Consider the following 61,752-nt stretch of genomic DNA (forward strand, 5'->3'; position numbering starts at 1 on the left):
TAATAATAAACCAAAATAAATGTCAGGGTGGATTATGTTTAAATTCATACAGTAAACATAACGTAATACAGTACATCTCCTTCAAAAGTTTATATTTGGTTGCTTTGACAATCAAACACAATTCAATATCACTTTTGCAATACGGTAAATAGCCTATTAACTTGTCGACAACTTAACAAATTAAATGTTGGGTTCACGCTGTCATCAAGGCAAAGGGTGGCTACTCTGAAGAATCTCAAATATAAAATATATTTTGATTTGTTTAACACTTCTTTTGTTACTACATGATTCCATATGTGTTATTTCATAGTTTTGATGTCTTCACTTCTATTCACAATTTAGAAAATAGTCAAACTAAAGAAAAACCTTTCAATGAGTAGATGTGTCCAAAACTTTGACTGGTACTGTGTGTGTGTGTGTGTATGTATGTGTATATATATATTTTTTTTTACACATAACTCATTTTTTGGGGTAGGCACACAGTGGGAACCACATGTGGAGATGATCCGTTCATCTACTCTGCGTCTCACAAAGACACAGCGGATGGAACCAAAAACTGTACTGTACTTCCATTAAAACATGTTTAACCGGTACCGGTTACCTGCAGACGAGTCCCGTGACACTTGTGGGGGTCATAGAACCAAACAGAGAGAACCATTGTGAGGGTCTCCCCCTTCCATAGAGTGTTCAGACACTACAGACGCTTTCGTGAGAAGACTGATTTTCGGGATGTCTCACACACCATCTAGCTCTGCCACCTTTCACTGCTGATGCGAAAGTGCGACATCGGCGGAAATGTCTAGATTAAATTGACGGATTTTGATGGAGATTTTTTAAATTATGTTACATAGATTGACACACCGCTGCATCAATTGACTTTTGTGAAGAAAAATAACCGTGGCACACATCAGAATGCACTCACAATGATTCCTTTCGATGATTCATCACAACGATATGTTTTCCTGAATTGCATTGTGAAAGCCTAACACCCTAATATCGTATTTTATAACACGCTTTCAAATGACGCCCACAGATTGCAATTTATAATGGAACGTTTCTGGTTTGCGTGAACAGTAATTGTGTGATGGTAAGGATGTAGGGTTGTGTTCCAAACAACTACAACTGTGCTTGCTCTAGTTCCTCAACGACACAGATAGAAGAGCTCAAAAAAGCTCCCTATAGTCCTAGACTCTTCTTTGAGTCATAAAAGTGCATTGAAATGACTGAGGAACTATGCACACTTTGGAGAGGTTTGTCCACTTGGAGACACCAGTTAGTCAGCTCACTCAAACCCTCAAACTCAAAATGTTTTTGTCTTATGTTGCACCTATCCCATATTTGCCAGGAATATTATTCTCATGTTACTGATTGTATCCAGAGTATATTCAGATTTCGTTAATATTTATGCTTCTGCTATTGTTGTCCTCACCTATTTGGTTGAATAATTTTCCAATAATCTCAAAACAATTGCTACCATGGTTATGCATTTCATATTTCTTCTGTGAGAAACATTTCAGTTTAGCCCTAAATTTCTTGTTAACAAACTATAGTTTTGGCAAGTCGGTTAGGACATCTACTTTGTGCATGACACAATTCATTTTTCCAACAATTGTCTACAGACAGATTATTTCACTTTTAATTCACTGTATCACAATTCCAGTGGGTCAGAAGTTTACGTACACTAAGTTGACTGTGCCTTTAAACAGCTTGAAAAATTCCAGAAAATGATGTCATGGCTTTAGAAGCTTCTGATAGGCTAATTGACATCATTTGAGTCAATTGGAGGTGTACCTGTGGATGTATTTCAAGGCCTACCGTAAAACGCAATGCCTCTTTGCTTGACATCATGGGAAAATCAAAAGAAATCAACCAAAACATTGTAGATCTCCACAAATCTGGTTCATCCTTTGGAGCAATTTCCAACCGCTTGAATGTACCACGTTCATCTGTACAAACAATAGTACGCAAGTATAAACATGATGGGACCAGGCAGCAGTCATACCACTCAGGAAGGAGACGCATTCTGTCTCCTAGAGATGAACATACTTTGGTGCAAAAAGTGAAAATCAATCCCAGAACAACAGCAAAGGACCACAGTAATAACAGTCCTATATCGACATAACCTGAAAGGCTGCTCAGCAAGGAAGAAACCACTGCTCCAAAACCACCATAAAAAAGCCAGACTACGGTTTGCAACTGCACATGGGGACAAAGATCATACTTTTTGGAGAAATGTCCTTTGGTCTGAGGAAACAAAAATAGAACTGTTCGGCCATAATGACCATCGTTATGTTTGTAGGAAAAAGGGAGGAAAAAGGGGAAGCAACATCTCAAGACATCAGTCAAGAAGTTAAAGCTTGGTCGCAAATGGGTCTTCCAAATGGACAACCGTAAACAACCCCAAGCATACTTCCAGAGTTGTGGCAAAATGGGTTAAGGACAACAAAGTCAAGGTACTGGAGTTGCCATCACAAAGCCTTAACCTCAATCCCATAGAAAATGTGTGGGCAGAACTGAAAAAGCGTGTGCGAGCAAGGATGCCTACAAACCGGACTCAGTTACTGCAGCTCTGTCAGGAGGAATGGGCCCAAATTCACACAACTTATTGTGGGAAGCTTGTGAGAAGGCTATCCCAAACGTTTGACCCAAGTTAAACAATTTAAAGGCGATGCTACCAAATACTAATTGAGTGTATGCAAACTTCTGACCCACTGGGAATGTGATGAAAAAAATAAAAGCTGAAATAAATCATTCTCTACTATTATTGGCATTTCACATTCTTAAAATAAAGTGTTGATCCTAACTGACCTAAGACAGGGAATTTTTTACTAGGATTACATGTCAGGAATTGTGAAATACTGAGTTGAAATGTATTTGGCTAAGGTGTATGTAAACTTCCGACTTCAACTGTAGGCCAAATCCCACAGGGTTAATATACCACATCCACGATTTCCTATGTTTTGGAATTGAAGTATAGAGAGGGTTGAGGTACGTCAGCAAGTCTAGACCATCTGACCCGATGCCTTGGAGGGAGCCCTTTGAGTCATAAACTCTGATCTGATTGGATCAAAGACCTGTCAAATGAATATATACTAAACAAAAATAAAAAACGCTACATGTAAAGTGTTGGTCCCATGTTCCATGAGCTGAAATAGAAGATCACAGAAATGTTCCATACGCACAGCTTACTCCATCAAAGTTTTGGGACACATTTGTTTACATCCCTGTAAGTGAGCATTTCTCCTTTGCCAAGATAATCCATCCACCTGACAGGTGTGGCACATCAAGAAGCTGATTAAACAGCATGAACATTACACAGGTGCACCTTGTGCTGGGGACAAAAGGCCATTCTAAAATGTGCAGTTTTGTCACAGAACACAATGCCACAGATGTGTCAAGTTTTGAAGGAGTGTGCAATTGGCATCCTGACTGCCAGAATGTCCACCAGAGTTGTTGCCAGAGAATTTAATGTTAATTTATCTACCACAAGCCGCCTCCAACATTGTTTTAGAGAACTTGGCAGAACGTCCAACCGGCCTCAGAACCGCAGATCACATGTAACTAAGCCACCCCAGGACCTCCACATCCGGCTTCTTCACCTGCTTGATCATCTGAGACCAGCCACCAAGACAGCTGATGAAACTGAGTTTGCACAACCACTGAATTTCTGCGCAAACTGTCAGAAACCGTCTCAGGAAAGCTCGTCATCCTCAGCAGGGTCTTGACACGGTGGGCAAATGCTTACCTTCGATGGCCACTGGTACACTGGAGAAGTGTGCTCTTCACGGATGAATCCCGGTTTCAACTTTACTGGACAGATGGCAATATGGCGTCGTGTAGACGAGCGGTTTGCTGATGTCAACGTTGTGAATAGAGTGCCCCATGGTGGCGGTGGGTTTATGGTATGGGAAGGCATACGTTACGGACAATGAACACAATTGCATTTTATTGATGGCAATTTGAACGCACAGAGATACCATGACAAGATCCTGAGGCCCATTGTCGTGCCATTCATTCTCTGTCTTCACCTCATGTTTCGGCATGATAATGCACGGCCTCAAGGATCTGTACACAACTCCTGTAAGATGAAAATGTCCCAGTTCTTCCATGGCCTGCATACTGTACTCACCAGAATTTCCCTGTCATCTTGAATTTCCCTGTTAAAAAGTAAAGTAAGCAGTTGCGAGAGCAAATTGGTCATTGGGGAGCAAACTGGAAAATTGGTGTGATGGGAGAGAGAAGACATCCCTGTGGGGAGTCGGGATGTGGCGTATTTATGAAAGTGCAGTAAAGTCTTGACATAAAGTATTTCTTCAGGTGAACAAAAATCTCTACTCTCTAATTAATTGTGGAAATGCAGTTCTCTCGCTCAGTCACACTAGCAAGATCTCAAGACAATTTTCACGCACCACACTGGCCTGTCCTCTGCTCGCCACATTTCTTCTCTAGACTCAAATGTTTGCTCGAGCAATTATGTTTCATCTTGCTCGCGTGTGCCATCTCACGCCAGTTAGACTTTTGAGTCATAGAAAAGTGCCAGATATTCTAACAGGCTGACCACACCGCTCGTGTCGCGTGCGCCAGCGTTGCAAAATAAATGTAAAAATCCATGTTATTCAATTATTGCACCAACACTGCTCGCGCGGCAACAAGCGTCTGTGTTGCCAAGGGCTAAAATAGATCAAATCAGTTATATTTCTGATGCAGATCGCGCTGCAAGTCCTGCCTCTCCCATCTCCTCATTGGTTTAGAGAAGCAGGTACCCACGTGCCATCTCCTCATTGGTTTAGAGAAGCAGGTACCCACGTGCCATCTCCTCATTGGTTACGATCTGTTTTGCCGGTCGTTGTGGTAATACTATAAAAGTTTAGATGGCAATCACAATATAAATTCAAAGATGAAAAAGCCTGGAAGGAGGAGAGATGACTAGAAATGGTTGACGGTTTTGTGTGTGGATTAATTGTTGGAGTAGAGGGCCTTGTGCATTTCAGGTAAAATAATAACTCAGTTTATATCCCAGGACAAATTAGCTAGCAACAGCAAGCTAGCTAAATAGGACAAATTAGCTAGCAAGTGCAAGCTAACTAGCTAAATTGCCATACATGTTTAATTCTTTTCGACCTGTCCCCAAATTAATGTCATTGGTTCAGATTTTGTTGTGATATTTTAAGCTGCCTGTCGTGATCGCATTTGGTGTAGGGGGACAAAATATATTTATGCACAATGGCGCACAATGGCTTACGATGGCACACGCGCGCAGCCGGTTAGGGTTCTGTGTAAGAATTGATTTGTGTTGATTCAGCTGCGGGATCGAGGCACCACCAGTACAGAGCTTGCTCAGGAATGGCAGCAGGCAGGTGTGAGTGCATCAGCATGCACAGTGAGGCGAAGACTTTTGGAGGATGGCCTGGTGTCAAGAAGGGCAGCAAAGAAGCCACTTCTCTCCAGGAAAAACATCAGGGACAGACTGATATTCTGCAAAAGTTACAGGGATTGGACTGCTTAGGACTGGGGTAAAGTCTTTTTCTCTGTTGAATCCCCTTTGCAATTGTTTGGGACATCCGGAAAAAAGCTTGTCCGGAGAAGACAAGGTGAGCGCTACCATCAGTCCTGTGTCATGCCAACAGTAAAGCATCCTGAGACCATTCATGTGTGGGGTTGCTTCTCAGCCAAGGGAGTGGGCTCACTCACAATTTTGCCTAAGAACACAGCCATGAATAAAGAATGGTACCAACACATCCTCCGAGAGCAACTTCTCCCTACCATCCAGGAACAGTTTGGTGACAAACAATACCTTTTCCAGCATGATGGAGCACCTTGTCATAAGGCAAAAGTGATAACTAAGTGGCTCGGGGAACAAAACATTGATATTTTGGGTCCATGGCCAGGAAACTCCCCAGACCTTAATCCAATTGAGTACTTGTGGTCTATCATCAAGAGGCGGGTGGACAAACAAAAACCCACAAATTCTGACAAACTTCAAGCATTGATTTTACAAGAATGGTCTGCCATCAGTCAGGATGTGGCCCAGAAGTTAATTGACAGTATGCCAGGGTGGATTGCAGAGGTCTTAAAAAAGAAGGGTCAACACTGCAAATATTGACTCTTTGCATCAACTTAATGTAATTGTCAATAAAAGCCTTTGACACTTATGAAATGCTTGTAATTATACTTCAGTATTCCATAGTAACATCTGACAAAAATATCTAAAGACACTGAAGCAGCAAACTTTGTGGAAATTAATATTTGTGTCATTCTCAACCCTTTTGGCCACAACTGTACTACACCAGGAGTAGGCATACAATTTAGCCACAGAGGATCAATAGCTTATTAAATTTTTCATAGCCTTGCTGTGGATTGTGTAGCCCAATCACAAGGCATGTCTACATGCAGCCTAAACAGGCCTTAAAATAAAATCACAGGTTGGAAAGCAAATGGATTCTGATGAAAAGAGAAGACTAATCTGTCTGTAGGCTACCAAATACAGTGATTCAGAAAGTATTCACACACCGTGACTTGTTCCACAGCCTAAATTTAAAATGGATAAAATGTTGATTGTGTCACTGGCCTACACACAATATCCATAATGTCAAAGTGGAATGGATGTTTTTAGAAATGTTTTCTAAAAAGCATGGCGAAGTTATTAATTACACTTTGGATGGGTTATCAATACACCCAGTCACTAAAAATATACAGTCGTCCTTCCTCACTCACTAGCCGGAGAGGAAGGAAATCGCTCAGGGATTTCATCATGAGGCCAACTGTGATTATAAAACAGTCACAGAGTTTAATGGTTATAAAATAATAAAATTGAAGATGGATCAACAACATTGTAGTTATTACTCCACAATACTAACCTAAATGACAGAGTGAAAAGAAGGAAGTCTACAGAATAAAAACATTCCAAAACATGCATCCTGTTTGCAACAAGGCACTAAAGTAATACTGCAAAAAATGTGGCAAAGTTATTTACTTTTTGTCCTGCATACAAAGTGATATGTTTGGGGCAAATCCAACACAACACATCACTAAGTACCCACTCTTCATATTTTCAAACATGGGGGTGGCTGCATCATTTTATGGGTCTGCTTTTCATTGACAATGACTAGGGAGTTTTTTTAGAATAAAAATAAATGTAATAGAGCTGAGCACAGGCTAAATTCTAGAGGAAAGCCTGGTTCAGTCTGTTTTCCAACAGACACTGACAAACAAATTCACCTTTCAGCAGGACAATAACCTAAAACACAAGGTCAAATATACAGTTGCTTACCAAGACGGCATTGTATGGCAAGACTTGAAAATGGCTGTCTATCAATGATCAACAACCAACTTGACAGAGCTTGAAGAATAAAAAAATTTAATAATGTACAAATATTGTACAATCCAGGTGTGCAAAGCTCATAGTGGTGGAAAAAGTACCAAATTGTCATACTTGAGTAAAAGTAAAGATATTTTCTATTAAGGTGACTCAAGTAAAAGTGAAAGTCACCCAGTAAAAAGTGGGTGAAACTGAAAGTCACCCAGTACTACTTGAGTATAATTTTAAAGGTATTTGGTTTTAAATATACTTAAGTATCAAAAGTAAAAGTATAAATAATTTCACATTTCTTATATTATTAAGCAAACGGCAGTTTTCTTTTTACTTTAGTTGTTTAAAATTGAAGGTTAGCCAGGGGCACACTCCAACACTCAGACATCATTTACAAATGAAGGATTTGTGTTTAGTAAACCCACCAGATCAGAGGCATTAGGGATGAAAAGGGATGTTCTCTTGATAAGTGTGTGTGAATTGGAACATTTTTTTCTTTATGAATGTAGTGGAGTAAAATTAGTCAAACATATAAATAGTGAAGTACAGATACCCCCCCAAAAACGACTTAAGTAAAAATTAACATCTGTTGTTCTGCCCCTGAACAAGGCAGTTAACCCACTGTTTCTAGGCCGCCATTGAAAATAAGAATTTGTTCTTAACTGACTTGCCTAGTTAAAAAAAAGAAAGTAAAATAATACCTAAGTACTTTACACCACTGAGAAACTTACCCAGAAAGCCTCACAGCTGTTATCGCTGCCAAAGGTTATTCTAACATGTATTGATTCAGGGGTGTGAATACTTATGTAAAAGAGATATTTCTGTATTTAATTTTCAATACATTTGCAACAATTTCAAAAAACCTGTTTTCAATGTTTTATTTTGGAGTATTGTGTGTAGATGGGCATGAAATCAAATCAATTTAATGCATTTTGAATTCAGGCTGTAACACAACAAAATGTGGAATAAGTCAAATGTGTATGAATACTTTCTGAATGCACTATATATATTTAGGCTACCTTAATATAGGCTACCTTAATTTAAATGACCACATTTTCATGAATTTGATTATATAATCTTGAAGTATAGGCAAAAAAAACTACCAGGGAAGCATACAGCAAAAACTAAACAATTTGGTTTGTCTCTCTTTTCTATTTCAGTAATATTTTATTCACAATGAGCCATTCAATGGAGTCTGCAATTCAGATTGAAAAGTGGACGAAGGAAGAAGTTCATCAGTGGTTGACGACGCAGGTTAACATTCACCATATATATGCAGACAAGTTGCTAGAAGAGGAGGTATCAGGGGAAGACCTAGAATACTTCCAAAAGAAGGATCTTCTGGATCTGAACATAAAACATGGTCCGGCTGTGAAAATTGTGTCAATGCTTGAGGATTTGAAGAGTGGATTACAGCATAAATCACAATTTCCTGCATACATCAAGAAATGGACACAAGAACAAGTTTGTCAGTGGTTAAGGGAAGAGGCGAAGGTATACCACCAATATGTAGACCGTATTTTGGAAGAGGAAGTGTCAGGCAATTGCCTGTTTTGCTTCAAAAAGAATGATCTTGTGGAACTAGGCATTAAACATGGTCCTGCTGTTAAAATAATTGGCATGCTGGAAAAGTTAAACAATGGACCAGAGCCTATATTACAACCCCCCACACACATCAACAGTGACCAAGAAAATCTACAGAAAACACCTGAGAAGCAAGTAGAACTATGTCAAACTCTACCGGTTCAGACTGTATCCCCCATGAAGAGCGAACCAAACATAGAAGAGCTCAAAATAGTGAAACCATCAGGGAAAACAGTTACACAAAAGAAGGAAGAACCAAAACCACAGGCCATGGTTGCAGAAAAGTTACCATCCAAGGTAGGGGTTGTGTAGCATCTTGCTTATTTAATGAGGTACGCTTCTCTCGCACACACACACACACACACTCAACATACAGTAAGTCCTTGCTTAGTAAAGCAGGTTATATTTGCAAATTAAACACAACAATACATGTGTGTGGCAGCAAACCATTACCATTTTGATTGACTTCTCGGCCCCAAAAAAAACATTTCAAACGAACCCTATTTCATTCCCACAGATCTCAAGCACGCCAAGTTCACTTACCATGCTCCAGAATACCCTTGACGACTTACATCAGGACGAGTTTAAACGCTTTAAGTCTTCTCTGAAAGACCTAAAACTGAACGGATATAGACCGATTGCACGGAGTCACTTGGAAGACAGCAAGACCCGCACAGAAGTAGCGGACTCGATGACAAAGCACTATGAGGAAGAGGCATTAAATGTCACTCTTCAGATTCTAGGGAGAATCGAACACAATGAACTGGCTGCCCGTCTGAAAAGGGATATGGGTAAGTGAAACAATATTCAGTCAAATGAGTCTTTGAATCTCAGCCAATTAACATTGGACCTGTATTAATACAATAACTGTTTTTACATTAAAAAGTCATAATTGTCAGTTTGTCACAAACAAGACCATCAGTAATATTTGTTTGGATCACCAGTAATTGATTTTGTTTTGTAATTATTTCTTCAGGTTCACAAATGATGACCGCACAGGACCCCAAAAAGGATTTGAGGAGAGAGACCAATCAGGGTGATAAATTGAAAAACGTATTAACTTGTGGAGGAAATATGATGGACTACTATGATCAATTCGTTATTGTTGTGAACAAGTGTCACAGTGAGCAAATAGAACATCTACAGTTTCTGAGCAAGTTGAAATTGTTCTGTGTCCTGGACTTTGATCCTGACTCTGCAGCTCCTGGTGGCGTATGCAGTTCATACAGAGAATCAAGAGTGGCAAATCTCCATCTCCCAGCCCAATTCCAAGGCGAACCAAATGTTGTGATAAAAAATCTCAACCTGTATAAGCAGACCAGCTGGGTGTTTTGTAATGGGAGGCATGACCTTGACAGGGAATCGGATAGACAGCTGGACTACAAAGACTGGTTCAGGGGAAAACGCAGAGAGATTGAGCATATGGTTTCATTCATTTGCAAACCTGAAGTTCTTCCAAATGGAAGAACTCTTGTCATATTTCTTCTACTGTCACCTGTAACCGATAGAGATCCTGTCTTTGATACTTTCCTGGCATTCTACTCACATGCCGAGGAAAGCATTGTGAGTATTTGTGAATCTAGGAGCACATTTGAAAAATGGAAATACTTGATACAGGAGAAATGTGAGTCTGACATCACCAGGCAATCAATATATGAGTTGACACTCAGTGAAGTCAATGGTACTATAATGTCACTTGGACCACACAATCAGCCATCAGGAAGACTCCTTCCATCTTCTGACTCCAGCACTGTTGTTCTCCAACAAAAGGATGAAGACCAGATGACAGCTCTAGACATTTTGTGTCAGAATGAATGTGAGAAAGTCTATGATGAAAATTGCACAGAGTTTAAAGACTTCAAAATTAAAGTTGAAGAGGAATTCTACAGAGGGGGTAAAGTCAACTGGTGGAACTTCTATTTTTGTGAGAAACGCAAAGCAAAACCTTTCATTAGAAGAGACAAATATGACAATCTGAAAAAGATGGTGAAATATCAAGATCCCAAAACCACATGTGTTTTGCTGAATTTGTTCCACCACCCAGGTTGCGGAGGCACCACCTTAGCCATGCATGTGATGTGGGATTTACGCAGAGAGTTCAGATGTGCTGTGTTGAAGGACAATACATTACCAAAAGCTGAAGTGGCTTTTCAAGTCAAAAACCTAATGAGGCTCGGGAGCCAGAAATCCACACCAGTTCTGCTGTTAGTAGATGACTCAAAGGAAGCAGAGAACACACAAGCTCTTCAGAACTGCATTCGCCAAACTTTTGAAGCGGAAAACACAAGCAGAACTGTAGAAGATTCATCAAACTCAAAAGTCATTATTGTGAGTTGTGTTCGTTGCCATAACCCTGAGGACCAGTTCAAACACTGCTCAACAAACAGACTGCAGATAACTGCTAAACTGACCAAAAAGGAACAAGATGATTTTGATGAAAAACTGGTGGAACTTAAAGAAAGTCATGAAAAACCTGAAAACTTCTACAGTTTTATGATCATGAAGAGTAACTTTGACAAGAAGTACATAGCTGATGTTGTGAGCAACACTCTGAAGGACTTGGACATGAGCACAAAGAAAGCTCAACTCCTTGCTTTCTTAGCACTGTTGAACTCATATGATGCAGAATCAGAAATATCTATGTCTCTCTGTGAGGAATTTTTGGGGATGAAAAGTTTGCAAATGGCTTACTGGGGTGAAGATCGTGTACTTGACAGAATGGAGCCGTACTCCAATTTGCTAAAACAATTTAATGTTGAGGACCGTGGAAAATACAAAGCAATTCAAATCCTTCATCATGATATAGCCTCTGCATGTCTTGAAGAGTTGGACAGACGCTACAACATTAAACGGAGTGAAATAACCTTGGACATGCTGCACTGTGATATATTGTTCAAACCCTGTGTAGTAAAAGACACCCTCATGCTAACAATTCAACGCGTGCTAGTTGAAAGGCAGCGCAAAAAAGTTGGAGCGACTAATTTTTCTCCATTGATAGAAAAGATTCACAGTCAAGAGGGAGGACAAAACATCCGAGACATCTTTGTGAAAGCATCTTCCCGGTTTGTTACAAGGGCATCTATTCCTCAAGCTCTTGCAAGGTATCTCTACCTCTATGAGCAAGATTTTCCCCAAGCACTCATTTGGGCAGTAAAGGCCATGGGCGTCAAAGAAAACTCATACACAGCTGATACAGTTGGACAGGTTTACAAAAGTAATCTTAAACATAATATTCAGAGTGAAAAGCTAAAGACTCCACTCAAGCCAGAGGACTTTGAGACTAACCTAAAGATAGCACAAAAAGCCTCAAATGCCTTTCAAATGGCTCAAAAGCTGGCCATGAAGAATGAAACGGAAGAGCAAACTGGTGAAAATCTCACAAAAACACCCTACAACACCTCTGGTTATGTGGGAGAGATGGAAACTACACTGACAGTCTTTGAAATGATAAGCAACCTGCCGTTCTTTGAAGGTACTGATAAAGTGAAAAGGATGTACATGCAGAACTTTCTGAAAGGAACATTACCCATCGAATATGTGCCCAAAGAAGATAACGAAATCAACAGTAAATATGTTGATATTATCAAAAAACATACACAATTTCTCCTTGCTTTGAAACCTCAGGTCAAGGAAGTTTTTGAATTCTTCAATGGTTACTTCACATACATAAAAGGAAACAATACAGGAGAGCTTGAATCACTGAATCAGAAGAAAATCTCTGATCATTTCACCAGATACATAACACTGGTCTGCTCTTCCCCAGCGGAAATATTTAAAGAACGAGCGGACAAACCTGAACTCAGATTAAGCGTGGATATTGAAGAGCATAGGATGTTTCTGGAGGAAAAGAATGCAGACACCTTTGCAGGGATACTTGCAAAGTTGCATCAAAAGATCGACAAGACTGCAGAGGAAGTGGAAAAAATCACAGAATGCTACACATTCCTGCGCAAAAATTCTGTGCAAAATAGAAAAGTAGAAACCAATTTCATTTTGGTAAATATAATTCTCCACACACTGAAGCCAAGATCTAAACACGTGAAGAGACACAATGAACTCAGTGATATTCTTATGAAAACATTGCAAGATATAGGATTGCAACATCCCTACCCAGAGCCATACTATCTGGCTTTGTTGTTGCTTTGGCCAGATTCAAATGCAGAAGACACCAATATAAGGCCATATGTGAACTCACTTGGGAAGTCATCCCACAGGCAAATGTCTTATTTGTTGAGAAAGAGCAGCACCATTGCTCACTTCTACTTGGGTCCAAAAAAAGGATTACAAAGACTTGTAACTAAACCCAAACTTGATGAGTGTTTTTCACGCCTACCACGTGCTGATTTGGCCCAACTTTGGCGGAGTGGAAACATTTTTAAGAAGAGGGAAATCGTTGACCGTCTCTATAGGGTCAATGGAACCGTTGAGCAATCAGAACTTTATGCCAATTATGGCAAACTCAAAATCCCAGTTCGGCCAGCCTATCTGGGTGGAATAAGCAGTGGTTTCAGCATTGAAAAGGTGTCGTTCTTCTTAGGATTTGCCATAGATGGACCACTTGCGTACGATATCAAGAATGAATAGGCTATGAGAAGCCCATGTTAAAAAGGCCTCAATGATTCAACTGTATGTTGCGGTCCAAGAGTGTGGTCAATGGGGGAAGTATGGATTAACCACAACCTGACAATCAAAAAAACAAGACAACCATCTACAAAACACAAATCAATGCCAGAAACCCACTGAAAGAAAACAAATCAGTCAGAAGAAGAAGAAGAAGAAGTCCAAGCATGCGGTGGAAAGCAGACCAGTGTCTACAGTCTACACACAGGCTGGATAACATCAGAGAGGTGACATGCAGCGGCCGAGACCTCCAAATGGTTATCAGCCACATCCGAAAGGCTGGCCTCAGAGAATAGCGCAGCTACCCTACTCGCTACAGGGATACCACACAGCGAGAGCTGGATGGACTAGTGTTGTATCAAGACAGGATCGTCATCCCAGCTTCACAGGAAGAAGATGTTCTACAACCGATACACAAAGGTCACATGGGGCTGACAAAGTGCCAGAGAAAGGCCCAAGATGTCTGTGTGGTTGCCGGGCATCAGCACCCACAAAGCAAGAAAAGTGACATCATGCAAGTTCTGTACAGAGAATAAACCAACTCAAAAGAGAGGGCCACTTGTCACGACACCTTTATCTAAAAGGTCTGTGTCAGAAGATCACGGTTGACCTGTGTGAGCAAGAGGGCAAGAAATACCTTGAAGTGGTGGAATACTTCTCCAGAGACATAGACCTTCTACCAACTACCACAAGTGAGATGGGGGATTCCTACCAAACTCGTTAGCGGCAACGCTACCCAGTTTGTCTGTACTGAGTTAGACGAGTTCAGAAAGAAGTATGGTTTCATCCATAATACCACCTCCAGCCTCTATTACCTGCAGGCAAACGACGCTGCAGAAAAAGCTGTCAAACAGCTAAACAAATTCTCAAACAACCAGCTTTGATGTGCTACCGAGCCACGCCTATCAGTGCAACGGGAGCAAACCAGCGCAACTCATGACAGGAGGGCAGATCCGGATGACCGGATGCTGAAAAACTGAAAATGCTGAAAAACTACAACCAAAGCACATCAGCCACGATAGTGTGAAACATAAGGATCAGAAAGTCAAACAAGCTTCTACAACAGGAGGTATTCAGTGCGCCCCTTACCTGAACTATACCCTTGACAGAGTGTAAAGGAACTAATCTTTGGGGCGGCAGGTAACCTAGTGGTTAGAGCGTTGGGCCAGTAACCGAAAGGTTGCTAGATCGAATCCCTGAGCTGACAAGGTAAACATCTGTTGTTCTGCCCCTGAACAAGGCAGTTAACCCACTGTTCCTAGGCCATCATTGTAAATAAGAATGTGTTCTTAACTGACTTGTTAAATAAAGGTTAAATAAAATAAGAGTCAAGCTGGACAGAGAGAAGGGATGGAAAACACTAGCAGTGGTCATCAGCAAATCTCCAGAGTTGAGATCCTACGTTGTTGAAACTTAACACGGCAACGTCGCTCATCGAAACAGGCGACACCTTCAGGCTGTACCAAAGTCACCCAGTCTACCAGTGAGAACATTGCACAGGCCCTGTCTGTGAGCCAGACCACCAACAAGCCAGCCTCACCACAACCGGTGAGAATGACCTCCTGAGGTTTAGAGACACTTGAGAAAACAACAACATTGAGACAAAATACTCTTTAAATTCCGAAAGTACTTACTTTCTGAAAAAAATATTAAAAAAAAAAGAGACAGCAGCTGTTGCAGGGCAGAATAGTCCCTATGTTGCTGCGGACAAACGGCTGTCTACCGCAGTGTCCTAGTTGACACAGTTATGGGAATTGTTCATGTGAAGAGCAAAAAAAAGGGGAAAAATACATGCTACTCTGAAATACTAATTGTTTGTACTGAAACAGTCCACGATCGTGAGTATTTGTACTAGGAAAGGAGAATGTTATTGACTTTTGATATACAGTGCCTTGCGAAAGTATTCGGCCCCCTTGAACTTTGTGAACTTTTGCCACATTTCAGGCTTCAAACATAAAGATATAAAACTGTATTTTTTTGTGAAGAATCAACAACAATTGGGACACAATCATGTAGTGGAACGACATTTATTGATTATTTCAAACTTTTTTAACGAATCAAAAACTGAAGGTGCAGGCAGCGACCGGTTGAAAAGCATGCATTTGGTTTTACTAGCGTTTAAGAGCAGTTGGAGGCCACGGAAGGAGTGTTGTATGGCATTGAAGCTTGTTTGGAGGTTAGATAGCACAGTGTCCAAAGACGGGCCGAAAGTATATAGAATGGTGTCGTCTGCGTAGAGGTGGATCAGGGAATCGCCCGCAGCAAGAGCAACATCATTGATATACACAGAGAAAAGAGTCGGCCCGAGAATTGAACCCTGTGGCACCCCCATAGAGACTGCCAGAGGACCGGACAGCATGCCCTCCGATTTGACACACTGAACTCTGTCTGCAAAGTAATTGGTGAACCAGGCAAGGCAGTCATCCGAAAAACCGAGGCTACTGAGTCTGCCGATAAGAATATGGTGAGATTACACACAGGTGGATTGTATTTATCATCATTAGTCAATTAGGTCAACATTGGATCATTCAGAGATGCTCACTGAACTTCTGGAGAGAGTTTGCTGAACTGAAAGTGCCTTGCGAAAGTATTCGGCCCCCTTGAACTTTGCGACCTTTTGCCACATTTCAGGCTTCAAACATAAAGATATAAAACTGTATTTCTTTGTGAAGAATCAACAACAAGTGGGACACAATCATGAAGTCGAACGACATTTATTGGATATTTCAAACTTTTTTAACAAATCAAAAACTGAAAAATTGGGCGTGCAAAATTATTCAGCCCCCTTAAGTTAATACTTTGTAGCGCCACCTTTTGCTGCGATTACAGCTGTAAGTCGCTTGGGTTATGTCTCTATCAGTTTTGCACATCGAGAGACCGACATTTTTTCCCATTCCTCCTTGCAAAACAGCTCGAGCTCAGTGAGGTTGGATGGAGAGCATTTGTGAACAGCAGTTTTCAGTTCTTTCCACAGATTCTCGATTGGATTCAGGTCTGGACTTTGACTTGGCCATTCTAACACCTGGATATGTTTATTTTTGAACCATTCCATTGTAGATTTTGCTTTATGTTTTGGATCATTGTCTTGTTGGAAGACAAATCTCCGTCCCAGTCTCAGGTCTTTTGCAGACTCCATCAGGTTTTCTTCCAGAATGGTCCTGTATTTGGCTCCATCCATCTTCCCATCAATTTTAACCATCTTCCCTGTCCCTGCTGAAGAAAAGCAGGCCCAAACCATGATGCTGCCACCACCATGTTTGACAGTGGGAATGGTAGGTTCAGGGTGATGAGCTGTGTTGCTTTTACGCCAAACATAACGTTTTGCATTGTTGCCAAAAAGTTCAATTTTGGTTTCATCTGACCAGAGCACCTTCTTCCACATGTTTGGTGTGTCTCCCAGGTGGCTTGTGGCAAACTTTAAACAACACTTTTTATGGATATCTTTAAGAAATGGCTTTCTTCTTGCCAGTCTTCCATAAATGCCAGATTTGTGCAATATACGACTGATTGTTGTCCTATGGACAGAGTCTCCCACCTCAGCTGTAGATCTCTGCAGTTCATCCAGAGTGATCATGGGCCTCTTGGCTGCATCTCTGATCAGTCTTCTCCTTGTATGAGCTGAAAGTTTAGAGGGACGGCCAGGTCTTGGTAGATTTGCAGTGGTCTGATACTCATTCCATTTCAATATTATCGCTTGCACAGTGCTCCTTGGGATGTTTAAAGCTTGGGAAATCTTTTTGTATCCAAATCCGGCTTTAAACTTCTTCACAACAGTATCTCGGACCTGCCTGGTGTGTTCCTTGTTCTTCATGATGCTCTCTGCGCTTTTAACGGACCTCTGAGACTATCACAGTGCAGGTGCATTTATACGGAGACTTGATTACACACAGGTGGATTGTATTTATCATCATTAGTCATTTAGGTCAACACTGGATCATTCAGAGATCCTCACTGAACTTCTGGAGAGAGTTTGCTGCACTGAAAGTAAAGGGGCTGAATAATTTTGCACGCCCAATTTTTCAGTTTTTGATTTGTTAAAAAAGTTTGAAATATCCAATAAATGTCGTTCCGCTTCATGATTGTGTCCCACTTGTTGTTGATTCTTCACAAAAAAATACAGTTTTATATCTTTATGTTTGAAGCCTGAAATGTGGCACAAGGTCGCAAAGTTCAAGGGGGCCGAATACTTTCGCAAGGCACTGTATATATATATATAGTCCTTTCAAGCTGGATGTTGAAGAATGTAAAATATCTGTGAAGTTTACATCCTGCCATCCTGGGAGAAACCAGGGAAGTAACTGCAGGAATGACGAAAGACTGTCAAGACGAGACATTCTACGTGCTCCTGGATGCAATATCCAGAAATGCAGGAAAATGCATGTGATGTCTAACAAGTAGATTTGAGAATGGAGAATAATGAAGCATTGTGTGTGTGTGTGCATTGATAGTTTTGGCATATCAACCCGAAAAAAATGAATATGAAACGTTTTGTATCAAGGTGACACTTATCTTTATGTTGCAGCAGCACTGTGAATACACATATCTATTGTAAATATCTCAATTTCACAGATATTGTACATGTTGTAACATTGTGGTAATCAATGTAAATAACTGTAGGACCAACCGTACAATTATGTAATGAGCATATTGTATTATGAGAGAAACTCATACGAACAACAAGTACAGTTGTACAGGTAGAGAGAGATTCTGCAGATCCGAAGGCCTGAATATTGAAATGTATTATACGGTACGTGTTATTCTCTAATATTGTTGAGTTACTTTCTTGTTTATTTTGATGGATTATAAACTAGCTCCTGAGTAGAATGGACTCCCTTTTGCTGCGACACAACGTACAGGCAATTATGTACTGTGCAATATGCATGTCCCAAAATGAAAAATGTACTGGACACCGTGCAATACGAATGGGCTAAATAACAATGTGTTTAAAATGTGTTTCCTAAAGTTTATAATTGTAATATTATTAATAATATTGTTAATACTATTAAGAATAGCATTGTTTTATTTGTATTACTGTTACTATAATCACTACTTGTAATGCTGTTAACAATATTGTCAATGCTATAATATGATTTGTGCTATTAAAGGGGCAATCAGCAGTTGTTACATCCATTTTTGGACTTATAAAACATATGTATTCATTGATTCTTGAAGAATTTAACTTATAAATGCCTCATGAGCTTTGTTCAACTGTCGTACCCCATCAGAACCCAAAATATAAGCTTGTTTTGCTCCAATGTTTGTAAACATAGAACATGTGAACAATTTAGCCTCAAAACATGGTTCAAACTATAATTTTGATATCATAGATGGTCAGTCATCCATAGTTCTGTCTATGAATTTGAGAGGGGTTACATATCCCCTGCCTCATCCCTCAGATTTTTACTGAATCAAGGACAGTCCGCTTTGTTATCATTTCTACTGCTGATGGCCGCTTTTTCGTATTGTTAAACAAAATGATAATCTTACAAATTTCGACCATTTGTAATAAAAACCAATTAAAAAAATAGCCTTAATTTGCAGGGAAATCGCAGAGGTCACGGCCTTATTCTTCAAATTGTTTACTTCACAAAAAAATAATAATAATTAAAAGAGCAATTCTGAAAAAAACGTTTATTGCACCTTTCATATATTCAATTCATTTTGTTACAAAACTAGTCCTCAACTGTAAATGTCAAATAGCCCACTAAAGACAAAACGAGTTCAGTCAAAAATGTTAAAATGCTGAATTATTCATGACTAATCGTGTTCACGGTATACTCGGTGACATCACATCTCCAGCACTTGAGCAACCAGAATGGTTTCTCTCTAGGTGAATTCTAAGGTTGTCTTTCGCAGCAAACCTCTCCCCACACTGTATGCAGATGAAGGGTCTTTCTCCTGTGTGAACACTCTTGTGTCTGATGAGATTACTAGAGTCCGCAAACCGCTTTCCACACAGTGGGCAAACAAATGGTTTCTCTCCCGTGTGGACATTCTGATGTTTCTTCAGATAACCGGCTTGGCCAAACCTCTTCCCACACTGAGAGCAGCTGAAGGGTTTCTCTCCTGTGTGAACCCGCTGGTGAGACTGAAGATACTTTGGACAAGTGAAACTTTTTCTACAGAAGCCACAAACAAACCGTTTTTCTCGCTTGCCAACCCTGTGCTGAATTGTGTGTCCTGCCATGTAGCGTTGGACTATGCCCACCTTTGACCTTGCGGTGTTCTCTCTCATATTTTCTTGACTGTTAGAGAAAATATTTCCAAAGTTTTCACTAGCCTCGGAAGAGATGCTGTTTTGCGGATGCAAATCATTACTGCTATCATTATCATAATAATTATCATTACTGCTAGATTGATATTTTTCTTCATAGGGTCCAGAATCAAGCATTGCAGCCTCTGGTTTCACATTGTGAGATTCAACAGCGAACAACGTTTCCTCAGCTACGGAAGTCTGTCGTTGTTGCTTTGTGTGAGCTGTGACACGAGTGGGGCTCATTTCTGCAGCATAAGAGCAAGCTGGATCCTCAGAATCTGTTTCAGTGCTTCTTGGTGTCCACAAGCCTGAGTATCCCTGCCTCTGTACGTGGTGTGCAACATTCGTATGCTGAAGCTTCTGGAACGTGCTCTCACTTTCTTGGTCTGCGTTGATGTGAGAATCATAGTCCTCAAAGAGACTGTCGGTCTGAGTGTGCCCAATCACATCTCTTTTGTCTTCATCAGCACCTGATTCAACACTGCCTATAGAGAGGAAATAATTGATTAAATATAACTGAACAGTAAATCATAGTGTATAATTGCCTTTCCTTTCCTAAGATGGGGTTGGTATTTTCTATTATAGATAATTCCATATGACTGGCATTTTACAATTTATTATAGGCTTCCATTGCACTTACTCTCCCCTTTTATCATTGGGTAATTCTGTAGGCTTATGGTGCCCTCCAGTCTTTCCTCTTTGATTTGGATGCACCCAGGCTTACGCATCTCCTTCACCATAGACTGTAAGGGAACCAGATTCATCCTTTCTTTAAAAGTTTTCAATAATATGACGTCTCATAGATCATTATATAAGTATTGTTGTATGTATTGAATATGCACTTTTTTATGACCAATGCCAGTAAAAAAATTGTCAATAACATATCAAGAAGAGCATGTCACTCCAATTATGTAAAGAAAGTAATAATGTAATAGTCCATTGAGAAGGACTCCTAGACCCCCCCATATTCAACTGGCGGACTGTGGACCGGATCTGGACCCAGAACGCGGTCAATTCGGACTGCGGGTTCTGAAAAAATGTAATATAAAGTTGGGGCTTTTTTACTCAATCGGGGCTTCGACCCCTGGTATCATATAAACACACATAAGACATGGGAGAATGCGTAGAACATTTCTGGAAATTCACTTTAGAACAGTAACAAAAAAATCTCTACCCCATGCAAAATGTGCAGAATTGTGTGAAATCTGCTTTAAAAAATGCAACATTTTCTCTCCACAAACAAGAGGGTGTGAACAGATTGGGGTTGCATGGGTTGCGACGTGACGGTTTGTTACTACGCCAATAAATTGCATTATCCAATCCGATTTTAACCACCTAGGAAATTTGTGTGACCAGACCGTCTCAAATAGTACTTGAGTATCCCTGTCCTAGAGTATCATACCAGTACTACATTTTTAACTAGGGTGCCTGAAACCGCAGTTAACTAATAATGTGGAAAATGTTATCTACCTTCATGACAGCACAAGACTGTTTTATAGAATCTTCATTTTCGTTGTTTGGATGCTCCTCATCGCTGCAAAGGTGGTTCAACTCTTTCCCCATGGGACTCCCGTTATATCGATTTTCACCCGTCTCTAAATACACAAAAAAAGAGTTAAAAACGGACCTGGTACAACAGAAATGAGGAGAAAACCCATGCAAACTATAGAATTGACTACGGTGGATAGTAAACTAGAGGTGGTATCAAAAACATTGGTTAAATCCCTGCAATTGTAAACAAAAGTTACCCAAGTTGAGGACTGGTCTCACTGGGAGGTGATTTCTGATGGAGCGCTCGTGAGCTAGGCCAACTGACTTCTTTCCATGTCCATGCGCATTACGTGTCTCCATTATATGTAACTTCTCCCTCAAAACGTCATTTTCTTTTTGACTTCGAGATATTTCCAAGTGTAAAACGGCGTATCCATCGTCCACAAGTTCGCATATTTCTGACACGGCCGCGTTCATCAAGACCTCCATAATGGAGGTGAGCTGTGTGTGAAAAGGAACGGAAGACGACATTGTGTCCCACAAATGGACTGACAATCTTGTTACAGCAAGGTACCTCCAAATATTTTGTACCCTAATCCACACAGACACGCGGCATTTGTCTATGAGTCAGTTGATGTTGTTAGAGGATTTATAACGTTACAGTTGTAACAGAGACTCCAACCTACCGTAAAGGAAGAAGCATTCCGCACTACAAGACTGCGTGAGAGTACTACGCCAATCACGTTTCCAAATTCTTACCCAATGGGGTTGCTTGTTGGAAATCATTGCACACAATGCGCACGCGCTTGTCCAGCGTGGACTACAGACATAAACCAGAGATGAAGGCGGTTTTTCGAATCTTTACATAATCCATTTAGAAACCAATTAAAAATATAGTACATTTAGTCCCTACAATTGTCGGATATGTCTGAGTGTCATAGAAATGTGAGAATAGAGGATATAGATAGAGGACACAGATATGAAGACAATTAATTAACTCCATTTATTAAAAAAAAAATCTTGGACCCAAAAAACGACATTGTGTTACAATAAAGTCAATAAAGAAACATTACAATACTGTTCTATATATAATTATGTGGATGGACCTACACATAAACATAGCATAGGCCTACGTTTGAATCATTTTAACATGTTTTAAACTCAAAACCACTGGTGGAAAAAGTACCCAATTTTCATATTTGAGTAAAAGTAAAAGATACCTTAAATTAAAATGACTCGAGTAAAAGTCACCCAGTAAAATAATACTTGAGTAAAAGTCTAAAAGTATTTGGTTTTAAATGTACTTAAGCATCAAAAGTATAAATAATTTAAAATGTCTTATATTAAGCAAACCAGACACGATTTTCTTGTTTTTTAAATTTACGGATAGCCAGGGTCACAGTTCAGCACGCAGACTTCATTTACAAACGAAGCATTTGTATTTAGTGAGTCTGCCAGATCAGCGGCAGTAGGGATGACCAGGGATGTTCGGTTGATAAGTACTCGAATTAGACAATTTTCCTGTCCTGCTAAGCATTCAAAATGTAACGAGTCCCTTTGGGTGTCAGGAAAAATGTAAGGAGTAACAAGTACATTATCTTCTTTAGGAATGTAGTTGAGTAAAAGTTGTCAAAAATATAAATAGTAAAGTGAAGTACAGATACCGTAGTACTTAAAAGTATTTTTACTTAGGTACTTTACACCACTGCTCAAAACGTTACAAAATATGCTTAAACCTAAGATCGGTGTGGCTAAATGGGCAAAACAACACTGAAGTGATAACAAGCATTGACACTCCCCAGGAAACATTCCCATGCCTTGCCACCTGATTAACTATTGTCTACTAACATTGATTTACTTGCTATTGTGATTAGTCGCATGTTTTTTTTTATTCATAAATTGTTTGTATTTGATTATACAGCAAATAGTTAGAATAGTCAGCATTAGACAATAACAATTTCATTGTGTACAAAACATGAGGAACACCTGCTCTTTCCATGACATAGATTGACCAGGTGAATCCAGGTGAAAACTATGATCCCTTATTGATGTCACTTGTTTAATCCGCTTCAATATAACGCGAATGTCTAGCTACCCAAAGGTTGCGAGTTCAAATTTGAGCTAATTAGCAACTTTTCAACTACTTACAACTTTTTTAGCTAACCCTTCCCCTTATCCTTTTAGCTAACCCTCTCATCGCCTAACCCTAACATGAACTCTCTCTTTTAGCTAACCCTTTCGCCAACCTTTTAACTTAACTCCTAAAAGTATCCATAACCTTAGCCCTAAACCCTAGCTTAGCTAACGTTAACCAGCTAGAATTCGTAAGATATTTTACGTTTTGCAGTTCGTAACATTTAATACGATTTGTAGTTCGTAACATATCATAGTCTCTGATTTACATATAATATAACACGAAATGCTCTGAGACCAATGCATTTAAAAACCAAAAAAATAGTCCGTGTGGCCATTTGATGAATTGTTCAGCAGTCTTATGGCTTGGGGGTAGAAGCTGTGTCATGGAGCCTTTTGGTTCTAGACTTGGCGCTCCGGTACCGCTTGCCGTGCAGTAGCAGAGAGAACAGTCTATGACTTAGGTGACTGGAGTCTGTGACAATTTTTTGGGGCTGTCATCTGACACCTCCTAGTATATAGGTCCTGGATGGCAGGAAGCTTGGCCCCAGTGATGTACTGGGCCGTACGCACCACCCTCTGTAGCACCTTACGGTCAGATGCAGAGCAGTTGCCATACCAGGCTGTGATGCAACCGGTCAGGATGCTCTCGATGTATTTGATACCATTCCAGCCATTACCACGAGCCCGTCCTCCCCAATTAAGGTGCCACCAACCTCCTGGGACTGGGTTATAAGAAATTTGACTCTCCATGGGAACGAGGGCTTTCCTCCGACCCTCCTCGTCTACAGACACGCCCATTTGCTGCAGTTGAGCGTCCATAGCAACAACTCCATGGGGGGGAAGTGACTGACAGGAGTTCCAGTGACACTAAAGTTCTTTAGTGAGGTTTTAGCTAGCTACTTTGCTCTTTCATGGACGCTAATATTTATAACAACGCTATGCAGAACAAAGTTGCTTGGAAGTGGCGAGTTATCGACTACATGCGAACATGCTAACGTTAATTGGGCTATTTTTGGCTAACGTTAGATAGCTCGCTATAATTAGTATTATTGTTTACATTTTGTAGCTAGCTAGCTAATGTTAGTTGAGGATGTCTGCATCCATAAAATCAAGCCCGTCACCTCCTGTCTTACCGAAACCAGAGGGCCGAAGGATAAAGTCAAGTCATTCTCTTGTATCGCCTGTGGAAGATCATGACAGAGGTAAACTATGGACAGACAGGTGTATGCGTGTTGTTTCTATCCTGCTTGTTAAGCTAGCTACTAGCTACACGGTTTGTGCTATCCGGGATCCTTCGGACGTCCCTGGAGTTGACATTTAAAATGGTTAAGGTTGGGGGGGACGCCCCAAGGATCTTTCATAGCACTGACCCTAGTTAGACATAGCTTGCAACAGTAGCTGTGGCATAACATTTAAATGTTTTATTTATTTCACCTTTATTTAACCAGGTAGACATGTGCTCTCTCTCTATCATGTACCTATGAATTCCAATATTTCAGCTTCCAGACATTTTCCCTTACAATACAATACTTTGCAGAACACCTTTATAAATACATTTGATTGATTGACTCAATTGAGCATTATGTTGTATGTCTGTGTACTGTCCTCAGCCCTTTCAGAACTCCCTGAGCTGAAAGAGAAACAGGTGCCAGTGACAGATCGATCAAAGATGCAGCTTGTCCCGATGCAGAATGACTTGATCCCAGATGAGCTCCTGGCCACCCTCACCTCAACCATCTGTCCCCATGATAGGCTGGGACCCCCAAAGCTAACCAAGACCCCCAAAGACTTCAAGGTATGGTTTATGTATGGTAACTCTGATCCAGGGCTTTAGTGTGGTTTGGTCCAGCATAGATGTCAAATGCCAGAGTCAAGTCTAACCAGATTCCTGTCACATGCCACACTACAAATATTTTTTGTTTGTTTGTCTATGGTTGTTTATTCTTGGTTTAACTGCCTCCCTTAGGTCTATGGAATACGACACACGGACGCGGTTTGGCATCACCCAGTTGGACGCAAGAAATACAAATACTTTCTCGACCAACCAACGTCATTGACTGGAGCGGGCAGGTTTGACCAATAAGAATCCTTGTTGGGAATTTGCAATGCAAGGGGGGGACATGAGCTGCCATATCAGTGTATCTAAATGTTTATAGAAAAATGCATTACTCATTTTCTGTCTGTGATTGTTTTGTGTTGTGTACTGTGTGTTGGCTCAGGGACATCTCCTTTTTGTGTGATTCCATGGCCTCTCAGAGGGAGAGGATTCCCCTGCCACCCATGGCTGACAGGGGCACCACCCACACACAGGGCATTCAAAAGGCAAGCAGAGCCCGGACATGCATATAAAACCACAAATGGACGCTTATATTTTGCAATGTCCGGTGCCCTAGATTGGCGTAGGCTGCTCATTTTAGACCATTCCATTGGTCCTAAAGTGAAATCTCCACGCACCGGGGAAGCGGGAGATGCAAACGAGTGCACCCAAATGCCATTGCCTTTAAATGTGTGGCCATCGTCAATGAATTGATCTGATTCCAGACACGGTCATTACCAGACACAGTCTGTTCTGTGTTGTTTAACAGGCCTTTGTGTTGTTCTCCCCAGGACATGAGCCTTATGGAGAGCCTCATCCCAGAGGAATATCACATTGTGAAAAACAAAGGGGTTCAAGGACTGGAGTGCTATGACGAGTGAGTGTGGAGGATTCTACTGTGTGTTGTATTTTCCCCCTCCGCTTAATGATAATGTCCTCACCTTCTGACTTCTATTCCTCTCTCCCGTTTTAGTAAATTCACAGTACTGTTGGAGGACGACGAAAGGATGCTCAAAGTCTTTCCATCAATGTGAGTGAAAAAGTGATCATGTCAACATGCAGTGTTCTGAATGACTGGATCATGATGGGTGTAACAACATGGCAAATGTCTATAGCAGTAATCAGAGTTACAGGAAGTGCAGACTTTTGTTCTATCCCAGCACTAACACCTAATTCAGCTGATCAGATTCTTGATCTGTACACACACTGTAGCTCTCACGACCAGGGTTGGTGACCACTGTTATGTGTGTGTTTCTGTGCGTGTGTGTGCGTGTGTTTGTGTACGTGCGTGTGTGTTTGTACGTGTGTGTGCGTGTGTTTGTGTGTGTGTGTGTATGTGTCTGTGTGTGTGTGTGTTTGTACGTGTGTGTATACGTGTGTCTGTGTGTGTGTGTGTGTGTGCCGTGCCACAGGAGGCCCAGTGGGCGGCTGGAGGCAGTGCAGCTGATGAAGGTGATGGATGAGATGTTGGACAGAGCAGGGGTCAACCAGGAGTACAGAGCACTGACTGGACTGTCACAGGTAAACCAGGACACAGAGTCAATCCCAAATAGCACCCTATTCCCTAGGTAGTGCACTACTTTTGACCAGGGCATATAAATAATGCACTATATAGGGAATAGGGTGCTATTTGGGATGCAAAAAGTATAATGTTTATTCTATAGCTTTCTGTCTCTGACATTTTATCACATTTGTTGTCATGTTTATGACAAGATTATGACACTGTAATGAAGTACAGTTCAAATCAAGTGTGACCGAATTGGCATAGGTAACATATGTAAGTTTCCTGAAGTGACATAATGTAGGTAACTGAACTGGATTGGACAGGACATTACCGTTGACTTAATTCAACCATCTTAGCTAATTTTTTTCTCTGTGCCTTGTCCACTAAATATGTTTGATGATATCGTTTGCCTTCCAAATGGCACCCTATTCCCTATAGTGTAATACTTTTGACCAGAGCCCTATGGGTCCCGGGTCAAAGTATTACCCTATGTAGTGAATAGTGTGCCATTTGAGACGCACATCATCTCTGTGACCCCCTACCCAGATGCAAGGCCTTCTAGAGCTGGTGCGTGTGGAACAGAACATCTACAACATAGTGTTCCATGAGCTGATCAGACAGGTCAGTGTGGAGTGTGCAGAGAGAGGCCAGCTCCTGGCTAAGCTCAGGTAAGTACAGGGGGGAGGGGACTCCATGAACCTTTTTCTCCAGTATGCCCTTATGAATGCGATCCAGGATCCAGTTCATACAATGAGTGGACAAAACATTAAGAACACCTGTTCTTTCCATGACATAGACTGACCAGGTGAATCCAGGTGAAAGCTATGATCCCTTTTTGATGTCACTTGTTAAATCCACTTTAATCAGTGTAGATGAAGGGGAGGTGACAGGTTAAAGAAGGATTTTGAAGCCTTGAGAAAATTGAGACATGGATTGTGTATGTGTGCCATTCAGAGGGTGAATGGGCAAGACAAAATATTTAAGTGCCTTTGAACGGAGTACAGTAGTAGGTGCCAGGCGCACTGGTTTGTGTCAAGAACTGCAACGCTGCTGGGTTTTTCACACTCAACAGTTTCCCGTGTGTATTAAAAATGGCCTCCCGGGTGGCGCAGTGGTCTAAGCTGTGCCACCAGAGACTCTGGGTTCGAGCCCAGGCTCTGTCGCAGCCTGCCGCGACCGGGAAGTCCATGGGGCGACGCACAATTGGCCTTGCGTCATCCGGGTTAGGGAGGGTTTGGCCGGTAGGGATATCCTTGTCACATCGCGCCCGGCCGGCCGCAGTGCACGCTAACCAAGGTCACCAGGTGCACGGTGTTTCCTCCGACACATTGGTGTGGCTGGCTTCCGGGTTGGACGCGCACCTTGGTTGGGTTGTGTTTCGGAAGACGCATGGCTCTTCTCTCCCGAGCCCGTACGGGAGTTGTAGCGATAAGACAAGAAAATAACTAAATTCAATTAAATGTTTTTTTTTTAAATGGTCAACCACCCAAAGGACATCAAACCAACTTGACAAAACTGTGGGAAGCATTGGAGTCAACATGGGCCAACATCCCTGTGGAACACTTTCAACACCTTGTAGAGTCCATGCCCTGATGAATTGAGGCTGTTCTGAGTGCAAAAAGGAAGGGGGGGGGGGTGTGTAACTCAATATTAGGAAGGTATACTCAGTGTAGGTCTAACTGTGTCCCTCCCTGTGTGATCCTGTGGTCCAGACAGAGGTATGTGGCTCTGTTGGACCGTATCCCCAGGCAGCTGAAGGGTCTCCACACAGAGACACTGGCCCAGAGAGCTCTGGACCGCAGGCTCACAGAGGAGATCATCTGCTTCAGGAGCTCCATCTCTAAGCTTAACACGTGAGCCTGGGACTGTGTGTGTGTGTGGGGGGGGGGGGGGGGCTGTGTGTGTCTGCAATTACAGAATCTATATTGATATATACAGTACATCATTTATACGATTTTTTCCCTTTAGCTATGTATATGATTTTTGTCTGTGTATTATTGTGCGTTTGCACTTCAGAGAGCTGTGTAAGATGAGGGAGCATGACGAGTATGTGTCCAAGCAGGCTGAGAGAGCACAGGAGGAGCTGGCCAAGGCTCTGGAACAATCACAGAAGAACTCTGAGTAAGTGATTGATTGGCCATCATACCTGCTGCTGTGCATACTGTACACGGACACTATTTACTAAGTTTAATGATTTAAGCTTTGCTCCTTGTCTTCTATCTGAATATACTTTATGTCTCCTATCCTTCTACCCCCTATCTAAATTGTGCAAACTTTGCAAAGATGAAATCTCTGAAAATAATCTGGGATAATATGTACACAAATGCCTAAATATGAACAAGTAGGAACAACTCTTATCTACTGTACTGTAAACTGTACTTGGATGTATGACCTATGACCTCTATGTACCTGTGTCCTCAGTGTGGTGGGAGAGTACCATGGCCTGTATGAGATGCAGAGGAGGAGATTGGAGGGACAGGTGGCCAGACTGACGGACGAGAGGGACCTGTGGAGCAGAGTCACTTACAACCTGGCCCTCAAGGTCGGTCTCTGTCTGTCTGTCTGTCCGCCCGTCCGTTCATCTGTCCTTCTCTCTTTGTTCCTCTGTCTGTCCGTCCGTCTGTCTGTGTCAGTCTGTCCGCCGGTCTGTTCCTACCACTTGTCACTCAAGGTCTGTCTGCCTGTCTTGTCTTGTCTTGTCTGTCGGCCTGCTGTCCTTCTGTCAGTATTTCTGTCTGTCTTTCCGTCTATCTTTCCATCTATCTTGTCTGTCTTTCAGTCCTTGTCAGCCATCTTGTCGTAGCATTAGCAACATTAGGACATGTTGAAATACAATAGAATGCATAGCTAGGTTAGGACATACAGTACCAGTCAAAAAGTGGACACACCTACTCCTTTACTTGAATAATAGTGAAGATATCAAAACTATGAAATAACACATATGGAATCATGTAGTAACCAAAAAAGTGTTAAACAAATCAAAATATATTTTAGATTCTTCAAAGTAGACACCCTTTGCCTTGATGACAGCTTTGCACACTCTTGGCATTCTCTCAACCAGCTTCATGAGGAATGCTTTTCCAACAGTCTTGTAGGAGTTCCCACATATGCTGAGCACTTGTTGGCTGCTTTTCCTTCACTATGCGGCCCATCTCATCCCCAACCATCTCAATTGGGTTGAGGTCGGGTGATTGTAGAGGCCAGGTCATCTGATGCAGCACCATCACTCTCCTTCTTGGTCAAATAGCCCTTACACAGCCTGGAGGTGTGTTTAGGGTCATTGTCCTGTTGAAAAAAAAAAGATAGTCCCACTAAGCGCAAACCAGATGGTATGGCGTATCGCTGCAGAATGCTGTGGTAGCCTTGCTGGTTAAGTGTGCCTTGAATTATAAATAAATCACTGACAGTGTCCCCAGCAAAGCACGATCACACCTCCTCCTCCATGCTTCACAGTGGGAACCACACTTGCGGAGTTCATCACAAAAACACGTCGGTTGGAACCAAAAATCTCATATTTGGACTGATCAGACCAAAGGACAGATTTCCACCGGTCTAATGTCCATTGCTCGTGTTTCTTGGCCCAAGCAAGTCTCTTCTTTTTATTAGTGTCCTTTAGTAGTGGTTTCTTTGCAGCAATTTGACCATGAAGGACCTGATTGACGCAATCTCCTCTGAACAGTTGATGTTGAGATGTCTGTTACTTGAACTCTGTGAAGCATTTATATGGGCTGCAATCTGAGGTGCTCTAATGAACTTATCCTCTGCAGCAGAGGTAACTCAGGGTCTGCCTTTTCGTGTGGCGGTCCTCATGAGAGCCAGTTTCTTCATAGCGCTTGAAGAAACTTTCAAAGTTCTTGAAATGTTCCGCATTGACTGACCTTTGTGTCTTAAGGTAATGATGGACTGTCGTTTCTCTTTGCCTATTTGAACTGTTCTTGCCATAATATGTACTTGGTATTTTACCAAATAGGGCTGTCTTCTGTATACCACCCCTACCTTGTCACAACACAACTGATTGGCTCAAACATTAAGAAGGAAATCAATTCCCAAAATTAACTTTTAAGAAGGCACACCTGTTAATTGAAATGCATTCCAGGTGACTACCTCATGCAGCTGGTCGAGAGAATTCCAGGAGTGTGCAAAGCTGTCATCAAGGCAAAGGGTGGCTACTGTGTCGAATTTAAAATCTAAAATATATTTTGATTTGTTTAACACTTTTTTTGGTTACTACATGATTCCATATGTGTTATTTCATAGTTTTGATGTCTTCACTGTTATTCTACAATGTAGAAAATAGTCAAAATAAAGAAAAACACTTGAATGACTAGGTGTGTCCAAACTTTTGACTGGTATTGTAGATTTCAAAGTGAAGACGAGGAGAGAAGGGAGCAGAACCGCAGACTTCTCTCGTCCTGATCCTAGTGTTAACTGGGGTTTATTCTTTTGGCACCAAATGGAAGAAACAGGGAGGAGCTACCAGGACATTTTCATTTTCCGTTGCAAAATATTTTGCTACAAAGTACCGTTATGAATACAACCCTATTTGCCTATGTATCAGAGTTGTTGATATTGATTTGTTTCCTCCCAGGTGATCAAGTTGAACAACCTCCAGCTGGCCAGCAGGCTTCACGTCAGTGAGCAGACCTGGACCAAGACTGCTGAGCACTTTACACTCTTCCTGACCTCCAAGGTAAACTCCATACTGTCATAGGCCATTCACCGGGATGGGAATTCCTGCTTTTCTGAAATCATCTATTATTGATACGGGATTCTATTTTTCTATGTTGTCCTGGTCTCGTCCCTCATACTGACAAATTGACTGAATTGGAATAAAACAACTTCATACTGATGAAAATAATAATGAAACATAAACCTTATATCTCGTAGGACACAGAAGACCTGAACCATATCATGCAGCTGACAGAGCAGTGGAAGGAGCAGCTGACGTCCTTTGTGCAGAGTCTGAGAGAGGCTGAGCACGGTCACTGTGAGGGGATAAGTAGCATACAAGCTGACATCGTCAAATGGCACACGTTCGTTGGCGCCAACATCAGGTAGCGTAGACATGCCCACTGGCACCTACTCATAGAAATCACTGTCAGCCTGTCACGAGAGCAGTTGTCATTGTTTTGTCTTCATATCATTGTGATGTTTGTTTGTTTTGTAGGAGCCCGGATCCGAAATTTGAGAAAGTTTCAGAAGAACAGCTTTATTCAGATTTGAAACAGTGGTCCAATGTAAGAATTGTTCTTCTCTTCCTGTTTTAATGTTGAGGTTTTTAACACTTTCATATGTGTATCATCGGATATATTTTAGTACTAGACTGGAACAAAACCCTGCACACTCTGTCCTCAGGACCAGGATTGAAGAATACTGCTCAACTGTCACTAGTGTAGCGCCACTGTAATACCCTTTTCACACTACTGAGTGAAACCGTGCTGAGCCAAGCTTAGCTGTACTGAGCTGGCCTGTTTATTCTATTGAACCTTTATTAAACTAGGCAAATCAGTTCTTCTTAATCCCAGATGGAGTAGCAGTCAGATGTCTTTGTCCTCGTCTTTGTCGTGTCCCGTGTATATATCTTTTATATCTTTTTTTCTTTGCATATTTTTCTTAACCTTAACTTCAAAATAGTCTCTTGCAACCCGCCTCACCCAATGTGGTATGGATCTGCTTTTTTCTAAAGTACTTTTCCTTACTTCTGAATTGGAACCCCCTACAGAAGCTAGCCAGGTAACTAGCTACTAGCTAGTAGTCAGCTAACCACTGCTAGCGGTCATCAGCTATCCTTTAGCTCGGAAAAACCCTCGCCTGTTTGCACAACGTGATTCAAACTAGAGCATACCCCTCCTATTTTTGTCTCCATATCCCCGGATTCCCACCGCAAGCTCTGAACCTTTTCGCCAGGATCATTGCAGCTAGCTAGCTGCAATCCGAGTGTCTACTCCTGGCTAATGTCTCTGTCCCGAAGCAAGCACCAATTAGCCTGGAGCTAGCCCATGCTAAGCCCATATCCCGGCTACCCAAAGAGGTCCATCAGCCATTCCTGTGCTACAATACCTATACCTGGACCCCTTTTACTGCCGGTACGAAGTGCCGCCGATCCTTCACGAAAGGACTACCAACGTAATCTGCCCCAGGGGGTTATTCAACTGGCCCCTCCATCGCAACGTCCCCTGAATTCCCATCTGCTTGCCGCGGCCCGCTAGCGGTCTAGAGCATATCGGACTGTTAGCTGAATTTCTTTGGCCACTATACCTATTTTGGCAATTGGTCTGGACCCCTTTACCACACGGAACCGGACCCCTTTACCACACTGAACCCTACTAATCCATCACAACTGACGAGGAGGCTCCGCACGAGGAGGCTATAACAGACTTGCTAGCCCTGGCCAGCCAGCTGTCTGAATCTCCGTGTCTCCAGCCAGCCTCACTATTCACTGGACTCCTATGATCACTCGGCTATGCATCGTCACTCGATACATAGGTTTACCTCCACTGAATCCACATCCTACCATACCTTTGTCTGTACATTATGCCTTGAATCTATTCTATCGCGCCCAGAAACCTGCCCCTTTTACTCTCTGTTTCAAACGTACTAGACAACCAGTTCTTATAGCCTTTGAATCCTGGCTTAGGAAGACCACCAAAACCCCTGAAATTTCCATCCCTAACTATAAGATAGAACTGCCAAAGGGGGCGGTGTTGCAATCTACTGCAGAGATATACAGAACTCTGCAGGCTTGCTATCCAGGTCTGTACCCCAAAAATTTGAGCTTCTACTTTTAAAAATCCACCTTTCCAGAAACCAGTCTCTCACCATTGCAGCTTGCTATAGACCACCCTCTGCGCCCAGCTGTGCCCTGGACACCATATGTGAATTGATTGCCCCCCCCATCTATCTTCAGAGCTTGTGCTGCTAGGTGACCCAAACTGGGACATGCTTAACACCCCGGCCATGCTACAATCTAAGCTTGATGCCCTCAATCTCACACAAATTATCAATGAACCCACCAGGTACAATCCCAAATCCGTAAACATGGGCACCCTCATAGATATTGTCCAAACCAACTTGCCCTCCAAATACACCTCTGCTGTCTTCAACCAAGATCTCAGCAATCACTGCCTCATTTACCTTTATTTATTCGGTGCCTGCATCCGTAACGGGTCTGCTGTCAAATAACCAAATAACCACCCTTCATCACTGTCAAAGGCTCCCTAAAACACTTCAGCGAGCAGGCCTTTCTAATCGACCTGGCCCGGGTATCCTGGAAGGATATTTACCTCATCCCGTCCGTAGAGGATGCCTGTTTTTTTTTTTTTAAGTGCCTTCCTCACCATATTAAACAAGCATGCCCCTTTAAAAAAATGTCGAACCAGGAACAGATATAGCCCTTGGTTCTCTTCAGACCTGACTGCCCTTGACCAGCACAAAAACATCCTGTGGCGTTCTGCATTAGCATCGAATAGCCCCCGTGATATGCAAGTTAGGAACCAATATACATAGGCAGTTAGGAAAGCTAAGGCTAGCTTTTTCAAGCAGAATTTTGCATCCTGTAGCACAAACTCAAAAAAGTTCTGGGACACTGTAAAGTCCATAGAGAATAAGAACACCTCCTCCAAGCTGCCCACTGCACTGAGGCTAGGAAACACTGTCACCACCGATCCACCACCAATCCACTATAATTGATCCACCACCAATCCGTTATAATTGATCCACCACCAATCCACTATAATTGAGAATTTCAATAAGCATTTTTCTACGGCTGGCCATGCTTTCCACCTGGCTAACTCTAGCCCGGTCAATAGCCCTGCACCCCCCACAGCAACTTGCCCAAGCTTCCCCCATTTCTCCTTCGCCCCAAATCCAGATAGCTGATGTTCTTAAAGAACTGCAAAACCTGGACCCCTACAAATCAGCCGGCTAGACAATCTGGACCCTCTCTTTGTAAAATGATCTGCCAAAATTGTTGAAACCCCTATTACTAGCCTGTTCAACCTCTCTTTCGTATCGTCTGAGATTCTCAAAGATTGCAAAGCTGCCGCGGTCATCCCCCTCTTCAACGGGGGAGACATTCTAGACCCAAACTGCTACAGACCTATATCTATCCTACCCTGCCTTTCTATGGTCTTCGAAAACCAAGTTAACAAACAGATTACCGACCATTTCCAATCCCACCGTACCTTCTCCGCTATGCAATCTGGTTTCCGAGCTGGTCATAGGTGCACCTCAGCCACGCTCAAGGTCCTAAATGATATCATAACCGCCATCTATAAGAGACATTACTGTGCAGCCGTATTCATCGACCTGGCCAAGGCTTTTGACCCTGTCAATCACCACATTCTTATTGGCAGATTCAACAGCCTTGGTTTCTCAAATGATTTTCTCGCCTGGTTCACCAACTACTTCTCAGACAGAGTTCAGTGTGTCAAATCGGAGGGCCTGTTGTACGGACCTCTTGCAGTCTCTATGGGGGTGCCACAGGGTTCAATTCTCGGGCCGACTCTCTTCTCTGTATACATCAATGATGTCACTCTTGCTGCTGGTGATTCTCTGATCCACGTCTACGCAGACGACACCATTCTGTATACTTCTGGCCCTTCTTTGGACACTGTGTTAACTAACCTCCAGACGAGCTTCAATGCCATACAACTCTCCTTCCGTGGCCTCCAACTGCTCTTAAATGCAAGTAAAACTAAATGCATGCTAAATGCATTCAACCGATCGCTGCCCGCGCGTCCAGCATCACTACTCTGGACGGTTCTGACTTAGAATATGTGGACAACTACAAATACCTAGGGGTCTGGTTAGACTGTAAACTCTCCTTCCAGACTCACATTAAGCATCTCCAATCCAAAATTAAATCTAGTATCAGCTTCCTATTCCGCAACAAAGCATCCTTCAATCATGCTGTCAAACATACCCTCGTAAACCTGACCATCCTACCGATCCTCGACTTCGGCGATGTCATTTACAGAATAGCCTCCAACACTTTACTCAACAAATTGGATGCAGTCTATCACAGTGCCATCCGTTTTGTCACCAAAGTCCCATATACTACCCACCACTGCGACCTGTACGCTCTCGTTGGCTGGCCCTCGCTTCATACTCGTCGCTAAACCCACTGGCTCCAGGTCATCTACAAGTCTTTGCTAGGTAAAGCCCCTCCTTATCTCAGCTCACTGGTCACCATAGCAGCAACCACCCGTAGCATGTGCTCCAGCAGGTATATCTCACTGGTCACCCCCAAAACCAATACCTACGTTGACCGCCTTTCCTTCCAGTTCTCTGCTGCCAATGACTGGAACGAACTACAAAAATCGCTGAAGCTCGAGACTCATATCTCCCTCACTAGCTTTAAGCACCAGCTGTCAGAGCAGCTCACAGATCACTGCACCTGTACATAGCCCATCTGTAAATAGCCTGTCCAACTACCTCATCCCCATACTGTATTTATTTATTTATCTTGCTCCTTTGCACCCCAGTATCTCTACTTGTACATCCATCTTCTGCACATCTACCATTCCAGTGTTTAATTGCTTTGTTGAGTGTGTCGAACTGCTTTTCTTTATCTTGGCCCATGTCGCAGTTGTAAATGAGAACTTGTTCTCAACTAGCCTACCTGGTTAAATAAAGGTGAAATAAAATAAATACAAATTTAAAAAAAGTTAAGAACAGATATTTACATTGACAGCCTACCCAGGCCAAACTCAAACCTGAACCACACTAGGCCAATTGTGCACCGACCTATGAGACTCTCAATCACGGCCGGTTGTGATACAGCCTGGAATCGAACCAGGGTCTATAATGACGCCTCTAGCACTGAGATGCAGTGCCTTAGCCTCTGCACCACTCGGGAGCTGCTGCTGTGAGTCAGGTATAATGGACAGTCCCACTGACATCTCCATCCTCTCCCCCATCCTCCAGGCGTTGACCATTCAGTGTGAGCGCTACGGGGGCGAAGACCTCCTCTCCTGCCAGGAGACCCTCAACATGCTGGGCCAGCTGCAGGAGGCCTGGGAGGAGGTGGGCCTCCGGCTCTTCAGGAGACACCCGGCCCCAGACGGCGAGCCCCCCAGGGGCCAGGAGGCCATGAGGGAGCTGGGCCTGGCCGTGTCGGAGCTCCACAAGCAGCTGGGCACGCGCATCAACGGCGAGAGTGGTGAGCTTAGAAATGGAATGACCCATCGTCACAGAAAAGTTTATTAGAATTGGGCTGCATGTTCTATAGATTGTATTTCTATGGCGGTGAGAGAGTGTGAGAGACGGACGCAGTCTGGAGGGAATATACAGCAGATCCCAGGAAACCGGAGCACGAAGGTAGAATTCTGGAGAACTACGTACTGGGTGTGCAGGGTTTTTTTCATCCCATCACGAACCCCCCCTGATTCAACAAATGTTGGTCCATACTGAAGAACCCTGATAATCCGATACATACCTGAATGTATCCCTTACCAACTGGTCTGTGTGGCCCTTTCAGGAATCCACAAGCAACTGATGAGTCTGGTCGGGGTGATGGAATTCTGGGCCACCCGACTGAAGGCCCTTGTTGGCCGCACCGAGAGGCTGCCCCACTGTGATTTGCTGAAGCTGGAGAAGGCCCTGGGTAGCTGGATGTTGCTGGCGGAGGAGTCCTTGAAGCACGTCCACAGCACCCAGCCTGAGAATGAGAGGGTCAAGCACAAACCACACGTCCAGTGAGTTCTCCTGGCTCCTCTTTGTACGCTATATGTTTGTCCCAAATGGCACAATATTCCCTGTATAGTACACTACTTTTGACCAGAGCCCGTTTGTTGCAAAGCTGCTTCTTTTTTTTGTCAAACAATTTGTGTCTATTCCAGGATCGAGATCAATGATGTCTTCAACACTCTCCGGGAGTTCATCTTGACCCAAGCCAACTTCTTTGACTGTGAGAACCGAAGACTATGTGAGGAGGTACTGGAGACGGGCATAGCTGTCCCTGGATAGCAATTCCTTTACCTGCTATTGGAATGTGTGTACGTTTGATTTTATGGATGCATTCCAAATTGCACTCTATTCCCTTTATAGTGCACTGGTTTTGACCAGAGACCTTCTGGGAAGATATTAAATGCGTCCCAAATGACACCCTATTCCCTATATAGTGCACTACTGTGAGGGAATAGGGTCACTATAAAAGGAGTAGAGTCCCCCTCCAGCCCCTACGTATTGTCTCTGGCCTGTGTTTCCAGGTGAACTCCATCCACACAGCTCTGACTCGCTGGATGGTGGACATGCTCCTCCAGATGGTCCCAGACCACTGTGACGACCAGGAGCAAGACGCCCTGCCGGGGATCAACACCACCGCCATCATGGAGGTCTCCCTGGAGCAACTAGAGGAAGACGCCAAGAACCTCTCAGAGAAACTGGACTACTTCTCCAAATATATCACCAGGTAAATATCAAATCAATCTTTATTTGTCACATGCGCCGAATAAGTGTAGACCTTACCGTGAAATGCTTACTTACAAGCCCTTAACCAACAGCGGAGTTCAAGAAGAGTTAAGAAAATATTTACCAATTAAACTAAAGTAAAAAATAATAATAATAATACATTTTTTTAAGTAATAATAATAATTGAAAATAAGTAACACAATAACACAACAATAACGAGGCTATATCCAGGGGTACTGGCACCGAGTCAGTGTGCGGGGGTACAGGTTAGTTGAGGTCATTTGTACATGTAGGTAGGGGTGAAGTGACTATGCCTAGATAATAAACAGCAAGTCGTAGCAGTGTACAAACAAATGGAGGCGGTACCGGTGGCCATTTGTTTAATTGTTCAGCGGTCTAATGGCTTGGGGGTGGAAGCTGTTAAGGTGCCTTTTGGTCCTAGACTTCGCGCTCTGATACCGCTTGCTGTGCAGTAGCAGAGAAAACAGTCTAACTTGGATGACTGGAGTCTCTGACAATTTTATGGGCTTTCCTCTGACACCGCCTGTTATATATGTCCTGGGTGGCAAGAAGCTTGGCCCAAGTGATGTACTGGGCCGTATGCACTACCACCTGTAGCACCTTACCGTCAGATGCTGAGCAGTTACCATACCAGGCGGTGATGCAACCGATCAGGATGCTCTCGATGGTGTAGCTGTAGAACATTTTGAGAATCTGAGGATCCATGCCAAATCTTTTCAATCTGCTGAGGGGGAAAAAGGTTTTGTCGTGCCCTCTTCACAACTGTCTTGGTGTGTTTGGACAATGATAGTTCGTTGGTGATTTGGACACCAAGAAACTTGAACATCTGGACCCGTTCCACAACAGCCCCGTTGATGTTAATGGGGGCCTGTTCGGCCTTCCTTTTCCTGTAGTCCACAATCAGCTTGTCTTGCTCACATTGAGGGAGAGGTTGTTGTCCTGGCACCACACTAACAGTTCTTTGACCTCCTTCCTATAGGCCGTCTCATCATTGTTGGTGATCAGGCCTACTACTGTTGTGTCGTCAGAAAACTTAACGATGGTGTTGGAGTCGTGTTTGGCCACGCAGTCGTGGGTGAACAGGGAATACAGGAGGGGACTAAGTACACACCACTGAGGGGCCCCAGCTTTGAAGATCAGCGTGGCAGACGTGTTGTTGCCTACCCTTACCAACTGGGGGTGGCCCGTCAGGAAGTCCAGGATCCAGTTGCAGAGGGAAGTGTTTAGTCTCAGGGTCCTTAGCCCAGCTTTGAATATCAGCGTGGCAGACGTGTTGTTGCCTACCCTTACCAACTGGGGGCGGCCCGTCAGGAAGTCCAGGATCCAGTTGCAGAGGGAAGTGTTTAGTCTCAGGGTCCTTAGCCCAGCTTTGAAGATCAGCGTGGCAGACGTGTTGTTGCCTACCCTTACCAACTGGGGGCGGCCCGTCAGGAAGTCCATGATCCAGTTGCAGAGGGAAGTGTTTAGTCTCAGGGTCCTTAGCTTAGTGATGAGCTTTGTGGGCACTATGGTGTTGAACTTTTTTTTTTTTTTTCACGTGTTCCTTTTGTACAGGTAGGAAAGGGAAGTGTTGAGTGCGATATCTGTGGATCTGTTGGGGCGGTATGCGAATTTGAGTGGGTCTAGGGTATCCGGGAGGATGCTGTTGATGTGAGCCATGACCAGCCTTTCAAAGTACTTCATGGCTACTGACGTGAGTGCTACGGGGCGGAAATCATTTAGGCAGGTTACCTTCGCTTCCTTGGGCACAGGGACTATGGTGGTCTGCTTGAAACATTTAGGTATTACAGAGGTTGAAAATGGTTGAAAAATGTCAGCGAAGACACTTGCCAGTTGGTCCGGACATGCTTTGAGGACACGTCCTGGTAATCCATCTGGCCCGCGGCATTGTGAATGTTGACCTGTTTAAAGGTCTTGCTCACATCGGCTACCGAGAGCGTTATCACACAGTCATCCAGAACAGCTGGTGCTCTCGTGCATGCTTCAGTGTTGCTTGCCTTGAAGCGAGCATAAAAGGCATTTAGCTCATCTGGTAGGCTCTCTCCTGGGTTTCCCTTTGTAGTCCGTAATAGGGCATAGCGGGGTGAGATATTGCGTGGAGCCCCAGATCGAGGGAGATTATCAGTGGTATTGTATGTCTTCCATTTCATAATAATTGCTCCCACAGTTGATTTCTTCAAACCAAGCTGCATACCTATTGCAGATTCAGTCTTCCCAGTCTGGTGCAGGTCTACAATTTTGTTTCTGGTGTCCTTTGACAGCTCTTTGGTCTTGGCCATAGTGGAGTTTGGAGTGTGACTGTTTGAGGTTGTGGACAGGTGTCTTTTATTTTTTATTTGATTTATTTCACCTTTATTTAACCAGGTAGGCAAGTTGAGAACAAGTTCTCATTTACAATTGCGACCTGGCCAAGATAAAGCAAAGCAGTTTGACACATACAACGACACAGTTACACATGGAGTAAAACAAACATACAGTCAATAATACAGTATAAACAAGTCTAAATACGATGTGAGCAAATGAGGTGAGATAAGGGAGGTAAAGGCAAAAAATGCCATGGTGGCAAAGTAAATACAATATAGCAAGTAAAACACTGGAATGGTAGATTTGCAATGGAAGAATGTGCAAAGTAGAAATAAAAATAATGGGGTGCAAAGGAGCACGAGTGGAGGACAGTGGAGCCTCTTAAAGAAGAAGTTACAGGTCTGTGAGAGCCAGAAATCTTGCTTGTTTGTAGGTGACCAAATACTTATTTTCCACCATAATTTGCAAATAAATTCATCAAAAATCCTACAATGTGATTTTCTGGATTTTTTTCTCAATTTGTCTATCATAGTTGAAGTGTGCCTATGATGAAAATGACATATTTTTAAGTGGGAGAACAATTGGTGGCTGACTAAATACTTTTTTGCCCCACTGTATGTACATACGGTCACTGTGGGGACGATGTCGTCGATGCACTTATTGATGAAGCCGATGACTGAGGTGGTATACTCCTCAATGCCATTTATCAGAAGCTTTTTTCCGACTTACAGTAGTGCGTGAATACATTTTCGTGTGGGTGGCCCCAGAGGGAATCGAACTCACAATCCTGACATTGCAAGCGCCATGCTCTACCAACTGAGCCACACTGGATCGTAAATTTTGTAAGCATAACGATGAGTGGATCATGGGGATTTCGGGTGTAAGAAGATGGTTCACACTAACTCAGAGCTTTTTTTTCTCTCTCTGTGCAGCTCTTGTCGGGCCATTGTGGAGGAGGAGATTCAGAGGAACATGGCTCGGGATGACTCAGAGAATGAGCTTTCTGAGCTTAGTAAACTGCAGGTACTCACTGACCCACACAGAGACTTGCTGTGTAGAGCCTGCTAACATTCTCATTGTTTTGCACTCAAGGATGTGAATGCTAAGCTTGTGTGTTTGTGCTCGTGTGTGCATGCGTGTATGTGTTTGTGTGTGTGTGTGTGTGTGCGTTCACGCTGCTCAGAGGGAATGTGGCGAGTGGATGGAGTCCTGTCGGATCCTGCTGTCCGACAAGAAGGGCAGTCCCGTGGAGCTGCTCGTCACACTGAATTTGGTCCATCGTTCTTTCACGGAACTCCTTCCCTCTGCGATGCCCAGCATGAAATCTCTGGTGAGCCTGTCATAATCCTTTACTGTGATCCCTCGCTACCTTGCAGTTAGCCACCTGATGTGTGAATACCATCCCACTGGGCATTGACATCAGTTTAATGTTTAGTTTTGATTTACATTTGATTGAGATGTCAACTAATGTAAATTCAAAGTGAATGAATTTTTTTGCCATATCATTGTAGGTTAAATATATAGATGTAGGTAAAATGTTGGGTAAAAAAATAATCCCAAATTCCTTCACGTTGATGACTTCTTTGAAACCCAATCAGTTTTCCGTTTTCATTTGTGAACATCAGTAGGAAAAATATAGCCTAAATTGTTGTTGGTGAAATGACGTGGAAACATCGTTGATTCAACTAGCTTGATGGCTGTTTTGATGTCATTTGAAACATTTTTAAAAAGTCAAGTGCTTTGTTTATGTGATATAAACTCAGCAAAAAAAGAAACGTCTTCTTACTGTCAACTGCGTTTATTTTCAGCAAACTTAACAAGTGTAAAAATGTGTATGACCATAACAAGATTCAACAACTGAGACATAAATTTAACAAGTTCCAGAGACATGTGACCTACAGAAATGGAATAATGTGTCCCTGAACAAAGGGGGGGTCAAAAGTAACAGTAAGTATCTGGTGTGGCCACCAGCTGCATTAAGTATTGCAGTGCATCTCCTCCTCATTGGACTGCACCAGATTTGCCAGTTCTTGCTGTGAGATGTTACCCCACTCTTCCACCAAGGCACCTGCAAGTTCCCGGACATTTCTGGGGGGAATGGCCCTAGCCCTCACCCTCCGATCCAACAGGTCCTTGAGGTGCTCAATGGGATTGAGATCCGGGCTCTTCGCTGGCCATGGCAGAACACTGACATTCCTGTCTTGCAGGAAATCACTCACAGAACGAGCAGTATGGCTGGTGGCATGGTCATGCTGGAGGGTCATGTCAGGATGAGCCTGCAGGAAGGGTACCACATGAGGGAGGAGGATGTCTTCCCTGTAACGCACAGCGTTGAGATTGCCTGCAATGACCACAAGCTCAGTCCGATGATGCTGTGCCACACCGCCCCAGACCATGATGGACCATCCACCTCCAAATTGATCCTGCTCCAGGCCTCGATGTAACGCTCATTCCTTCAACGATAAACGCAAATCCGACCATCACCCCTGGTGAGAGAAAACCATGACTTGTCAGTAAGAGCACTTTTTGCCAGTCCTGTCTGGTTCGTGCCCATAGGCGACGTTGTTGCCGGTGATGTCTGGTGAGGACCTACCTTACAACAGGCTTACAAGCCCTCAGTCCAGCCTCTCTCAGCCTATTGCAGACATTCTGAGCACTGATGGAGGGATTGTGCGTTCCTGGTGTAACTCGGGCAGTTGTTGTTGCCACCCTGTACCTGTCCCGCAGGTGTGATGTTCGGATGTACCAATCCTGTGCAGGTGTTGTTACACGTGGTCTGCCACTTCGAGGACGATCAGTGGTCGTCTCACAGTACGGACATTGCAATTTATTGCCCTGGACACATTTGCAGTCCTCATGTCTACTTGCAGCACGCCTAAGAGACGGAACCCAAACTGGCTGTGTGCGTGCGCCATCGTGCATAAATGTATTTTGTCCCCCCACACCAAACGCGATCACGACACGCAGGTTAAAATATCAAAACAAACCAATTATATTAATTTTGGGACAGGTTGAAAAGCATGAAACATTTATGGCAATTTAGCTAGGTAGCTTGCAATTGCTAGCTAATTTGTCCTGGGATACAAACATTGAGTTGTTATTTTACCTGAAATGCACAAGGTCCTCTACTCCACCAATTAATCCACACATAAAACGGTCAACCGAATCATTTCTAGTCATCTCTCATCCTTCCAGGCTTTTTCTTCTCTTGACTTTATATTGCAATTGGCAACTTTCATAAATTAGTTGCATTACCGCCACATTATCGTTTGTCTTCAGTCACTCACGTGGGTATTACCAATGAGGAGATGCCACGTGGGTACCTGCTTCTATAAACCAATGAGGAGATGGGAGAGGCAGGACTTGCAGCGCGATCTGTGTCAGAAATAGAACTGACTTCTATTTTAGCCCTTGGCAACGCAGACGCTCGTTGGCGCGAGCAAGCAGTGTGGGTGCAATAATTTAATAATATAGATTTCTACATTTATTTTTGCAACGATCGTGCACGCGACGCGAGCGGTGTAGTCAGCCTGTAAGGCACGTTCACGCAGATGAGCAGGGACCCTGGGCATCTTTCTTTTGGTGTTTTTCAGTGTCAGTAGAAAGGCCTCTTTAGTGTCCTAAGTTTTCATAACTGTGACCTTAATTGCCTACCGTCTGTAAACTGTTAGTGTCTTAACGACCGTTCCACAGGTGCATCTTCATACATTGTTTATGGTTCATTGAACAAGCATAGGAAACAGTGTATAAACCCTTCACAATGAAGATCTGTGAAGTTATTTGGATCTTTACGTATTATCTTTGAAAGACAGGGTCCTAAAAAAGGCAGTTTATTTTATTGCGCAGTTTATAATTACATCACCTGCTTTCCTCAGATGAACCTACCGGCAGTTGTTCCACTAGAAGCAGCTTTGGATGAAGAAGAGGAGCCGAACAAGAAGAGTCCAATGGAATTCATTGAGGTCGTACACATGGTGAGCTTACACCTGCAGTAGCTACACCAAAGAATACTACTAAAACACATTTTGAAACGAAACTGGCCATGTCCTATTCCAGTACCTGAGAGGTGTTCAACAAGGACTCCTAATCCAAATCATTGAAATTACCTGACTTGGTACCGGTACCCCCTGTATATAGCCTCGTTATTGTTACTTTTTATTAGATTTTTTAAACTTTTGTTTTTTTTGTAAATATTTTCTTAATTTTACTTCTTGAACTGCATTGTTGGTTAAGGGCTTATAAGTACGCATTTCACGTTAAGGTCTACACCTGTTATATTTGGCTATGTGACAAATAACTTTTGATTTGACTTGCAAGTGACTTGTTTTTATACAGCTCCGGCGTGAGATCTAGAATGAGCTTCCCATCCCCCAATCCTAATCTTTACCATTAATGGGGAAATGCTAAACGGACCCTAGTTCTATTAGCAACTTCACCCTTCACATATTTTCACTCACGATTTAATATTGTCCAGAGAGCCAGAGGTTGGATGTCTCATCGACTGTAGTTTTGGAATTGTTCTGCAATACCTATTCTTGACCTGTAGGTGGAGGCAGAGTACCCAGAAGAGGCCCTGGAGTGCTCACTGGCCGGCTCTATTATGAAGCTGATAGGCCATGATGGTAACATCATTGAGCGAACCCTGGGGGAGGATACTATTCAGCTGGATGGGGTCAGTACATGGTGCTGTGTGTTTTACCAGTATATAATTTCATTATGAAAACATTGTTGTAGAAAGACAGACATTCAGATCCAATGTCCAAATCTTCTTTGTTTGGCCCTCGGCAGACTGAAGACATGGTTGCCCGTCCACACACACCTAACGGTCAGAGAGCCTTTGATGCCCTGGCCACAGTAGGGGTTCTGCAGCACGAGTTACTGTAAGTTATTTGTCATTCATGAGCGGCCACACTATCTAAAGTGCTTCACTTTATTTTTCTGTCCGACAAGGGCCATCTTGCCTGTGTGCTTTTTTGATTTTGTGTGCCTGTTTGTCTCTGTCTGTCTGTCTGTCTGTCAGTGGGGTTGAGGCTCGTGTCCAGCGAGCAGAGGAGCGGGCCCTAAAGGCAGAGGAGGCCCTCCAGGCTGCGCTGGAGAAGATCCAAGATCTGGAGAGACAGCTACAGGGCAGGCCCAGTCTGGAGGCCAAAGGTAGGTCAACATCGTAACACACCTCTGTGATAGATCAACACCGTAACACACCTCTGTGATAGATCAACACCGTAACACACCTCTGTGATAGATCAACACCGTAACACACCTCTGTGATAGATCAACACCGTAACACACCTCTGTGATAGATCAACACCGTAACACACCTCTGTGATAGATCAACACCGTAACACACCTCTGTGATAGATCAACACCGTAACACACCTCTGTGATAGATCAACACCGTAACACACCTCTGTGATAGATCAACACCGTAACACACCTCTGTGATAGATCAACACCGTAACACACCTCTGTGATAGATCAACACCGTAACACACCTCTGTGATAGATCAACACCGTAACACACCTCTGTGATAGGTCAACACCGTAACACACCTCTGTGATAGGTCAACACCGTAACACACCTCTGTGATAGGTCAACACTGTAACACACCTCTGTGATAGGTCAACACCGTAACACACCTCTGTGATAGGTCAACACCATAACACACCTCTGTGATAGGTCAACACACCGCTGTGATAGGTCAACACCGTAACACACCTCATTGATAGGTCATCACTGTAACACCCCTTCAGTGATAGGTCAAAACTGTTGAATTTGTGTTTTGGACACTCATCCATACAATTTGCATTGCAGTGAGCAAGCAGTCTGTGGCAGCATCTCCCAAGTCAAAGGTGTCCAGCCCTGAACCCAAACCAGTGAGTCAGAAGCCTGAGCCTAGCCCCAGACAAACCAAGCCCAAGAAACGCTGAACCCTGAAAACAGTACTGTAGCTTCAGATGTAATGTGAAACTCTGCTCCTCTGAGGATCCAACTACTTTGTATTTGACAAACTAATAAACGCAAAGTGATGTCTAAGTATTGTATGACTTGGCGTTCAACAATGTTTAATCAGTTGCCTTTTTTTGGGTTGTTCTGTCATTTGCATGCTATTTGTTAAGCAATCATGTCCTTACAACAAGGTTATGTGACATTGGTTCCCTCTATAGTCATGTTTATACTATATGGTTCCCTCTAGTCATGTTTATACTATATGGTTCCCTCTATAGTCATGTTTATACTATATGTTTCCCTCTATAGTCATGTTCATACTATATGGTTCCATCTAGTCATGTTTATACTATATGGTTCCCTCTAGTCATGTTTATACTATATGGTTCCCTCTATAGTCATGTTTATACTATATGGTTCCCTCTATAGTCATGTTTATACTATATGGTTCCCTCTATAGTCATGTTTATACCATATGGTTCCCTCTATAGTCATGTTTATACTATATGGTTCACTCTATAGTCATGTTTATACTATATGGTCCCTCTATAGTCATGTTTATACTATATGGTTCCCTCTATAGTCATGTTTATACTATATGGTTCCCTCTATAGTCATGTTTATACTATATGGTTCCCTCTATAGTCATGTTTATACTATATGGTCCCTCTATAGTCATGTTCATACTATATGGTTCCCTCTATAGTCATGTTCATACTATATGGTTCCCTCTATAGTCATGTTTATACTATATGGTTCCCTCTAGTCATGTTTATACTATATGGTTCTATAGTCATGTTTATACTATATGGTTCCCTCTAGTCATGTTTATACTATATGGTTCTATAGTCATGTTTATACTATATGGTTCCCTCTAGTCATGTTTATACTATATGGTCCCTCTATAGTCATGTTTACACTATATGGTTCCCTCTATAGTCATGTTTATACTATATGGTTCTATAGTCATGTTTATACTATATGGTTCCCTTTAGTCATATTTATACTATATGGTTCCCTCTATAGTCATGTTTATACTATATGGTTCCCTCTATAGTCATGTTTATACTATATGGTTCCCTCTATAGTCATGTTTATACTATATGGTTCCCTCTATAGTCATGTTTATACTATATGGTTCCCTCTATAGTCATGTTTATACTATATGGTTCCCTCTATAGTCATGTTTATACTATATGGTTCCCTCTATAGTCATGTTTATACTATATGGTTCCCTCTATAGTCATGTTTATACTATATGGTTCCCTCTATAGTCATGTTTATACTATATGGTTCCCTCTATAGTCATGTTTATACTATATGGTCCCTCTATAGTCATGTTTATACTATATGGTTCCCTCTATAGTCATGTTTATACTATATGGTTCCCTCTATAGTCATGTTTATACTATATGGTTCCTTTTCAATAATTATAATAATAATATGTATTTATTATGGACCCTATTTACCCTCATATTACCCTGTCTGATTTAGCTGGTTTGCAGTGTGTCGTCATCAGTATGTTGAATGAATCATACAATTAAAACATATTTCTACTGAGTTATATAAAACAAAAGTTATATTTTCACACTTCTTCAATCTGATATGAAGGGTGTATCTCAATCTTAAATGGTGTCCTCTCCTTGCTTCCTTCCCTTCATCAGCACTGAAATCAGCATATGAAACAACTGGAGTGGCAAAATCAGGTTCCCTGGGACCCAACATGCAGCTCTTGCATCTGAATTAAGACGCTTCCCTTTGTCTGTCTACTTACTACATCATGGGCCATCGGTCTTTCTCTTTGGTCTCTCCTGTCAGAATGGGATTGGCTGGAGCTGGGGTGGTTAAGCATCAGAGGGCAGGTCAGAGGGGATGGTGAGGGTGTGTAGCAGGAGGTGGACGGTGGCAGCGGCGGGGGGGAACCAGAGTGGGCGATCAGGGAAGACTTCAGAGTCTCACAGGCTGCAACAATCACCTACAGGACAGGGAGGAGGGGAGGCTAGGGTTGGCAATGCTTGCTGTTTGGCTTTTTATGTTTATCATTCCTCCAATCTGACATACGTTGATGCCTGGACACACACACACCTCTTTCATTCCGTACTTTTATTTGGGCTTGTCTCAGCCTTTACAGCTAGACTATGCTGCAGCTCAATGGGGAGACGAAGGTCCTCTCTGAATTGAACACGGTGTAGCGGTGGGGGGCTGGCCAGCAAGTGACTAGAGTGTGAAGTAACACAAGCGTAGACCAATTTTGACCTTTCTCCTGGAGAACGCCATAGCGCCGGAAAACAATAAAACCAAAACCTAGCTCTTCTTTGAGCCTTTCTACACTGGTCTTCTGGTCCCTCTCTGCTACCGGACAGCTAACCTGTTTACCGGCATATCCAACAAAAGAAAACAGAAATCCAACAGGCTTAATCTTACTGGGGTCAGGTCTAGGGCCAAATAACATCCGGTAGGTTCCTGTCCAGTTGGGTTCGAGATCCCTCCCAGCGTTGGAGGGCTTTGTATGTCAGCTCTTGCTGCTCCAGACCAAAAACAGATCTGGCTAAAGCCAGGTAAAAAATAATTAACAACACCACCCAACCTCCAAGCTAAGCTTTATTCTGGTGTGTGTCATTAGGCTCTTACCCTTCCAGGCCTACCTCTCTTCTGGCCAGCAGATGTCGCCAACGAGCAGGAATAGAACGGCCTTCACACACCCACCCTTTCAGTCCATCACAATGGTGAAATGCGCACACAGTGGACACATGTTTTTGGAAATTCCAACATGTACCTGCTCCATTCACAGAATGTTATACGACACCAGCCTTTGAAAATGAACCAGCCTTTGAAAAGTTGTTGCGTTGTTTTGTTCAGGAAATGTTACAAATGCCCATTGGTAATCAGTCCTTGATGATAGTCTTACATTTTTGCTCTGTCCATCTTGATCCCACATTGGCAAGCTACAGAATCAATAGCCACATGTAGATATAAAAGGCAGCATGATTCACTCTAGTGTTGAGAATATATACCACCACCCATTCAGAGCTTGCTTGGCTTAATGGACCAATTAATGGACCAATTGGATAGTTCAAACTGTAAACCCCACCTATCTGGCACTCTAGTTAGGTTAGACTGAGCAAACAGTATTTGAACAATTTTAAATAGTATCTGATCTCAGGTCTGGAAAATATACAGACCTGTATCAAAGAGTGAACTGTAGGTTAGGTACCTGGATCTCCTGGGCGGTCCTCTTCCTGTCCAGAAGGATGTGGGTGAAGTTGTGGTGGGCTAGAATGGGGCGGCAGGTAGCCTAGCGGTTCAAAGTTAGGCCATTAACCGATAGGTCGTGGTTTGAATCCCCGAGCCGACTAGGTGATGGTGCCTTTGAGCAAGGCACTTAAATGTAAACATCTCTGTCTGTCACCTGCAGCACGGCACTCACACTTGACAGGGCAGTCCAGCATAGAGCCATGTTCTCCTTTCAGTAAATATAACATTCCCTGCTCATCAGATCCTTGGTTACCACCTGGAAAAGATTCATGCTCAGAGAAAATTATATTTGAATATTTGATGTAGTTTTTGTTTCTCTGTAGAGTTGTCAGAGTTACCGTACTGTGACCAATTGGATAACAATTGAGCATTTTTGGAAGGATTTCCACTTTCTAAAAAACATATAGGAGTGGGAGGTATAAAAGTAGGCCTTGGTCCCGGAAGCAGTAGATAGGGATTGGAGAGGTACTGACTTACTGTGTAGTGTACAGTATAATGAACATATGGACAATGGAGGTTGTTCACAAGACTTGTGCTGTGGTAAATCTTACCAGTTGCCTTTTCAAATCCATTTTAAACCCATTTGAGAAATTCAGAGAGATTTGTTTGATGCATGTCTCATCTCGCCTAAGATAATTCTTCCATGTTCAATTTTTTTTTTGTCATTGTGTTTTCCTGTGTCACCATTTTACGAGTAACCCGCAAGGTGTGTCCCCAAGACAATCCAATTATTCGTAGAAACTATGAATGACTCGTTCAATGAGTCATCAAATAATATTATAATAACAAGTCCCCTGGGTCTCACTCGCAGTAAGTGAAGATCACAGCTCTCTCATGCTCCCTCACAACCTGTCAATCAACACAGCGGCTATATGTCAATCTATACTTGCCGTATTGGAATGACACAGAGAAAGACAGCCCACTGTGTTTGTCAATGAAATATACAAAGAACCAAACACCTTCTTACTCTAAAGTTTATATTAATCTTAAAAAATACATGGGCTTCTGCATCCTTGTAAATGTAGTCATTCACAAAATATTACATTTCAATGATATGTGTTTACATAATACAATGACATGCTTACATAATACCATGATATGCTTAAATAATACAATGATATGTTTACATAATACCATGATATGCTTACATAATACAATGATATGTTTACATAATACAATGATATGTTTAGATAATACAATTATATGCTTACATAATACCATGATATGCTTAAATAATACAATGATATGTTTACATAATACCATGATATGCTTAAATAATACAATGATATGTTTACATAATACCATGATATGCTTACATAATACCATGATATGCTTACATAATACAATGATATGCTTACACAATACAATAAGGAAATCTACCATTTGATGAGTGCTGTTCAACTCAATGTGGAAAATAGTCAAACCCAGAAATATTTTAAGCAGAACTATTGCCTGAAACATTTTTACACAGTCAACGTCAAGGTTTATACTGTACTATACCTCCTGTGTGTAATATGCGTCGTCTGTCTACAGTAAGGAAAGGTGGAAAAAGCTTACCTTCACACAGAACCAGTTGGAGATGACATCATGAGTAGTGACTCACACACTCCAAGACTCCACGACTTCAAGCTTGGTGGAGACAAATAACAACATTCAGACTTACAGTACATTCAGACCTACTGCAGAGTACATTCAGACCTACTGCAGAGTACATTCAGACCTACTGCACAGTACATTCAGACCTACTGCACAGTACATTCAGACCTACTGCAGAGTACATTCAGACCTACTGCAGAGTACATTCAGACCTACTGCACAGTACATTCAGACCTACTGCAGAGTACATTCAGACCTACTGCAGAGTACATTCAGACCTACTGCAGAGTACATTCAGACCTACTGCACAGTACATTCAGACCTACTGCACAGTACATTCAGACCTACTGCAGAGTACATTCAGACCTACTGCAGAGTACATTCAGACCTACTGCAGAGTACATTCAGACCTACTGCAGAGTACATTCAGACCTACTGCAGAGTACATTCAGACCTACTGCACAGTACATTCAGACCTACTGCAGAGTACATTCAGACCTACTGCACAGTACATTCAGACCTACTGCAGAGTACATTCAGACCTACTGCAGAGTACATTCAGACCTACTGCAGAGTACATTCAGACCTACTGCAGAGTACATTCAGACCTACTGCAGAGTACATTCAGACCTACTGCACAGTACATTCAGACCTACTGCAGAGTACATTCAGACCTACTGCAGAGTACATTCAGACCGACTGCACAGTACATTCAGACCTACTGCAGAGTACATTCAGACCTACTGCAGAGTACATTCAGACCTACTGCACAGTACATTCAGACCTACTGCACAGTACATTCAGACCTACTGCACAGTACATTCAGACCTACTGCACAGTACATTCAGACCTACTGCAGAGTACATTCAGACCTACTGCAGAGTACATTCAGACCTACTGCACAGTACATTCAGACCTACTGCACAGTACATTCAGACCTACTGCACAGTACATTCAGACCTACTGCAGAGTACATTCAGACCTACTGCAGAGTACATTCAGACCTACTGCAGAGTACATTCAGACCTACTGCAGAGTACATTCAGACCTACTGCAGAGTACATTCAGACCTACTGCACAGTACATTCAGACCTACTGCAGAGTACATTCAGACCTACTACACAGTACATTCAGACCGACTGCACAGTACATTCAGACATACTGCACAGTACATTCAGACCGACTGCAGAGTACATTCAGACCGACTGCAGAGTACATTCAGACCGACTGCACAGTACATTCAGACCGACTGCAGAGTACATTCAGACATACTGCAGAGTACATTCAGACCTACTGCAGAGTACATTCAGACCTACTGCACAGTACATTCAGGCCTACTGCAGAGTACATTCAGACATACTACACAGTACATTCAGACCTACTGCAGAGTACATTCAGACCTACTGCACAGTACATTCAGACCTACTGCAGATTACATTCAGACATACTGCACAGTACATTCAGACATACTGCACAGTACATTCAGACCGACTGCACAGTACATTCAGACCTACTGCAGAGTACATTCAGACCTACTGCACAGTACATTCAGACCTACTGCAGAGTATATTCAGACCTACTGCACAGTACATTCAGACCTACTGCAGAGTACATTCAGACCTACTGCAGAGTACATTCAGACCTACTGCAGAGTACATTCAGACCTACTGCACAGTACATTCAGACCTACTGCACAGTACATTCAGACCTACTGCAGAGTACATTCAGACCTACTGCACAGTACATTTAGACCTACTGCACAGTACATTCAGACCTACTGCACAGTACATTCAGACCTACTGCAGAGTACATTCAGACCTACTGCACAGTACATTCAGACCTACTGCAGAGAACATTCAGACCTACTGCAGAGTACATTCAGACCTACTGCACAGTACATTCAGACCTACTGCAGAGTACATTCAGACCTACTGCACAGTACATTTAGACCTACTGCACAGTACATTCAGACCTACTGCACAGTACATTCAGACCTACTGCAGAGTACATTCAGACCTACTGCACAGTACATTCAGACCTACTGCACAGTACATTCAGACCTACTGCACAGTACATTCAGACCTACTGCACAGTACATTCAGACCTACTGCACAGTACATTCAGACCTACTGCAGAGTACATTCAGACCTACTGCAGAGTACATTCAGACCTACTGCAGAGTACATTCAGACCTACTGCACAGTACATTCAGACCTACTGCAGAGTACATTCAGACCTACTGCACAGTACATGCAGACCTACTGCAGAGTACATTCAGACCTACTGCACAGTACATTCAGACCTACTGCAGAGTACATTCAGACCTACTACACAGTACATTCAGACCGACTGCACAGTACATTCAGACATACTGCACAGTACATTCAGACCGACTGCAGAGTACATTCAGACCGACTGCACAGTACATTCAGACCGACTGCAGAGTACATTCAGACATACTGCAGAGTACATTCAGACCTACTGCAGAGTACATTCAGACCTACTGCACAGTACATTCAGGCCTACTGCAGAGTACATTCAGACCTACTGCAGAGTACATTCAGACCTACTGCACAGTACATTCAGACGTACTGCAGATTACATTCAGACATACTGCACAGTACATTCAGACATACTGCACAGTACATTCAGACCGACTGCACAGTACATTCAGACCTACTGCAGAGTACATTCAGACCTACTGCACAGTACATTCAGACCTACTGCAGAGTACATTCAGACCTACTGCACAGTACATTCAGACCTACTGCAGAGTACATTCAGACCTACTGCACAGTACATTCAGACCGACTGCACAGTACATTCAGACCGACTGCAGAGTACATTCAGACCTACTGCACAGTACATTCAGATTTACTGCACAGTACATTGACTTACAGTACACTGCATTCAGATGTACTGTACAGTAACAGTAAACTAAGGTCCTTTCAAATAAATTATAATTGAAAATAAAAAAATAGGGCCGTATTCACAAAGTGTCTCAGAGTAGGAGTGCTCATTTAGGATCAGCTCCTCCCTCTTATTCATTATGATTTCTAAACTGATGCTAGTCAGCACTCTCACTCTGGAACACTTTGTGAATAAGGGCCCAGCATATTTAAGCAATTTTTTTATTTTTTTATTTTTTATTTCACCTTTATTTAACCAGGTAGGCTAGTTGAGAACAAGTTCTCATTTGCAACTGCGACCTGGCCAAGATAAAGCATAGCAGTGTGAGCATACAACAAAGAGTTACACATGGAGTAAACAATTAACAAGTCAATAACACAGTAGAAAACGAAGGGGGGGTCTATATACAATGTGTGCAAAAGGCATGAGGAGGTAGGCAAATAATTACAATTTTGCAGATTAACACTGGAGTGATAAAAGATCAGATGGTCATGTACAGGTAGAGATATTGGTGTGCAGAAGAGCAGAAAAGTAAATAAATAGAAACAGTACGGGGATGAGGTAGGTGAAAAGGGTGGGCTATTTACCAATAGACTATGTACAGCTGCAGCGATCGGTTAGCTGCTCAGATAGCTGATGTTTGAAGTTGGTGAGGGAGATAAAAGTCTCCAACTTCAGCGATTTTTGCAATTCGTTCCAGTCACAGGCAGCAGAGTACTGGAACGAAAGGCGGCCAAATGAGGTGTTGGCTTTAGGGATGATCAGTGAGATACACCTGCTGGAGCGCGTGCTACGGATGGGTGTTGCCATCGTGACCAGTGAGCTGAGATAAGGCGGAGCTTTACCTAGCATAGACTTGTAGATGACCTGGAGCCAGTGGGTCTGGCGACGAATATGTAGCGAGGGCCAGCCGACTAGAGCATACAAGTCGCAGTGGTGGGTAGTATAAGGTGCTTTAGTGACAAAACGGATGGCACTGTGATAGACTGCATCCAGTTTGCTGAGTAGAGTGTTGGAAGCCATTTTGTAGATGACATCGCCGAAGTCGAGGATCGGTAGGATAGTCAGTTTTACTAGGGTAAGCTTGGCGGCTTGAGTGAAGGAGGCTTTGTTGCGGAATAGAAAGCCGACTCTTGATTTGATTTTCGATTGGAGATGTTTGATATGAGTCTGGAAGGAGAGTTTGCAGTCTAGCCAGACACCTAGGTACTTATAGACGTCCACATATTCTAGGTCGGAACCATCCAGGGTGGTGATGCTAGTCGGGCATGCAGGTGCAGGCAGCGACCGGTTGAAAAGCATGCATTTGGTTTTACTAGCGTTTAAGAGCAGTTGGAGGCCACGGAAGGAGTGTTGTATGGCATTGAAGCTTGTTTGGAGGTTAGATAGCACAGTGTCCAAAGACGGGCCGAAAGTATATAGAATGGTGTCGTCTGCATAGAGGTGGATCAGGGAATCGCCCGCAGCAAGAGCAACATCATTGATATACACAGAGAAAAGAGTCGGCCCGAGAATTGAACCCTGTGGCACCCCCATAGAGACTGCCAGAGGACCGGACAGCATGCCCTCCGATTTGACACACTGAACTCTGTCTGCAAAGTAATTGGTGAACCAGGCAAGGCAGTCATCCGAAAAACCGAGGCTACTGAGTCTGCCGATAAGAATATGGTGATTGACAGAGTCGAAAGCCTTGGCGAGGTCGATGAAGACGGCTGCACAGTACTGTCTTTTATCGATGGCGGTTATGATGTCGTTTAGTACCTTGAGTGTGGCTGAGGTGCACCCATGACCGGCTCGGAAACCAGATTGCACAGCGGAGAAGGTACGGTGGGATTCGAGATGGTCAGTGACCTGTTTGTTGACTTGGCTTTCGAAGACCTTAGATAGGCAGGGCAGGATGGATATAGGTCTGTAACAGTTTGGGTCCAGGGTGTCTCCCCCTTTGAAGAGGGGGATGACTGCGGCAGCTTTCAAATCCTTGGGGATCTCAGACGAGATGAAAGAGAGGTTGAACAGGCTGGTAATAGGGGTTGCGACAATGGTGGCAGATAGTTTCAGAAATAGAGGGTCCAGATTGTCAAGCCCAGCTGATTTGTACGGGTCCAGGTTTTGCAGCTCTTTCAGAACATCTGCTATCTGGATTTGGGTAAAGGAGAACCTGGAGAGGCTTGGGCGAGGAGCTGCGGGGGGGGCGGAGCTGTTGGCCGAGGTTGAAGTAGCCAGGCTGAAGGCATGGCCAGCCGTTGAGAAATGCTTATTGAAGTTTTCGATAATCATGGATTTATCAGTGGTGACCGTGTTACCTAGCCTCAGTGCAGTGGGCAGCTGGGAGGAGGTGCTCTTGTTCTCCATGGACTTCACAGTGTCCCAGAACTTTTTGGAGTTGGAGCTACAGGATGCAAACTTCTGCCTGAAGAAGCTGGCCTTAGCTTTCCTGACTGACTGCGTGTATTGGTTCCGGACTTCCCTGAACAGTTGCATATCACGGGGACTATTCGATGCTATTGCAGTCCGCCACAGGATGTTTTTGTGCTGGTCGAGGGCAGTCAGGTCTGGGGTGAACCAAGGGCTGTATCTGTTCTTAGTTCTGCATTTTTTGAACGGAGCATGCTTATCTAAAATGGTGAGGAAGTTACTTTTAAAGAATGACCAGGCATCCTCAACTGACGGGATGAGGTCAATGTCCTTCCAGGATACCCGGGCCAGGTCGATTAGAAAGGCCTGCTCACAGAAGTGTTTTAGGGAGCGTTTGACAGTGATGAGGGGTGGTCGTTTGACTGCGGCTCCGTAGCGGATACAGGCAATGAGGCAATGAGGCAGTATAACACGGCTAATGGCTGTTACTATGTAAGACCCAAGAGGAGTGCCTGAATACACCACAAACCCCCGAGGTGCCTAATTGTTATTATAAACATTTTCAGACAAGATAGAACGATCAAAGGGGGCGGTGTTGCAATCTACTGCAGAGATAGCCTGCAGAGTTCTGTCCTACTATCCAGGTCTGTACCCAAACAATTTAAACTTTACTTTTAAAAATCCACCTCTCTAAAAACAAGTCTCTCACCGTTTCCACCTGCTATAGACCACCCTCTGACCCCAGCTGTGCCCTGGACACCATATGTGAACTGATTGCCCCCCACCTATCTTCAGAGCTCGTGCTGCTAGGTGACCTAAACTGGGACATGCTTAACACCCCAGCCATCCTACAATCTAAGCTCACACAAATGATCAATGAACCTACCAGGTACCACCCCAAAGCCGTAAACACGGACACCCTCATAGATATCCTCTTAACCAACTTGCCCTCTAAATATACCTCTGCTGTTTTCAACCAAGATCTCAGCAATCACTGCCTCATTGCCTGCATCCGTAATGGGTCAGCGGTCAAACAACCTCCACTCATCACTGTCAAACGCTCCCTGAAACACTTCAGCGAGCAGGCCTTTCTAATCGACCTGGCCGGGGTATCCTGGAAGGATATTGACCTCATCCCGTCGGTAGAGGATGCCTGTTTGTTTTTTTAAATGCCTTCCTCACCATCTTAAATAAGAATGCCCCATTCAAGAAATTTAGAACCAGGAACAGATATAGCCCTTGGTTCTCTCCAGACCTGACTGCCCTTAACCAACACAAAAACATCCTATGGCATTCTGCAATAGCATCGAACAGCCCCCGTGATATGCAACTTTTCAGGGAGGTTAGAAACCAATATACACAGGCAGTTAGAAAAGCCAAGGCTAGCTTTTTCAAGCAGAAATTTGCTTCCTGCAACACAAACTCAAAAAAGTTCTGGGACACTGTAAAGTTCATGGAGAATAAGAACACCTCCTCCCAGCTGCCCATTGCACTGAGGATAGGAAACTCTGAGAATTTCAATAAGCATTTTTCTACAGCTGGCCACCCCTACCCCGGTCAACAGCACTGCACCCCCCACAACAACTCGCCCAAGCCTTCCCCAATTCTTCTTCTCCCAAATCCAGTCAGCTGATGTTCTGAAAGAGCTGCAAAATCTGGACCCCTACAAATCAGCCGGACTAGACAATCTGGACCCTTTCTTTCTAAAACTAGCTGCCAAAATTGTTGCAACCCCTATTACTAGCCTGTTCAACCTTTCTTCCGTGTCGTCTGAGATTCCCAAAGATTGGACAGCAGCTGCGGTCATCCCCCTCTTCAAAGGGGGAGACACTCTAGACCCAAACTGCTACAGACCTATATCTATCCTACCCTGCCTTTCTAAGGTCTTTGAAAGGCAAGTCAACAAACAGATTACCGACCATTTAGAATCCCACACAACCTTCTGCGCTACGCAATCTGGTTTCAGAGCTGGTCATGAGGGCACCTCAGCCACGCTCAAGGTACTAAACGATATCTTAACCGCTATCGATAAGAAACTATACTGTGCAGCCGTATTCATTGACCTGGCCAAGACCTTCGACTCTGTCAATCACCACATCCTCATCGGCAGACTCGACACCCTTGGTTTCTCAAATGATTGCCTCGCCTTGTTCACCAACTACTTCTCTGATAGAGTTCAGTGTGTCAAATCGGGGGGGCCTGTTGTTCGGGCCTCTGGCAGTCTCTATGGTGGTGCCACAGGGTTCAATTCTTGGGCCGACTCTCTTCTCTGTATACATCAATGATGTCGCTCTTGCTGCTGGGGAGTCTCTGATCCACCTCTACGCAGACGACACCATTCTTTATACTTCTGGCCCTTCTTTGGACACTGTGTTAACAACCCTCCAGACGAGCTTCAATGCCATACAACTCTCCTTCCGTGGCCTCCAACTGCTCTAAAATACAACTAAAACTAAACGCATGCTTTTCAACCGATCACTGCCTGCACCTGCCCGCACGTCCAGCATCACTACTCTGGACGGTTCTGACTTATGTGGACAACTACAAATACCTAGGTGTCTGGTTAGACTGTAAACTCTCCTTCCAGACTCACATCAAACATCTCCAATCAAAAGTTAAATCTCGGCTTCCTATTTCACAACAAAGCATCCTTCACTCATGCTGCCAAACATACCCTCGTAAAACTGACCATCCTACCGATCCTTGACTTCGGGCGATGTCATTTACAAAATAGCCTCCAATACCCTACTCAATAAATTGGATGCAGTCTATCACAGTGCCATCCGTTTTGTCACCAAAGCCCCATATACTACACACCACTGCAAACTGTACGCTCTCGTTGGCTGGCCCTCGCTTCATACTTGTCACCAAACCCACTGGCTCCAGGTCATCTACAAGACCCTGCTAGGTAAAGTCCCCCCTTATCTCAGCTCACTGGTCACCATAGCAGCACCCACCTGTAGCACGCGCTCCAACAGGTATATCTCTCTGGTCACCCCCAAAACCAATTCCTCTTTTGGCCACCTCTCCTTCCAGTTCTCTGCTGCCAATGATTGGAACGAAGTACAAAAATCTCTGAAACTGGAAACACTTATCTCCCTCACTAGCTTTAAGCACCAGCTGTCAGAGCAGCTCACAGATTACTGCACCTGTACATAGCCCATCTATAATTTTGCCCAAAAAACTACCTCGTCCCCTACTGTATTTATTTATTTATTTATTTTGCTCCTTTGCACCCCATTATTTATATTTCTACTTTGCACATTCTTCCACTGCAAATCTACCATTCCAGTGTTTTACTTGCTATATTGTATTTACTTCGCCACCATGGCCTTTTTTTTTGCCTTTACCTCCCTTATCTCACCTCATTTGCTCACATTGTATGTAGACTTATTTTTCTACTGTATTATTGACTGTATGTTTGTTTTACTCCATGTGTAACTCTGTGTTGTTGTATGTGTTGAACGGCTTTGCTTTATCTTGGCCAGGTCGCAATTGTAAATGAGAACTTGTTCTCAACTAGCCTACCTGGTTAAATAAAGGTGAAATAAAAAATTAAATAAACTGGTTACCAACATAATTAGAGCAGTATAAATACATGTTTTGTCATTCCCGTAGTATACGGTCTGATATAGCATGGCTGTCAGCCAATCAGCATTCAGCACTCGAACCAACCAGTTTATAGTGACATTTAAGATATTGATAACGTCTTACCTTCCTCCTCCTGCCATTCACTCTCTATTAAGGCCATAAACTCTTTGTTCTCCTCTCCGCTCACGTTCAATCTCACGCTATGCACGTCCACAACAGTTGAGGTGGACATGACTGGCCTGTCTTCTATCTCTTTCCTCTCCCTTGGTCTCCTGGGTAATCCCTCTTGGTACTACCTTCCTTATGTTCCTCAGGGAGCCTCACTGTCTCGGGTGCCCCTGTGACGGCGGCCCCTGAATGTCGGGGACCCAGAATGTTCTCTCTTCGCCATCTTCCATGCCCACGGCGAGGGGAAGCTGACTCCGGGTGTTTCCATCCCTCTTGGCATGTCTGTGGCTGGTGAGAAGCTTGCAACCCAAAGCTTGCTGCTAGTTGGTTTGCTGTTTGAGTGGCTGTCTTGGTTTCAACGGCCCTCCCTTCCTCAGTTGTGATCACCTATAGAACAGGAAGGAGGCCTTTGTCAAGGACTGCTAGTTTGAAATATAAGTTGTAATTTTTTGTTTTGTTTACATGATCATACCCAGTCATGTGAGGAATATCATTGGAAAAGGGATTACTTTGAAGATCTTTGTGCTTGGGTCTGGGAGTCACTGTTGGGAATGTGCAGACTCAGATGTTTGTGCTTGGGTCTGGGAGTCACTGTTGGGAATGTGCAGACTCAGATGTTTGTGCTTGGGTCTGGGAGTCACTGTTGGGAATGTGCAGACTCAGATGTTTGTGCTTGGGTCTGGGAGTCACTGTTGGGAATGTGCAGACTCAGATGTTTGTGCTTGGGTCTGGGAGTCACTGTTGGGAATGTGCAGACTCAGATGTTTGTGCTTGGGTCTGGGAGTCACTGTTGGGAATGTGCAGACTCAGATGTTTGTGCTTGGGTCTGGGAGTCACTGTTGGGAATGTGCAGACTCAGATGTTTGTGCTTGGGTCTGGGAGACACTGTTGGGAATGTGCAGACTCAGATGTTTGTGCTTGGGTCTGGGAGTCACTGTTGGGAATGTGCAGACTCAGATGTTTGTGCTTGGGTCTGGGAGTCACTGTTGGGTATGTGCAGACTCGGATGTTTGTGCTTGGGTCTGGGAGTCACTGTTGGGAATGTGCAGACTCGGATGTTTGTGCTTGGGTCTGGGAGTCACTGTTGGGAATGTGCAGACTCGGATGTTTGTGCTTGGGTCTGGGAGTCACTGTTGGGAATGTGCAGACTCGGATGTTTGTGCTTGGGTCTGGGAGTCACTGTTGGGAATGTGCAGACTCGGATGTTTGTGCTTGGGTCTGGGAGTCACTGTTGGGAATGTGCAGACTCGGATGTTTGTGCTTGGGTCTGGGAGTCACTGTTGGGAATGTGCAGACTCAGATGTTTGTCTTTTAGAAAAAGGTGTTGGTTTTTCGTGCAGGAAAAACACACATCCTCCCAGACATCATTGAATTAAACTGTAAATTAAGTATTTGACCTACATTTCCCCTTCTGTAATGAATTCTCATCAAGGCCCTCACCTAGGCCAAGAAACAAAGTATTTTAGTTTATTATAAA

The 61,752-nt window shown here is 43.2% G+C and overlaps 3 protein-coding genes across 3 annotated transcripts; 2 read left to right on the plus strand and 1 right to left on the minus strand.

Annotated features, from left to right (window-relative positions):
* The first annotated feature begins 8,475 nt into the window (after nucleotides 1-8,475).
* LOC116373956 (sterile alpha motif domain-containing protein 9-like) lies at nucleotides 8,476-15,476 on the plus strand. Its single transcript, XM_031822463.1, has 3 exons — nucleotides 8,476-9,190; nucleotides 9,411-9,684; nucleotides 9,870-15,476. Exons 1-3 carry the CDS (start codon nucleotides 8,486-8,488, stop codon nucleotides 13,475-13,477), a joined length of 4,587 nt encoding a protein of 1,528 aa, XP_031678323.1. The 5' UTR covers nucleotides 8,476-8,485; the 3' UTR covers nucleotides 13,478-15,476.
* A 3,649-nt stretch (nucleotides 15,477-19,125) lies between these two features.
* On the minus strand, nucleotides 19,126-22,039 carry LOC109888588 (zinc finger protein 287-like). Its single transcript, XM_020479750.2, has 4 exons — nucleotides 21,518-22,039; nucleotides 21,240-21,364; nucleotides 20,410-20,512; nucleotides 19,126-20,254 (listed from the first exon to the last, which is right to left on the minus strand). The coding sequence occupies exons 1-4, from the start codon at nucleotides 21,789-21,791 to the stop codon at nucleotides 19,281-19,283; spliced, it is 1,476 nt and encodes a 491-aa protein (XP_020335339.1). The 5' UTR covers nucleotides 21,792-22,039; the 3' UTR covers nucleotides 19,126-19,280.
* Nucleotides 22,040-24,033: 1,994 nt separating this feature from the next.
* axdnd1 (axonemal dynein light chain domain containing 1) lies at nucleotides 24,034-46,495 on the plus strand. The gene is made up of 25 exons (XM_031822464.1): nucleotides 24,034-24,598; nucleotides 25,007-25,191; nucleotides 25,363-25,466; nucleotides 25,616-25,718; nucleotides 26,004-26,089; nucleotides 26,186-26,242; nucleotides 26,625-26,733; nucleotides 27,263-27,384; nucleotides 28,429-28,569; nucleotides 28,733-28,837; nucleotides 29,138-29,258; nucleotides 31,305-31,406; nucleotides 31,604-31,770; nucleotides 31,884-31,953; nucleotides 36,644-36,878; nucleotides 37,197-37,413; nucleotides 37,558-37,651; nucleotides 37,927-38,129; nucleotides 41,386-41,476; nucleotides 41,637-41,783; nucleotides 44,329-44,427; nucleotides 45,000-45,125; nucleotides 45,242-45,333; nucleotides 45,474-45,604; nucleotides 46,266-46,495. Exons 1-25 carry the CDS (start codon nucleotides 24,487-24,489, stop codon nucleotides 46,379-46,381), a joined length of 3,135 nt encoding a protein of 1,044 aa, XP_031678324.1. The 5' UTR covers nucleotides 24,034-24,486; the 3' UTR covers nucleotides 46,382-46,495.
* The last annotated feature ends 15,257 nt before the right edge of the window (nucleotides 46,496-61,752 follow it).

Source organism: Oncorhynchus kisutch, linkage group LG4, assembly GCF_002021735.2.
Source record: "Oncorhynchus kisutch isolate 150728-3 linkage group LG4, Okis_V2, whole genome shotgun sequence".
Taxonomy (NCBI): Eukaryota; Metazoa; Chordata; class Actinopteri; order Salmoniformes; family Salmonidae; genus Oncorhynchus; species Oncorhynchus kisutch.

What these genes read in the sequence shown, in the direction of transcription:
- LOC116373956 (XM_031822463.1), top strand. Translation starts at nt 8,486, where the DNA reads ATGAGCCATTCAATGGAGTCTGCAATTCAGATTGAAAAGTGGACGAAG. An exon ending in CAGAAAAGTTACCATCCAAG is followed by an intron (nt 9,191 to 9,410) that starts GTAGGGGTTGTG and finishes TCATTCCCACAG; the next exon opens with ATCTCAAGCACGCCAAGTTC. An exon ending in CCGTCTGAAAAGGGATATGG is followed by an intron (nt 9,685 to 9,869) that starts GTAAGTGAAACA and finishes TTATTTCTTCAG; the next exon opens with GTTCACAAATGATGACCGCA.
- LOC109888588 (XM_020479750.2), bottom strand. Translation starts at nt 21,791, where the DNA reads ATGTCGTCTTCCGTTCCTTTTCACACACAGCTCACCTCCATTATGGAG. An exon ending in AGTCTTGTGCTGTCATGAAG is followed by an intron (nt 20,513 to 21,239) that starts GTAGATAACATT and finishes GTTCCCTTACAG; the next exon opens with TCTATGGTGAAGGAGATGCG. An exon ending in CCCAATGATAAAAGGGGAGA is followed by an intron (nt 20,255 to 20,409) that starts GTAAGTGCAATG and finishes TCCTCTCTATAG; the next exon opens with GCAGTGTTGAATCAGGTGCT.
- axdnd1 (XM_031822464.1), top strand. Translation starts at nt 24,487, where the DNA reads ATGTCTGCATCCATAAAATCAAGCCCGTCACCTCCTGTCTTACCGAAA. An exon ending in TCATTGAGGTCGTACACATG is followed by an intron (nt 44,428 to 44,999) that starts GTGAGCTTACAC and finishes CTTGACCTGTAG; the next exon opens with GTGGAGGCAGAGTACCCAGA. An exon ending in GCCCAGTCTGGAGGCCAAAG is followed by an intron (nt 45,605 to 46,265) that starts GTAGGTCAACAT and finishes TTTGCATTGCAG; the next exon opens with TGAGCAAGCAGTCTGTGGCA.